Below are 72,089 nucleotides of genomic sequence, written 5' to 3'. Positions count from 1 at the left end.
AGTGCATTCGAGCAGGGAATTCCGCGCTTCATAAGGTGTGAATTTCTTACTCAGGTAATATATGGCTTTCTCCTTTCTTCCTGTATCGTCATGTTGCCCCCAAAAAACATCCAAAGGCTCCATCTAACACAGATAGATAAAGCAGCAAAGGGCGTCCTAGTTCTGGCGGGACCAAAACTGGCGATGTGGACAGGTACTCCTTGATCTTGTTAAAAGCTTTCTGACAATCCTCGGTCCAACTTGTCTCGACATCTTTCCTCAACATCTTAATGATGGGTTCACATATGACTGTGGACTGTGCTATGAATCGGCTGATGTAGTTGAGCCGCCCCAAGAATCTCATCACATCCTTCTTGCTTTTGGGTGGTGGTAATTCTTAAATAGCTTTGACTTTAGTCGGATCTAGCTCGATCCCTCGGCGACTGACAATGAATCCCAGTAATTTTCCTGCCGAAACCCCGAATACACACTTTGCGGGGTTAAACTTCAAATTATACCCCCTTAGCCTGTTAAAGAACTTCCTCAAGTCTGTTATGTGATCTACGGCCCTCTTGGATTTTATAATGACATCATCCACATACACCTCTATTTCTTTGTGTATCATATCATGAAAGATGGTTGACATGGCTCTCATGTGGGTGGCCCCAACATTCTTCAAACCGAATGGCATCATCTTGTAACAGTACACACCCCATGGTATGATGAAAGTTGTCTTCTCTGCATCTTCTTCATCCATCCAAATCTGGTGATAACCCGCGAAGCAATCCACAAAGGATTGGAGTTCATGCTTGGCGTAGTTATCGATCAGGATGTGTATATTTGGTAGTAGGAAGTCGTCTTTGGGACTTGCTCTATTCAAATCCCGATAATCAACACACACTCCGACTTTCCCATCTTTCTTTGAAGCTGGCACAATATTAGCTAACCATATTAGTTACTCAACTACCCTGAGAACCTTGGCATTGATCTGCATGGTAACTTCCTCCTTGATCTTCCAACTCATGTCTGGTTAGAATTTTTTGAGTTTCTGCTTGACTGGCGGGCACATGGGATTGGTAGGCAACTTGTGAGCTACTATAGATGTGCTCAAACCAGTCATATCGTCATATGACCATGCGAAGATATCCTCATATTCCTTTAGAAAACAGATGTACTCTTCCTTCTTTGTTGGTGACAAACGAATGATGATGCGGGTCTCTTTGACGGTCTCGGCGTCTCCCAAATTTACTATTTTTGTTTCATCCAAGTTGAATTTAGGCTTATTCTCAAAATTCTCAACTTCTCTGACAATTTCCTCGGGTATCTCATCTTCTTCCTCTGATTCACTATTCTCCTATTGTGTTGCCTCATTACATGTCATAGTCACTGGTTCATCAGGAAAGTAATAATAACAATGTAGAAGGGAAAAGTATAAAATAGTAATGAATAATGATAAAGGATAAATGCATTTGATTAAAACTAAGAAAATTTCCAAACAAATGTTGGCTTGGTGGATCAAGCATTTATTTTGAAACAAAGAAATCTTAAACAAAATTGCTGAAAAAATTTAAATGCCTAGAACAGCTAAAAATTCTGCCAAGCTACTCAAGGACTCGGCGGGCTAGGGATGGTGCAAGGGTCCAGTTCATAAGAACGGCTTCCTTTGCAATGGTCTGAATGGAGAGGCCTTCTTTCTCCTACTCCTCAATTATGGCACTAGAGTCCATATCCTTATCTTCCAAGAACAGGTCCTTCAGCCCAGCTAGTGCTTCTTCTTCAGCGGTTCCCCATATTGTGTCTGCCTGATGGAAAGCTTGTTCCAAATGGGGTATTGGTTGCTCAAGATGGTAATACGGTCCATGCCATGGAGGCGACCATTCCCTGTACTCCTGTCATGTATATTGGTATCCGAGCCCAAAGGTAGTACCATAATGTTTTAGCCGTATTGGCTTGGTGCTACCCTGGAGGTTCTTTCCTAACCCTTTGTCGGGTTCATATCCGGACCATGCTAGTATGCTTTCTATTTTTTTATTCCACCACTTATCCTTCTCGATGGCATTGACCCGTTCAATGTGATGATAGGTTTCCCCTCCCAGCCTTCTTTTATGTCCAATGGCTGGAATGATTTGACTGGTGTAGATGGGATTACTCCTGTCTCCATGAATGATTACCTCCTGGCGGTTCCATTCAAAATTTATGACTTTGTGTAGTGTGGATGGCATGGCTCCAGCAGCATGGATCCACGGGCGGCCCAATAAAAGATTATATGAGGCGGGTATGTCAAGCACTTGGAATTCGACGTCGAACCAAGTTGGTCCCATCTGCAAACAAAGGTTGATCTCCCCGATTGTGGCCCTCTAGCACCCATCGAAAGCCTTCACATTCATGTTTGCGGTCCGTATTTCATGAAAACCTTTTCAAGGTATCCAATGGACAAATATTCAAACTCGAACCTCCATCAACCGGGACCCTGGCAATGAATTTGTCATCAAACTGTATCGTAATGTGCAATGCTCGATTGTGATTTAAACCTTCGGGCGGTAGCTCATCTTCATGGAAGATAATCTTATGGCTCTCCAACACCTGTCCGACCATGTTGGCCATTTCTCCCCCAGTGATATTACTGGGTATATAAGTCTCACTCAATACCTTCATCATGGCATTCTTGTGCGCCTCTAAATTCCGTAGCAATGATAGGATATATATCTGAGCAGGGACATTGTTCAGATGATCAACAACAAAATACTCTTTCGCCTGTACTGTCCTCCACAAGTCATCCGGCCCGGTCTCAATGATAGGCTGCCTAGTAGTGGCATCCTTACTTGAACCTCCCAAGTGTTCAGGTGTGTAGACTCTTCCAGTTCTAGTCATCCCTTGTGCGGCGTCAGAATCCTCTATCTTAGCCTTCCCTTTTCGTCGAGCCTCGGCGACATAATCCCAGGGTATCGCCTTTGAGTAGAATGGGGGTGTGGTTGACACCATCACAGTAAAAGGTGTGACCACTTCTACTTCAAATAGAGTGGGGGTGGTTGCGGGCGGAGCTACTTCCACCTCGAATGGAACTGATGTCGTTACATCAATGTCAATAGATACCTGAGTCTGAACCACAATGGGAGTAAGTGTAACTGCAACCTTAAAATCATCGCCTTCTCAGATAAGCCCAATTGATCCCTCAAGGTCCCATTCCTCATTTGTTTCTATAATATGTACACGATCACCTCTGTGATTAGGGAGGGGATTGTTGCGGACATTAGGTGCGGCCTCCTTCGCTTGTATGACTTGTTGTCAATGAGTGTCTAAATATTATCAAGGAGGTGTTGGGTTCTTTGCATTTTGTTGGTGGATATATCAGGGACATTGAGGGTGAGTGACAAGTTTACCAAATTGCGGACCAGCTCAAGTTCTCCTTGCAGTTCTAGTATTTTTTGTTCGAGTCTCAAAACCAGGTCATTCGGGGCCAGAGTACTACGGCCATCAGAAGTTTTTGCGTTCTTAATGTTTTCCTTTCGGATTCCACTTAAGTCATCCATCTTTGATTTCCCTCTGCTTTTTATGTTGCTTGGAGGAGGAGGAGGTGGATGGCCTCTAGATCTGGTATGATATGCTGACGAGGACAGTATGGATGAACCAACCTATGGGGATGAGAATAATAATAAAAAAAAGGTGACAAGTTAGTGGGGATCCTGAAATATTTGCAGTATTTAAACACATAGTGCGAGATATAAACTCGTATCATAATTTGGGAGCCTCGTTGTAGGCCTAGCGACAAATAAATTTGGAGAACTTAAAAAATGACAATAAATGCTTCATTTCATAATATAAAATAGACGAATCCAAAATGACACTAACATAATGAAAAAAAAAAAGACAAGTCACTACTGGCACTTGGCCTTATTATAAGTAAATATAATCTATTTGGTCCTAGAAGGACCTTCCCCAGATTCGATCTTTCGAACTCCATCAAACAGGTCTCCCAGCTCACGCAGTCCAAGCAGTAAGTAGGCTCGGGCCAAATGTCCTCCCTCGGCTCCTTCAGTATTCTGACAGTTTTTGATCCTTTTTATGACTTTGCCATCCAGCTCCACTATTCCTCGCTCCAGGTATTCCAGCTTCTTGTTAAAAATGACTGCCATATCTTTCCATTCCTCGATCAACCTCATGTTCCTTTCATGTATCTCCCGATGCTCATTCTCAGAGTCGTAGACTCTCTTGCGTAGCCTGTTGTATTTGACTTGGGCTTCAGCTTCCTTGTCTATGATTCTATTCCCTCGACCAGTCCCCGGTATCACCGCTCCTTTCAGATTGTCCTCCAACCATGCAGGGTAGAGAGGCTCGCACCCTGTGTGATATCAATCTGGCTCAACCGTGCTTTTCTCAACAAAGATTTTGTAGTGCCACATGTGCTAAGCTTGGAACTTGTAAGGTATGTCATCGTCTTGGAAATCTGCCCTAAAATGGCTCATCTTGACGACCCTTGGTACAACCTGTTTTCTGCATGCTTGCCTTATAACTCGTATAGGAACATATGGATATATCCCTCTCAACCCGATCAACACCAAATGTGGAGCATCCTTGGACCTGATAATGAACTCGTCCGTTGGAAACCACTCAACCATCCACTGCACCTGTTCCTCGATCAGATTGTCGAAGAATTCTACCCATTCGCTGGCATTTTCCGGCTGAGCAAATCCGTCTAGAATGTAGGTCATCTGCTTAGGGTGGTGGAAAGCAATGTGGTCGTTCCAAGTCCTTCGTGGAAATTCTTGGCGATAGCGACCCTTTTGGAGATGCTCCAACAACCATAATTGTGGCAATAAGTTGCAGCCCTCGAAATGTTGGACCCCTCTTTGACAGCATTCCAGGGCCTTATAAATATTAGCTATGATCATGGTGACTATGGTTTTTGTTTAACCATTAATCCCCTCCATCAGAGTTTTAGCGACTATGGCCAACCTGGTGTGGATTCTTCCCTTTTTCATTGGGAACACTATCATCCCCAAGAAGCATACGAACATGAACACTCTGCGGTGGATGTAACCCAGTGAAGTGAGGGCGATCTCATCATGATAAGTGCGGAAAGACTTGATGTGGCCATACCTATCATAAAGATATTCGAAAAGTATGTAGGAGTCGTTCAGGCACACTAAGTTGACATTCTTTTTCAGCCCCATCATCTTCAAAAATCCCCTGCCTGTACAGTTTTCCAGCACCAAAAGCCCAGGACTGTCCCAAGTCAACCCTGCAAGTCCTCCTATTTCCTCTAGGAGCGGTGTCATTTCTATGTCGCCAAAATGGAACACGGCTCTTTCACTGTCCCAGAAAAGGGTGGCAGCCTCGATTAGTTTCTTGTTAGGTTTAATGTCTAGTAGGGAGGGCAAGTTACCCAGGTACTTCTTTATATGCTTCTTGTCACTTGAGGAAAGATCTTCCCACTAATTTAGCAACAATGGAGGGATATTGCTAACATACCAAATCTGGGGATTTCGTGCCTCATTTTCTGCAAAACAAAAATGGTTAGACCTTACCCCCACCAGACTTGACTATTTATACACTTATGATCAACATATCGGCATTTAGTTCTCCAAATGCACAGAACGTGGTTGTGTCCGTTGGGATTATGGAAAACTCGATGGACTTTGGATAAGGCTTATCTTAAAGGATCATTATGTGGACAGCATAACTGATTCGACTAGGTTTGACCATGATGCATGCACAATTTAAACAGAGTAAGGTTTCTATGGGGTTTTAGACTGGTACCCTCAAGTGGACAACTTGAGGGGGAAGGCACGAAACCGTAAACTACACCGTTGATTGACTGATTTTACCGCAAATAAGCCTTTCCGAATTTAAGGGTAATAAATAGGAAGAGCGCAACCACTCATTAAAGCGTTGCTATAGGATTTAAGACGCACGAGTGGAATATGATGTAGAGCATAATTTATGCAGTAGTTAATAACATGTAGGCAAGTATTTTCACGTAGGGAAATAAATACAACATTTAAATAATTGAAAAGATAATTAAAAAGGAAAACAAAGAGACAAGTTAGTTTTCAGGGATAAAGAATCATAAATGCTTAAGAGAAACAAACAGTTAAATTCAAATAAAGGAAGAGGGTACGGGATAAGCATGCTTGGACTAATTTTTAAAAACAAGTTTGTTATGGTAAGAGCCTAAAAGATATTCCCAGCAGAGTCGACATGTTGTCGCTCCCCCTTTTTCTCCTCCTCACAGAGAGAGGTCCGGGTTTCGACATTCCATGGGTTAAAATGACTCATTTCCTTTTGGGAATTGGGTATTTGAAGAGTCGCCACATAACAGATTATAGTGCGTTAGGACGCCTAGAGTGATTAACTCTTGGATTGGTCTACATTACTAGAGATTAGGGTAAGGGTTCGAGATAACCTCGAGGGGAAGGTGTTAGACACCCCTCTTGTCCACAATTGTGGGTCCTAATCGACTTATATTTACAAATTAGTCCATACAAATAGTTGAATCAAATAAGTACAACATGTTTGAACAAATCAAGTAGTGAAATAAAGGTTGAACAAATTATAAAGGAAAGTGTTAAGCAAGGAGAAGGTTTGGGGTAAAGGGGGGTCCTAGGTTATTTTTCCTATAGAATCACCTCACGCATATCCGGTAAACAATACTCATTGAGGGGGCTACACATAACATTAACGCGTAGTCATCACATCCCATGGCTACCCTTCCTGTCCCCTTATTGGTCATGCAAATGGAGTGTTGGTCACTGATTCCTATTATGTGTTTCTACTCGTCCCTTCTTAATAGTCCCGGAGGGAGTTAGGACCTATACCTATAGGCAGTTCTAGACATACCTCTAAGGTTTTAAAGGCAAAAATCTAAGGCAACAATCAAAGAAAAGCATTTAGGACTTTCACATAGGTAGAGCAATTAAAGGCTCATAGTTTCCTCCGCAAACGAGCATACAAGCAGCACGACTCAACCATAAGTAAGGTCTTTAGTAATCAAAGTCCTAAGGCAAGGTTTCTAAATAATTATGCAGAAATAAACCACTTTCAGATACAGAAGTCACAACCTATTAGTTGCCTAGGATCTCTTTTAAAAACCTATTAGAATTCAAAAACGTTGAGTGATAGAAACAACTTCAGAGAAGTGCAAGCTTTGAAAATTCCCTAAGGCTTGCCTATATGCAGAACTGATATTTATGTTAATGCAGAAACATACAAGTTTTGAAATAGTCCATTTAAATCCTATAGGCAAGATATCTATTGAGATTAGAGTAATGTTGAAAGAACCAGTTTCAGGAAATGTCGCTGCTTAACAAAGCCAGGTTTGAGAAGTAAACTAGGCGAGATACAATTGATCTATTAGGCTAATTAGAATTACCAGACAGAATTGCGAATTAGATCCTTATAGATATGATATCTAGGCGTATTATTGGTTTTAGGCAATTTGCAGTAACATGTGAAAAACTTACCGAATCGGAATTATGTCCTATAGGTATGATATCTATATTTGAGTTGATTAAAAACATGATGACTTGGAACCTGGAAACACGATCTCTAACATGACAAATGTAGGATATATGAACATGCTTTGGATCTAATACAAGTGACATTAAAAGTGATATCCTTATAGGCATGATTTATATTATGAAATCTGATTCAATAGGAATACAAACCCTATAGGCATGTTTTCTATTATGCAAAAGCAATCAGATTCAACAGAAATAAAAACCCTATAGGCATGATTTCTATCGAGTGAGGCATGCAGATTTGAAGATAAGTCCTAAGACGGGATTTTTACCCAAGTTACCCCACAAGGTATACATCTACCCACCCTTTCACTAAATACTCCAAATATTTATTTACAAATTATTACAGGCCAACAAATGAATTACATAAGTGAAATAAAAAATTAAGAAGCTATTCTATAGAGAGCCTGCTATCAGGCCACAGTTACCCAAAGCCTCCAATAGTCTTTCAAGACTCATTTCCATAGACATATTAGAGTCTAGGTGCATCAATGTTCCATAAGGGTCTCAAGGACCCCGGGAAATGCTTACACCTAGACTTAATAGCCAAGCATTGAACCGGTGCAGCGTGGAAATCCAGCCTCAGCATGCCAGAGTTCCAAGGGTTCTCAAGAGGATCCCAAGGTAGCACACATACTAGAGGGGGTAGAACTTATTAACTAGGAGTAGATTGAAAGTGCAGGACTCATGTTTGAAAGAAGTTTATTAAAGACTGGACTCAAAAGGTCTAGTTTGAAAGCAATTAGTAATAGAGATTGTTGAAAAGAAGTTGGAGAGGTAAACAAAGTTCAGACACTTCAGGATAAGACCACACACAACAAGTGAATAAATTCAGTAATCACACGGGGGTTAAGGGGGTTTGGGGATACATAGACATTGACTGCAGACACATGACCCCAGTAGGAGTATTAGGACTAGTATGGACATGCTCAGAGATAGTTTGACACTGGCATAATCACAATCCAGTCATGAACACATAGAGGGAATAAGGGTTTGGGATTCACAAAGTGGTAAGTGCACAGTAGGTGAAAGAATGCAATTGTCCAAGCATGATTGAATTACACAAAGAGGGTACATGAATTTAAAAGAGGGAAGGGGGGGTCATATTAGCATGCTTAACTACAAACTTCACAACAAAATCATAAGTAAAAGCAGGTTAAAAATAATAGAAACTGAAACAAGAAGAGAAACATGTTGTTGTTGAGACTTTAAATTAACTAGGACATACCAGTGAGGATAAAAGTAAGCAGAATGAAAGAACCATAGAGTATAGATGATTAGCCTTGGCTTGCAGCCGGCTAACAGTAGTAGAATAACACAAAGATTTTAAGTAAGAGAGGGGGTTTTTTAAAGCCAAGTGTGTGTGTCCTTTGTGAAAGATTTAGAGTATTTATAGTTGAAAGTAGGTAGTGGAATAAGGTTAAAATCATAGTAGTATACTAATTTAAGAACTCATAATCAATCACTTCAGAGAATCAAGGAAGTACTTCCTTTATTTAAGGGAGTCAGGGCCAAACGGGAAGATTCAGTACCATATAAGGGAGGAATGAAAATCAGTGCATGATTAAATAAGGAAAGTGTCAAGATTCAGTAGGCATAAAGTAGTCAATTAGGACCAAATCCAAAAGGACCTAATTAAGGAATGACTAAGTAAAACAAAGTACCATAGTAAATAAGGTAATGCAATCAGTTTATTCAAACAGACTAGTAGAATTCCCGGACTCTGAAGGAAAATCTTTCAATTACCAAAAGTTATGGAGAATTAGAATCAATCATGGGGAGTGTAAGCACGTGATTTTTTCCCTATGAAAGAATTACTCCCAAAAAAAATTCAAAATAAAATGACTTTTCCTTTGGGTACAACTTTTGAGAATTTGCGTGACATTTTGATAATTATTTTTGTCCGTAAATGTTTACCTTTGTTATAGTTAATGGAAAAATATAAAAATACATGGTGCATGCACATTTAGGATTTAATCATGCATTTAGGAATTAATTAAACCATCATTTGGACCTAAAAAGGAAAAATCAGAAATACATAAATATATATACCTTTTTATTCTATTTGTGGTCTTTGAGTGATTTTGTTTTTAAGGTTTTAACTTGTGTATTAATTATTGTAAATGTTAATTAACATTTGTGTAGTTTTTTTTAATTTTAGGAATTGTGTTTAAATTAAATTAAAAGAAGAGAAGAAGTTGAAAAATGAAAACTCGGATTGGGCCCAAAAAAATCAGGCCAAAAGCCAATACATAGACCCAGCCCAAATGCCTTTGTGCCCGGACACTGGAACGACATCGTTCTGCGGCAATCAATCCCAGCCGTCGACCTTACATGATCCAACGGCTCAGAATCCGTCCCCTTTACCCGTTCCCTGAACCCGACCCGTTGCCCGGTTCGAACCGACCCCCCTACTTAAACCAAACGACGCCATGTTGGTTAAACCCTCTAATCCTGGCCATTGATCTTGATTGATCCAGGGGCGAGGATTGAACCACCCACCCTGTATAAGAACCCCAATTCCTCACCCCACGCACCCAAATCAAACCCCCCTCACCTACTGTTCACCCCCGTCCCCAGAGACGACCCTTACAAACCCTAGCCGCCTTAGGATTCCCCCACCATAAACCCGGAAACTACAACTCCGATGACCACTAGACTAACACCCCTGAATCACCATGACCCCCTCTCCTCAAATCCACACTCAGTTTTCTTCAAATCTGCCCCAAACGTCTCAAATCTTCGTTCGAAGGTTCGAGCAAAAACCAGATCTACACCCACCAACCCCAAATTCATACCATAACACCTCCTGACCTCCCTCACACCCTAAACTCCATTGGTTCCGTTTGAATCTGACCAGAGCTGAACAAATCCCAAATCGAACCACATAGAACCCTAAAAAGACCAAAAGTTGAGGTCTGTCCAAATTAAAAGACGATGTGAGGTCTAATCGACCTTAGTCGAAGTGTTCTCAGTTGAGAACACTCGATTAAGGTCCATTCGACCCCAAAAATGGTCGAGTCCGAGTTCGAGCCTGGGTCAGTTTTGATTTCGAATCCCTGAGGTAATTTTTCCCTTTCTTTTTGTTCTCCTATGAATTTTATCTGTTTTTCATGTTTAGTTTGGTTTGTTTTTGATTTTTCTGTCAAGTCTGGGAATCCTGAGGTAATGTTTAGTTTGTTTTGTGTGTTTTATTGGTTGTTTGCTGTCTATTATAGCTTGTATAGTCGTTTAAATAAGTGTCGTCAATTAATTTGTTTGAAAAATAGAGGAAACAGGACAGTAGCTCATTAATGTCCTCCATGTATGTTTGCCAGCACCACATCTGTATGCTAACTTGTAATGAATCTGTTGATATGTTCAGTTTTGTCTTTGAACTAGACTACTCATTCATTCAGTAACCCCATGATCTTCATAGTTTGCCATGGAAGCCTGTTCATTACTGCTTTGATCTTAGCCTGTTTGCATTTTGGCTCTGAGTTGGTCAGGATTGGCTCCCAATATGACCAACTCATTTGGTTTGATTGACACCCCTTTGTGATCTGATTTTGAGTTGAACTTAGGCTAGGAATTGGATATGGCTGTAGAAATCTAACAGGTCAACCTGAAATCAGTGTTAGGTTTAAGTTGATACAGTCAGTATTCAGTGATTAGCCAAATTCAGAGGGGTTTATATACTGACTATTAAAGTTAGGGTAATACAGTAATATGCAAGGGTTAAGGGTAATTTTGGCATTTGACAGAGTTTAATCAGGGATTAACTTAAGAACATGTCAAGTGGTATTTAAAATACTATTAATCTAATGACAATGGGGAACAAGACACAAGGGCATGGGTTTATTTGAATACTATAACCCCTCCCATGACTCTTGATTAAAATAAATAGGACAAGCATGGGGAACAATATAGTGGGCATCAAGAAAAGACATTTAGGCATGGGGAATTAAGGGGTATGGGCAGAATAAAGGCTGAAGGTATCAAGGCAGCTTGGTTGGCCTGGTTTTTGTTTATAAATAGGCTCATTTATAACAAAAAAGGGGCTGGACATTCAGTTTTCAGAGAGTGAAAAAGAAAGAGCAAAAAGAAGGCTGGTCTTTCAACCTTTAGTAGGGCAGTCTCTTCAGAGTGACATAGAGTGAGATTGTGCTGCAATTTGAACAAAATTTCCAGAGGCTACTGCTTTCTTGCATCTGTTTCCTTCCCTGCTTTGCCTGTACTTGTTTTGGTATTGTTGGGCTGCAAACTGAGTTTCTTGCTTGGGTTTTAAAAATCTGTTGCTGGGTTTTGTTGTTGTTGATTGCTGGTTTCTTTTGTTGATGTTGTTGTAAATGCTACTGCTGCACTGATCACTCCTTTTAATTCTTTTGGCTTTCCCAATACCAGGTACACAACTGATACACTGTCAATGTAAGCTGAAATTTGAAGCATGAATACAAAGAAATCTTGAAGAGTTGAAGTTATTTTGAATTAGCTTTAGAAATGTACTGAAAATTGGTTGTCTGTATGGTAGTTCACTTTCTCTCCTAGAACCATGTAGTTAGCTGTGGTGTAGCTGAACATTTATACATGTCGTTTAGTTGATGAACTCCATGTTTTGCTTATAGTTAAAGGAAGGGATTGATGGTGTGTTTCTTAACGTATTGATATTTCGATTTGCTTATTAAATAACCGGTTTCAGAAGCACGACATGCCTTAGGTAATTAACTACTGGACAATTTAAGTTATCTCAATCATTGAACCGCCTAATGTAACTCGCGATAATATGTTTGATTATATGTTCTCATTTCTACATTTCTGCCTCTCAAATGCCGAATGTATGTAGGATAGTGTAACCAGGTAGTAAGCATGTAAATAAAGTTGGACCCTTTTTTCTCCCTCCATTATTAGAGACAAACTTAATAGAAAACATAGCCATTATAGGACGACCTTTTAAAATAAAATGAGGCGCGCCTCGCGAAATAAATTACACATCGCTGGGGCCCTCAATAAACATATAACCATTTGCTAGACTTTGGATTTGGCCGTTTAGTAAATTTTTCACGGCCTTTTTTCTAAAATAATAATACGCAGTTTCTTTAGGACGCGTCTTAATTAATCTTACCTTCTTAAATTCGGGTGTGCATTTATGTGACCCAAATCCAAATCTCAACAGAATCGAAATGTGTCTCTAATCACGGGTACATTGATTGTGACGTAGCTCAAGATGCGTTTCCACAACGTTGTAAATTCCCCAAAATAATAATAATAATAATAACAATAAATAACGAATGAGACGAGCCTCGACAAACAAGAATACCCAAAGTGCGGGGCCCTCAACGGATAGTTATTTCGAGTACTTAGATTCGGGACGGGCCGTTTAGCAAATTTCACGGCCCTACCCAAAATAATGATACGCTCGTCGCTTTAAGCGCGTATTTAATAATGTTATCTTCTTAAACTCAGGTGCACATTTATGTGACCCAAATTCAAATCTCAACAGAGTTGAAATGTGCCAACAACCACGGGTGCATTGATGTGACGTGGTTCGAGATGTGTTTCCACGATGTTGCAATTCTTGATAAAAATAATAGCAATGATAAAAGCGGTTAAAAGTTAAAATTCGCACATAGGTTCAACATGTATTAAATCAGATAATCAAGCCAAATATGACAGTTGAGAGACCGTGCTAGAACCACGGAACTCAGGAATGCCTAACACCTTCTCCCGGGTTAACAGAATTCCTTATCCGGATTTCTGATTCGCGGACTGTTAAACAGAGTCATTCTTTTCCTCGATTCGGGATTAAACCGGTGAATTGGGACACCTTAAATCTCCCAAGTGGCGACTCCGAAATAAATAAACAAATCCCGTTTCGATTGTCCTTTAATTGAAAAAACTTCTTCACCCCGTGCGGGGGCGGAAAAGGGAGGTGTGACAGCTCTAGCGACTCTGCTTGGGATTTCCCTCTCCCTGAACCACTGGTTCAGGGTTAGAAATTCGAGCTTAGAATAATTGTTTTATTTGGCTTTGTTTATTATCTGATATTGTCATGAGATATGTGCTTCATATGCAAATGATGTGTGTTACCGCTTTGATATTATTTGATTGTATATATAAACTGTGTCGAACCCTTCTCTTCTTACCCTCGGGGATGCTGCTCACTGGTTTGAGACTCCCTATTCTGTTAGTGTCACACCCAAATAGAAAGAGGATCGGACAGGTCCCCGGTAAGTTGCCCCCTCCTCGACTCGAGTGGTCCACTCGGGTAAGCCAGGTCTAGAACAAAACCCAGTTTTGAAACTTAGTAAAACATGACTTCATGCCGGATCCCTAGTAGGAAACGTTTATTTGCATCACGTTACATTTGACTTAGGGGGCTCAACACAGGGGTTGGGCCCGTCTAGGAAAAGCAACCTGAAACAAAAAAAAGACCATCCTGCTGCATCTTGTTTGTTGATGCATTTAATTTGCTTCGAACTTGCATGTTGACCGGTGGGTGAAAACGGGAATTTTGAAAAATTGAGAGCTGCTCATTTAAAAAAAACAATGTCCAAATAATGTGAGAACTCTGCCAAAATTTTGATTTTTGAAGAAAGAAAATTGGATTCATGATTTAATTAATTTTTCTTACCCGAACTACGTCGGTTTGATTCTCACCGGATGTGAGATACGTAGGCAACCCTTATCGGGTCCAACTTCCCATTTTTGCAAAAACGATCAGGAAAAATGACAAAATATTGCTACTTTCAAAAAAGAGTCAGGCGATGCCATTTTGCAAAAATAGCCGAATGTTCCCTAAAGGGATGCCGGAAGGCTGTCTTTGCTTAAACCGCCGCCTTTGGCCATTCTTCTTACCTTTTGGCCGGTTAAATCCCCACAGCCTTAAAATCTTCATCCCTGAAGAGCTGAAAGGCCGTATTTGGAAAATCAGTCTTTCTTTTCTCAAAATTAGGGAAAGTGGGAAAATTAGTTTTTGAGTCAAATAAAGATTTTGCTTTTGTCTAAATCATCTTAATAAATGTGCAGAATGAGCACGAGTAGGAATTCATCTGGGGCCATTATAAACAGGATCCCTTTGGGCTTACACATGTGGTGGAACGACTTGGAAGAATCAGGGAGAGATACAGTCAAGATATACTTAGGAAACTTGGTTGGATTACTGGACATTGATCCGCGAGGGGACATTATAAGGGCGTTAATTTCATTTTGGGACCCAGACTTTGGTTGGATTACTGGACATTTCTCAGACTTTGAGCTCACACCGACACTAGAGGAACTGGCAGGGTATATCGGATGTCCTAAAATCCCTATGAGAGAGCAGTATCTTATTGCACCAAGGACCGTGACCATACATAGGTTCTTAGAAACCGTGAAGATCCGCAGAATTATACACAACCCAGAATTATCAGAGGGTTTTTGTAGTTTGGCATTCCTGTACGACAGGTACGGTCATCTTAGAGGGTTCAACAATCCCGAGGGTAAGATCTGCAGCGGGGAAAGCCGACTGAAATGGGAAAGACATAGGTGTATTGCTTTTATGGTAGCCTTTCTGGGTTTTCTGGTATTCCCTAGAAAGGATGGGAAAATAACATATAAGTCGCTGGGGTCGTTAGAACTTTGCTCAAACAAGACAACAGCACTCTGGCACCGATGATAATAGCAGACATTTTCCACACTCTCACTGTTTGCAAAACCGGAGGAGGTTTCTTTGAGGGTTGCAATATACTACTGCAAATGTGGATGATAGAACACCTATGTCACCGCCCTCAGTTTCTGAAATATGGGTCATCACACAAGACTTGTATAGAAGAGTTTTCCACAAGGGTCGACGGGTTCAGCCTACCAGAATGGGTCGCTGAATGGGTCACTCTGCTACTATCCGTCTCAGCAAACCAGATAGAATGGGCATTTGGGTGGCTACCCATAGATGAGATCATACGCATGTCAGCCGCCGAATCTCATTTGTTGTTGATGGGTCTCCAAAGTATCCAGCCCTATGCGCCATATAGAGTATTGAGGCAGTTGGGGCGATGCCAAATAGTCCCAAAGGAAGAGGATCTCAGTAGCCAGGTGGTCGAAATCGAGCCTGGTAGGCAGTTCCCTGAAGTAGTCGTTCGGAGAATCTGGAATGAATGTCAAACCCTGAAAGTAGATACTTGTGTACAAGACCGGGCCAAAGGCGAAGGGTCGCCAAAATACCTCACCTGGTACAAAAGAGAGCTTGAGCACCAGATACCAACTAAGAGAGCTCACGTCCAAGACTTTGTAGAATCATCGCAAGCACAATGGGGTTGGCTAGCAAAAGAGAAAGAATATTGGGTCGAGATTGGCAAACTAAAACAGCGAATTGAGGGGCTAAAATACCAAAGCAGCTTGCAAATTGATGTTGATACAGGAGAGAAAAGAAAGTTGACTCAAGAAAACAAGGCCCTGAGAGCCCGAATCCGCCAAGACAGAAAGAATGTCGATGACCAACAGAAAAGTCGATCCAACGAGAGGTTGATAGCAGAGCTGAGGAGTCAGGTCAGCAAAAGCCGAGAGGACTTGGAGAGATCTGAAGCTTGCATAGCAAGAATGCGGGTCAGATGGGCAAAAGGTACAATGGCACGGAGAAAGCATCTACAACAAGTCATAAGGGATTATGAAATGAGCATTGGACTATTAAGAGAAACAAACTCCACTCTTCAGGAGCGGGTCTTTAAACAAGACCGAGATGCCCAAGCAGACAGAAGGCGTTGTTATGATGTGATGACCAGAATGGAAAAACAAATGGAGAGGTTCCAGGATCGACTCACCGACAATGCTCAAGCACTGGGACTAAAAAACCGGCGAATAGAGCAATTATTCAGGGAAAGGGACAACATCCGAGGTAGGATTGACGAGATTGGGCACTACATCTACATGAGATGCTTAGCATGTGAGCAAATGCCTCGTGATACCCTACTTGCCTCCGTCATGGGCTACGTCCACCAGATCATGAATGAGTTGAAAATCTTACAAAGGGGTCTTACACCAAAGCCCGCAGAAAGGCCGAACGATGCCTCGCAAGCACCTAAGTTGAAATCTTTAATGTATCCCTAGTTCGAGTCTTGTTTGTTGACTTTATGGGTCCGTTATCTTCCCATATGTTGTTTTTTTCTTTTCGTCGAGTCAGGTTAAGAATTTTGGAATCTGTATTTTTGTTGTTCTTTGTTTAAAATAAGTAGTTTGTAATAGCAAATTTTGGTGATGAATTGAATGATTCCAAAAGAATTTTGTGTCTTTAATTTGTGGCAGAACTACGCCCGGTCTGATTCATGCGGGGACGTGATACATAGGCAATCCACATAAGATTCGACCACCACTAAAAAGAAAGAAAAGAAAAAAAAGAAAGAAAGAAAAAGAAAAAAAGAGAGAAGAAACGAAAGAAGAAAAGAAAAATAATAGAGAGGAAAGCGGAGGGTTCCCAAAATACTTTAAAGGCATGAATAAAGCCAGTCGGGATGACGCATGCAGTTGAAGCAAAAACATGTTAGAAATGGTTAACTGCATAGGAACATTGCATCCCCAACGTGCAATTACCAAATCTGTTAAACTCTAACGCTAACGAGTTTGTTGTTTTCCAAAAAATACCAGACAGTTAGTTGTTAAAGCGTTCTGGCATCACATCATTATCAAACCAGATCCAAAGGACCTGTACCAATAATCATGACTACTTCAGAAAACAGTGTCGAGGAAGAAAGGCCAGTAAGCCAGTTGCTGAAAGAGGCAATGGAGAAGATAGAGAGGATCGGATTGGAAATGAACGCGATGCAGTTAGCCTTGGCTAAAGTACAAAAGAGCCCTGAACCACCCGTTACTCCTACACTAGGGCATATACCGGAATACCCTCACCTTGGCCCTTCAACAAGCCTCCCGAATCACCACTATTATCAGGGGAGAAACCCCTATGATTCCCAAGCTCCACCACCCCATCAACATTTCCCACCACCAAATGTTCCCGCTTTTATGGGACCCACACCAGCCACGCTGCAAAGATCAACTAGTGAGCCGTTGTTTCAGGCTCACGATGCGCAGTACTATCCCCTTGAACCCACATTCAATGCACCAGAACCCCATACCTATAATCCACACTTGGAGGTCCCGGCGGAGATTGAAAAGACGGCTAAGGTTCCAGAGCAGGATGAGGTAATGAGGAAGTTCAAAAGCCTGGAGCAATCCTTCAGGAGCATGCATGGATTGGGCAACCAGGTCAGTGTGGCCTACAAGGATCTATGCCCTTTCCCGGACGTCCAACTCCCGGCAGTGTTCAAGATGCCTAAGTTTGACTTATACAAAGGGCACGGTGATCCTATGGCACATTTGTGGGGCTTTTGTAGCAAAATGAGAGGAGCAGGCGGCAAAGATGAGCTACTGATAGCTTACTTTGGTCAAAGCTTAAGTGGATCGGCATTGGAATGGTATACCAGGCAAGATCCCAGCAGGTGGTACACTTGGGATGATCTAGTGCAGGCTTTCGCAGGTCACTTCCGATACAATCTCAAGATAGTCCCTAACCGTCTCACATTACTAAGGACCGGAAAGAAGCCTGGGGAGAGCTTTCGTGAGTTCGGTTTCCGCTGGAGAGAACAGGCAGCCAGGGTTGATCCTCCCATGAGAGAGGGGGAAATGGTGGACTACTTCCTGCAAAAGCTGGATCCAACTTACTTTGGTCACTTGGTGACAACAGTTGGAAAATTCTTCAATGAAGTAGTAAATATAGGGTTTATGATAGAGGAGGGGCTGAGGTCCGATAAAATCTTGAATTACTCAGCGCTCAAGGCAACGACCCAGGCTATTCAGAGCGGCACGGGAGGTGCGCTGGGGAGGAAAAAGAAAGAAAAAGTCGCCACGGTTGAGGCAGGCGGTTGGTCCAGGTCCGGCAAACCATATTACAACCAACCCAGACCCCACAATCCAAATTATCCATACAGCCCGCCACAACACTACTATCCACCTCAAGAACCACACTTCTCCATGCACCAAGCCCAAACATACACTCAGCCTCCGGTTCACCCACAATGGCGCGCGCCGGCTCCCCAAAATGCATATTGATGATAGGCTATAATTGCGTATTTTAGTCGATTATTACACTTTAATTTACTGCACTTTAGTTGAGTTTGCGCTTTAATCGCTAGTGTCTTACACTAACTGTGTGTTTTATGCCTTGTAGGAGTGATTTCAAGCTATATAGATGTTATAGAATGAATTCAAGTAATTTTGAGCTTTGAAATCTGTGTAAAATCTCAAGGAATTAAGCAGGGATCGCGTTTGGGGGTAAACGGATGATAGTTAGAGCAAACGAAGAATCGAGCAGGCACACTATGCACTATCTAGTAAAATACATATAACTCTTTTCTCAGGACTCCATATGGGTTTCACAATATATGGTTGGAAAGCCAACTCACAGGGCTACAACTTTCACATTTTACATTTTTCCAAATTCGAAACAGAACATGGTGAAAAATGTGTGTCCAGGTGCGCGAAGTAACGCGCGAACTCCATACTTAGCGCAATAGTTCGCGCACTACCGACCCGGAGAAATGTTATTTAGGGGTAAAATTGGAATTCCTTCTTAATCCCACTCAATTTACATAAAGCAAAAACTCCATTATTGAGGGAAGATCAGATTTTAGAGAAAGAGTTTTAGAGAGAGGAACTTTTGGAGGAGCTTCATCTTGGAGCTAAGAGAGGAGAAGAAGAACAACATCTTGGAGCAAGGATTCAAAGAGTTCTTCTAAACTTTCTTCTATTTGTTTGTTTATATTATGTTTAAGACTTTTATTGTTGATTTTTGTATGATTATGAGTAGCTAAATACTCTAGTATTCTTAGGTCATGGATGTTAGATGATCTTGTTATTTGAAGTTTAGATTGAAGATCTTGAATTTATTGTTATGAGTTGTTTATTTGATTCTGCTTCTAATTATTTTACTGCATAGCTAACAGTGAAATATTATTTACGGATCTTGAGTTAAACTTGAAAAAGGAAATTCTTGATTGCATATAGAATCAAATAGAGCAAGATTCGGATCCTGGTCATCGGGTGAAAGATTCGCAATTAAGATAGAACTATACTTAATTGTCTTGCTTGGTTGAGAAATAGGATTTGTAAATGCATTTGAGTTAATATTAATACCATAGACATATAGGTATTAATTTAACTTGAATAGATGCATAAGAACTCGAAAGATTCTTATGAATATTATTAACCCTATAATCAATAACCCGGATAATTCAATAAATCAATCTTAAGCTAAAATAGTAGCATGATCTCTAGCAAGTCCATGACCCTGGAATATCTTTACCCAAATTGTTATCAAAATATTGTGTAATTGGTGTAGTAATTTTGTATTGAATTATTGTTTAATTACTAAGTAAATTGTAAATTGGTTCTTTATATATTTTGTGATAATTTAGCTTGAATTGATAATTGTTTGAGTCTACATCAGTCGATAAGTTGATCACAATTCCTCGTGGGAACGATACTCTACTTACTATTATATTACTTGTCGATCGCGTATACTTGCGTGAGTGTTTTGGTCGCAACAAGTTTTTAGCGCCGTTGCCGGGGAATTAGACATTAACTATTCTTCTGGGTTAGACTTTTATTATTATCTTTACAAGTTTATTTTGTTTTCTTTTTGTAAATATGTTATTTTTATAACTATTTGATTTTTCTCTTAGTATGTTTCTAGTTCTCTCAGGATGACATCTGAGGATGAAATATACAGAGGTAAGGTTAATGATGAAGATGCTTGGTTAATCAAAGATTTTTATGGCCCGTATTTTTGGGCTAGTAATGACCTCACCTCTTGGACATCTGAATTTGAATATGGGAGTAAGGGCTGGTATTGGGACGGATATTCTCGATTAGTGGATTCTGCGAAACGACGTTGTTTACTAACAACAGTGATGAAAGATTGGTCTAAGGAGAGAGATGAGCTAGCACAAAAAAGTGATAATTTTGGCTTGGTTGTGCATAACTTGGATTCAGAATTGAGTGCAAAGGTTGATGCATGTAACGCCCAACAATTTAATGATGAGTTGTATGAAGCTGAAAAAAATCTTCTAGACCAAATAGAGGAGCTAAAACAAGAATACCAATCATTAGATCATATTTTTCTTGAGGATGTCCATGTTAAGAAGAGTGCTCTAGAATCATGTGAGGGAGTAGATAACATTACTTTAGAAGAATTGAATGTTTGTATAAATGGGGATATAAATAGTAGTAAAATTCATGAGTTATGGCGCATTAGACCTCATTCCAATCATTTTTCCACATTGTGTTTAGATAGTAAGATAGTAATCGAGCCATCTGACCCTACAGGGAAGTCAAAGAGTGAGGATAAAAGTGTCTATATTCTTGAATTTATTGTGCCAAAAAGCAAAAATTACATTCCTCATCCAAAGGCCGAGAAGTGTCGAGTGAAAAATTTATTACTTGGCCTGATTATCTTTGTAGCCCCACCAAAGAAGCATAGCGACAGACTTGATGCCTTGTTAGGGGTACAATTCATAAGTTCAAGGTGGAAGCAAAAAGTGGTTCACATCGTGCCGCGATGTTAAATTAGGCCCTTGTTGGGAGGCAACCCACCTTTACTGCTTTCTTTTATTTATATTTATTTTTGTTTATTTTAGTTTTATACCTTTGTAGCATTTGTTGTAGGATTATGAGCATAGAAGAAAAGCCACTGAAAGTGTGCAAATGCGAGGCAGCTGGTTAGAACTAGTGTGAGGTAACCGCACAAAGGACCATCCTTGGGAGAAGTCTGAGTACCCCGTGAGCTGCCAGTGCTACGGTCTTTGGCCTTTTAGGGAGTTTCTTGTCCACCCTTGTTATTTTTGCTTTATTTGTGCATTGGGGACATTGCACTCTTTTAAATGTGGGGTGGGATAATTCCTTTTGATAATTAGCTTTTTAGTATTTTAGCTTCTTATTTCTTTTCTTCGTAGTTGTGTAGTATTTTAGAAGATTAATTTTTTTTTATGTGAAAAAAAATGGTAGAAAAATTAGACTTTTCCCTACGACGGATCTTTTAGACGAATTTACTTGAGGGAAGTGAGTCTAAAGAAAACGACAAAAAGATTTTTATTTTTTTTATTTGTTTTAGGTAGTGTAGCAATTCCCCCTTGGTTTTTCTTTAAGCCGCGGTTCTTTTCCAAAAGTTTATCTTGAACCGGGCATATGTAGTTTTTAATTTCTGTTTTCATTTTTTTTATAGGTAGACTAAAATAAGGAGTTATAAGCTATAGAAAAGTGAACCCATAGCATTGACACACCTGAACACAATAGACCCTAGAGTGTAACGCGCTTAGTCTTAATTGTTGAATCTCACTGAAAGTGCCTTAATTTGTATGTTTGTACTGAATTGAATGCTTGTAATGGAGTGTCTTGATGAGCTGATCTGGAATGAGTCATATGCCATGTGTGGTGAGTATTTGTGTAGTCCATGTATTGTACTTGTGTCTAGAACTTGCCCGGTATGTGAGTTGAAGCGAAATTTGAGGTGATGCTTGGTTTGAAAAATGATGTTAGGCTTTCTTTGACCTTTTTTTGAGCTTAACTGCTTATCACAAATAAAATTTGTCCCTAGTTAACCCTTTTGAGCCTTTAGACTTTTGTTTGGCACCTGCATTACAAGTCTATACCATTTTGTTCTTAATTGACATTGTCTTGATCCTTTTACCTCTTAAAGCACGTTAATTATGAGAGGAGAGCTAAAAGAAGTAAGAAGGAAATAAGTGGGGGGTGGATTTTGAGTGGAACCAATAAAAGGATTAAAGGTGCACTTATGTTGTAAACGAATACACCACTAGCAGAAATTGAGTGACAAGAAAAATTACATTGTGTTTTGCTCTAGCTAGTGGGAATGAATTAATAGAGTGCTTAAAGAATAAGGGCGTATTTGTGGGATGATATTGTGTATAAATGAGAAGGGGGTTGAAGAATTTATGCTGAAAATTGCTCGTGTGATGTGTTAAAGTGCTTAGGGGTTGAGTCACTATTCCTAAATACATCCTACCCGTCCCTTAGCCCACATTACAATCATGAAAAAGTCCTAATTGATTTTGGATTGAGCTCGCCTACATTAGTAGAGATTTACATTAAGGGAAAGCTTATGGTACCAATTGCATGCATGTGACCTCTTTTATGAGAGTGGGTGATTTCCTTGATATATGTGAATATATGAATTGAATGTAGGGGATTGAACTCAGTCTTTGTTGATGTAATTGTGAGGGCATATGAATCGTGACAGAGAAGCAAGTCTTGATTTCTGTGTAGAGTACTTTGAGGAAGTGTAAATATTGCATGGCACTTGAGAGTTGACTTTGAGGCTAGGATTGTTCACTGCTAGGCGTAATATATGTACATTGTTCTAGGTGTAATGCGTTAAGGGAAATGGTTGAGTGAAGGATTCTCATAGATAGAGTAAATTTTTGGTTGACTCGAGGACGAGCAACGTTTAAGTGTGGGGTGTTGATGATAGGTTATAATTGCGTATTTTAGTCGATTATTACACTCTAATTTACTGCATTTTAGTTGAGTTTGCACTTTAATCGCTAGTGTCTTGCACTAACTGTGTGTTTTATGCCTTGTAGGAGTGATTCCGAGCTATATAGATGTTATGGAATGAATTCAAGTGATTTTGAGCTTTGAAATATGTGTAAAAGCTCAAGGAATTAAGCCGGGATCGCGTTTGGGGGTCAACGGATGATAGTTAGAGCAAACGAAAAATCGAGCAGGCACACTGCGCACTATCTAGTAAATTACACATAAGTCTTTTCTCAGTAATCCATTTGGGTTCCACAATATATGGTTGGAAAACCAACTCAAAGCGCTACAACTTTCATGTTTTACGTTTTTCCAAATTCGAAACAGAACAGGGTGAAAAATGCGCATCCAGGTGTGCGAAGTAACGCGCGAACTCCATACTTAGCGCAGTAGTTCGCGCGTTTAAAGAACTGAGGCAGAATCGTGCGTGAAGTAACGCGCGAACTCCATACTTAGCACAATAGTTCGCGCACTACCGACCCGGAGAAACGTTATTTAGGGGTAAAATTGGAATTCCTTCTTAATCCCACTCAATTTACATAAAGCAAAAACTCCATTATTGAGAGAAGATCAGATTTTAGAGAAAGAGTTTTAGAGAGAGGAACTTTTGGAGGAGCTTCATCTTGGAGCTAAGAGAGGAGAAGAAGAACAACATCTTGGAGCAAGGATTCAAAGAGTTCTTCTAAACTTTCTTATATTTGTTTGTTTATATTATGTTTAAGACTTTTATTGTTAATTTTGTATGATTATGAGTAGCTAAATACTCTAGTATTCTTGGGTCATGGATGTTAGATGATCTTGTTATTTGAAGTTTAGATTGAAGATCTTGAATTTATTGTTATGAGTTGTTTATTTGATTCTGCTTCTAATTATTTTACTGCGTAGCTAACAGTGAAATATTATTTACGGATCTTGAGTTAAACTTGAAAAAGGAAATTCTTGATTGCTTATAGAATCAAATAGAGCAAGTTCCGGATCCTGGTCATCGGGTGAAAGATTCGCAATTAAGATAGAACTATACTTAATTGTCTTGCTTGGTTGAGAAATAGGATTTGTAAATGCAATAAGTTAATATTAATACCATAGACATATAGGTATTAATTTAACTTGAAAAGATGCATAAGAACTCGAAAGATTCTTATGAATATTATTAACTCTATAATCAATAACCCGGATAATTCAATAAATCAATCTTAAGCTAAAATAGTAGCATGATCTTTAGCAAGTCCATGACCCTGGAATATCTTTACCCAAATTGTTATCAAAATATTGTGAAATTGGTGTAGTAATTTTGTATTGAATTATTGTTTAATTACTAAGTAAATTGTAAATTGGTTCTTTATATATTTTGTGATAATTTAGCTTGAATTGATAATTGTTTGAGTCTTCATCAGTCGAGAAGTTGATCACAATTCCTCGTGGGAACGATACTCTACTTACTATTATATTACTTGTCGATCGCGTACACTTGTGTGAGTGTTTTGGTCGCAACACATATGCACCTCCACAGAACACATACCCTCCACCCCAAAACGCCTATCCTCCACCGAGGGCCTGCAGGAACCCTCCAGGGGCAAGCTTTCGAGGAAATCAAGATTCTAGAAATGAAAGGCTACAGAGATAGAGAGCCTTTACTGAGTTGGGAGAGACTTATACCGCCTTGTTCCACAAATTGAGGTAGTTAGGTTTGTTGAGTCCTGTCGAGCCTAGGGGGCCAAACCCCCCACCCCAAAATTTGGACCGATCGATAAGCTGTGAGTACTGCTCAGGAATGCTAGGGCATGATACCGAAAAATGTTGGAGGTTGAGGCATGCAATACAAGATCTTATTGATGCCAACAAGATCGAGGTCCAGACACCGGAGGCACCCAACATCAACTAGAACCCATTGCCAGTACACCACGAAGCTCACATGATCGAGTTGGTGCACAAAGGAGGGGAGCCAATGAAACCCTCACAGACGGTGATGATGATCCATGCCACTCCGAAAGAAGAATCGACCGGTGGGGAAGCAGGGGTACAGTTGAAGGGGGAAGATGTCAAGCCAGTGGTGATATTAGGGAAGAATCCATCTACCGCAACAAAGAAACCAGAACCAGCCAAAATGGTAGTATCGGGAGCATCATCTGCACCCGTAGTTGTTGTGAAAGGGGTCTGCAGGGAACCGGTCATCATAAAGCCGGTAGTCCAATTGTCAGTGATTGATAGCAAGGCCGTGCCTTGGAAGTATGAAAAGGCAGTGGTAATGTACAAGGGAAAGCAAGTGGAGGAGGATAGCTGTGAGGCGCAGGGACTGACTCGATCGGGACGGTGTTTTACTCCCGTGGAGTTGAGAAGGTCCAACCCAGTAGTAACAAAGAAACCCGTGTCAGAAGAAGAGGCGGAGGAATTCTTGAAAAAGATGAAAGTACAGGATTACTCCATTGTCGAACAATTGAAGAAAACCCCGGCCCAGATCTCGTTGTTATCACTATTGATCCATTCGGACGAGCATCGCCGGGCCTTGATGAAGATACTGAATGAAGCTCATGTGCCCAATGAAATTTCAGTGAACCACCTTGAAACGATTGCCAACAAAAATTTTGAGGTAAACAGGGTAACGTTCTCTGATGACGATTTGTCAGTGGAGCGCACGGAACATAATAAAGCTCTCTACTTGACTGTCAAATGTGAAGATTCGATAGTTACTCGGGCGTTGGTGGATAACGGTTCAAGTGCCAATATTTGTCCATTATCCACCCTGAACCAGTTGAAGATTGGCCATGGTAGGATCCACAAGAACAGCATTTGCGTCCGAGGATTTGACGGAAGTGGAACGGACACCATGGGGGATATTATACTCGAGTTGACCATCGGCCCGGTCAGGTTTACTATGGAGTTCCAGGTATTGGATGTCGCGGTATCTTACAACCTTTTGTTGGGACGACCGTGGATCCACGCGGCCAAAGCAGTACCTTCCACATTGCATCAAATGGTCAAGTTTGAATGGGACAGACAAGATGTCGTGCTGCATGGGGAAGACACTGCGTGCACCATGGGAGGTGCCATTGTGCCATTCATAGAAACCAACGGTGACAAAGGTCCGTGGGTTTTCCAGATTTTTGATACAGTATCAGCAAACAAGATTCCTGAGGGTAAAAGCATTCCACACCCCAGGGTAGCTTTCGCAACCGTCATGATGGTTTCAGAGATGATGGGTAATGGGTTTGTGCCAGGAAAAGGCCTGGGGATGAGCTTCAGGGGATTGTTCAACCTGTCTCTTTGCCCAAGAATTTAGAGACCTTCAAACTGGGGTTCAAACCTACTGCGGCAGATGTAAAGCGAGCGCGGAAAATGAAGAAGAGAGTTTGGATTCTTCCCAAACCTATTCCGCGTCTCTCCAGATCCTTTGTTAGAGCAAGTGCCAAGGCTTCACCGGTCCCGAAAATTCTCGGACCATTGATTAGGATGGACGTGGATTTGAATCAGAGCTTCGAAAGGCTGTTTGCTGATGTCAATGTGATAAAAGTTGGAGAGGGTTCCAGCAGAGCAGACATACAGTTTGTGGGGCCTGAGGCCAATACCAACAATTGGACGGTTACTCCTCTTCCTACCCGGGGGAGTCCTGGTAGTAGGCTTTGATTTTTCTTTCTTGTTTTTCGGAATATTCCGGGGTGTAATCCAAATCTCATTTTATTTTGTAAAGTGTGAACCCTGTTATCCCGCATTTTAATAAAACTCTCTCTTCTTGTCTTGTTTTAATTTTGTTTTATTCTCTTTCTGAACAGTTCTCTTTTTACTGGTTCTAATGACATGGCATGCACGACGGATCTTCGACCTAGTCTAAAAAATCAATCTGACTCCGACTTAATTGTACATGAGATCGGTTATGATGATGAGTCTGAATACGATGAGGATGAAGCCTTCGAAGAAATAAGCAGAGAATTGTGCCAGTACGAAGAGAAACCCAAGCCTAATCTGAATGACACCGAAGTTGTCAATCTAGGGGATGTAGATAATGTCAGAGAAACCAAAATCAGCATCCACATTGAGCCAAACATCAGGGAGGAACTAATCAAAGCCCTCATTGAGTTCAAATATGTTTTTGCGTGGTCATATGATGATATGTCGGGATTAAGCACCAATCTAGTGGTTCACAAATTGCCCACTAACCCGGCATACCCTCCGGTCAAGCAAAAATTGAGGAAGTTTAAGACGGATATGAGTGTGAAGATCAAAGAAGAAGTGACCAAGCAGCTGTAGGCAAAAGTTATTCGGGTCACTCGATATCCCGATTGGTTGGCCAATGTGGTACCAGTGCCGAAGAAGGATGGAAAAATCAGGGTATGTGTCGACTACCGCAATCTCAACAAGGCAAGTCCTAAAGATAATTTTCCATTGCCCAACATCCATATCTTGATTGATAATTGCGTCGGGCGCGAGATCGGATCCTTTGTGGACTGTTGTGCAGGATATCATCAGATCTTAATGGACGAAGAAGATGCGGAAAAGACGGCTTTCATTACGCCATGGGGAACTTACTGCTACCGGGTAATACCATTCGGATTGAAGAATGCTGGGGCCACATACATGAGAGCAATGACTACTGTGTTTCATGACATGATACACAAAGAAATTGAAGTGTACGTAGATGATGTGATCATAAAGTCCTGGCATCAGGAAGACCATGTAGCAGACCTAAGGAAGTTCTTTTAAAGACTTCGAAGGTATGATATTAAGCTCAACCCGGCCAAATGTGCCTTTGGGGTTCCATCAGGAAAGCTGTTAGGATTCATCGTTAGTCGACGGGGTATCGAGTTGGACCCGTCCAAGATCAAATCCATCCAGGATTTGCCACCGCCAAAGAACAAAACGGAGGTTATGAGTATGTTAGGAAGACTAAATTATATCAGCAGGTTCATCGCTCAACTCACGGCAACTTGTGAGCCCATATTTCGGCTGCTGAAGAAAGATGCTATGGTGGAATGGACAGTTGAATGTCAAGAAGCGTTCGACCAAATCAAGGGGTATCTGTCAAATCCACCTGTGCTGGTCCCACCTGAGCCAGGGAGACCATTAATCCTTTATCTGACGGTCATGGAGAATTCATTTGGTTGTGTGTTGGGGCAACATGACGTTACAGGAAGGAAGGAGAAAGCCATCTATTATCTTAGCAAGAAGTTTACAACATATGAGGTCAAGTACACTCAACTCGAAAGGACATGTTGCGCCCTAACTTGGGTGGCTCAGAAATTGAAGCACTATTTGTCCTCGTATACTACTTACCTCATTTCTCGTTTGGATCCATTAAAGTACATTTTCCAGAAATCTATTCTTACAGGGAGGTTAGAAAAATGGCAAATTTTACTCACAGAGTTTGATATCGTCTATGTGACGAGGACGGCCATGAAAGCCCAAGCGTTGGCCGATCACTTGGCTGAGAATCCTGTTGATAAAGAATATGAGCCATTGAGGACGTATTTTCCGGACGAGGAAATAATGCATGTAGGCGAGCTGGAATTACCCGAGGAACCAGGTTGGAAGCTTTTCTTTGATGGAGCCGCAAACGCAAAGGGAGTTGGAATAGGAGTGATACTTATTTCTGAAACAGGACGTCATTATCCTATTACAGCTCAGCTGCATTTCTATTGTACCAACAACATGGCTGAGTATGAGGCATGCATTTTGGGTCTGCGACTAGCTGCAGACATGGATATCCAGGACGTTTTGGTCTTGGGAGACTCGGACCTCCTGGTGCATCAGATTCAGGGTGAATGGGAAACACGGGATTTGAAACTCATACCATATCGACAATGTTTGCACGATCTGAGCAAGCGATTTCGATCAGTGGAATTCAGACACATCCCAAGAGTTCATAATGAGGTTGTCGATGCATTGGCCACCTTGGCATCGATGTTACACCACCCAGACAAAATTCTTGTTGACCCATTGCACATTCAGGTTCGTGATCAGCATGGTTGTTGCAACATGATAAAGGAGGAAGTGGATGGCAAGCCATGGTTTTATGACGTAAAGGAGTACCTCAAGATGGGGATATACCCGGAGCGGGCCACTAGAGACCAAAAAAGAGCCATTCGGCGATTGTCAAATGGGTTCTTCCTCAGTGGAGGAGTGTTGTACAAAAGAACCCCAGATTTGGGATTGTTGAGATGCATAGACGTCGGTCAAGCCTCGACAGTTATGGCAGAAGTGCACGCTGGAGTCTGTGGGCCACATATGAGCGGATATGTATTGGCAAAGAAAATTCTTCGAGCAGGGTATTACTGGCTCACTATGGAGCGTGATTGTATCAATTTCGTGCGGAAATGCCATCAATGTCAAATACACGGAGATGTGATTCATTCTCCGCCAACAGAATTGCATACAATATCAGCACCATGGCCATTTGTTGCATGGGGCATGGATGTCATTGGGCCTATTGAGCCGGCAGGGACCAACGGCCATAGGTTCATTCTGGTGACCATCGACTACTTCACTAAGTGGTTTGAAGCTAAAACTTTCAAGTCGGTAACCAAGAAGGCAGTGGTGGATTTTGTTCACTCCCATATCATCTGTAGATTTGGGGTCCCAAAAGTGATCATCATGGATAATGGTACAAATCTTAATAGCAATCTGATGAGGGAGGTATGTCAACAGTTTAAGATTACACACCGCAATTCCACCCCATATCGTCCCAAGGCGAATGGAGCAGTTGAAGCAGCCAATAAGAACATCAAGAAGATACTGAGGAAGATGGTAGAAGGATCTAGACAATGGCATAAGAAATTACCCTTTGCATTATTGGGTTATCGCACTATAGTTCGGACTTCAGTCGGTGCAACTCCTTATTTATTGGTATACGGAACAGAAGTAGTGATACCAGCAGAGGTCGAAATTCCGTCCCTCCGGATTATCGCTGAAGCCGGGATTGACGATGATGAATGGGTCAAAGCTCGACTGGAGTAGTTGAACTTAATAGATGAAAAAAGATTGGCAGCAGTGTGTCATGGCCAGTTGTATCAGAAGAGAATGGCAAGAGCATACAATAATAAGGTGTGCCCCAGAAAATTTGAAGTAGGGCATCAAGTATTGAAACGGATCCTCCCACACCAGATCGAAGCCAAAGGCAAGTTCGCCCCAAATTGGCAAGGGCCTTATGTTGTGACCAGAGTGTTATCCAACGACGCTTTATGTCTGACAGATATCGAAGTTAGGTGCGTCGACATGGCTATCAATTCTGATGCAGTCAAAAGATATTATGCGTAATTTCTTTGATTATGATAGTTATTGGTTCATTTGTTTATACTTGGTACTTATTGGATAATGAAATGACGGAGGCAATTCTTTCTTCTATCCAAACACTTTTGACATTTGCTTCCCCCTTTTGAGCTTTATTTATTCTTTCATACCCCTCTTTTGGAGTCACTAATGAAAAAAAAATAATAATGAAAAAATGAAACAAGAGAAAAGTCACAAGAAAAACAAAGGAATCGCTGGGAACTACGTTTGACCTGATTCCTCAAAGAAGGATACGTAGGTATCTCACGGCTCGGTCATAGTGTAACAAAAAATAAAAATCCCCCCAGCAAAGAAAACTGGGGTGGAAGTTATGTTTTAAAGTTTCAAAAGAGGTTTGATTCCAAGAGTTGTAATGTTTCACCCAAAAGTTATTCTTTGAATTTTTGATAGCTTTTCTTTTAACCCCACACAAAACCAATATCGATGTCCAAAAAAGACCTCCCGATCAGTATCCGAGAAGAGCCAAGTCATGCAAACGGAAGTCGGGAACAACACTCTGATCCCCAGCAAAAGAAGAGGATCATAAACTGGAAATGAATTGATAGCCGAAAATAATCACCAGCAGAGAGAGTCATATCGGCAACACTCCAATCCCCAGCTGAAAAAATAAAATAAAATGAGAGAGTCTTATCGGTGAAAACCTTCACAGGCACCATAAGGCGACGAAAGATGAGAGAAATAAAACGAAAGAGTCTTATCGGTGAAAACCTTCACAGGCACCATAAGGCGACGGGAGATGAGAGAAAGGAGAGAGTCTTATTAGTGAAAACCCCTCGAAGGGCACTATGAGGCGACAAGAGGAGATCGGCAGAAAGAATCCGCATATGGCAAAAGTTAGGCGTCGGGTTATTCCCGGCAAATGAGGCCATCAGGAAGATTGATTGATACAAATAGACTGGGTCGATTAATCCGGAATGCACGACATGATCGTTGGGACCAGTCATACCGTCCAGATAAGTTCTTTCCTTTTCTTCTCCCCCAGCATTTGTTCAGAAAGATTTTTCTCTTTTTCTATCTTTTCATTTCTTTGTCTAAAGAGACTTTTTCCAGAAATTTGTTTTGAGAAGGATTTTTTAGAGTTTACTACCAGTGGACAAAATGGTACAAAGCAAAATGCGAAGGGGACAGTCCAAAGACAAGGCAATAAGACAAAAGGCATTTGTTGCAAGACCAAATGACAAACTGGCCTAGAAAGTTAAGGGGAACATGGAGAAAAGCGGAAAACAACGGTTGAGGAACTTATGGACCAAGTTCTAAGAGGATCCCCAAGAGAACTTCGATAGATCACCGACCAAGTTCAAAGATGGTCAGACAACACAGAAAGAGAGAAGGAGAAAGAGAGAATTGATCCGCAGCAAAATAACCCCAACAGTCATATCCTCAATAACGTTATCGCCAGATGATAACATTTTACCCCTGCAGTACTGAGGGAAAATAAAATTTCGAAGGGAGTAGTTTTGGAGTCGAAGAAGACTCCCCCAGCATGTTTTGAAACAAAAGCAGGGAAGGGATAAATGGAAAAACCATCCCCAGCAGAAATATCATTCCCAGCAAGTAACGTTATCCCTAGCCAGTTTTGGGAGCGCAGACAAGGGAGAGGGAATGAGAAAAAAAAATCATCCCCAGCGGGAGTGACACGATCACTCGCCATGTTTTAAACTTACAAGATTTTCTTTGATTTCTACAGAAAAATAAAGGTTGATGATGGCAGAAAGACACGCCACAAGGAAGATCACCAAAACGGGGGCAGAAAATTTTCTGCCATTTGTCCAAATTTTCTCGGAGGAACGAGGAAACAAACTCAAATACTTTTCATGTCTTAGATAAATAGGCGCCCACCTGTATAACGAGAAGAATATTTTCATGTCTTAGATAAATAGGCGCCCACCTGAATAACGAGAGGAATACTTTTCATGTCTTAGATAAATAGGCGCCCGCCTGTATAACGAGAGGAATATTTTCATGTCTTAGATAAATAGGCGCCCACCTGTATAACGAGAGGAATATTTTTATGTCTTAGATAAATAGGCGCCCACCTGTATAACGAGAGGAATATTTTCATGTCTTAGATAAATAGGCGCCCACCTGCATAACGAGAGGAATACTTTTCATGTCTTAGATAAATAGACGCCCACCTGTATAACGAGAGGAATACTTTTCATGTCTTAGATAGATAGGCGCCCACCTGTATAATGAGAGGAATACTTTTATGTTTTTAGATAGATAGGCGCCCACCTGTATAACGAGAGGAATATTTTTATTTCTTAGATAAATAGGCGCCCACCTGCATAACGAGAGGAATACTTTTCATGTCTTAGATAAATAGGCGCCCACCTGTATAACGAGAGGAATATTTTCATGTCTTAGATAAATAGGCGCCCACCTGTATAACGAGAGGAATACTTTTCATGTCTTAGATAAATAGGCGCCCACCTGCATAACGAGAGGAATACTTTTCATGTCTTAGATCCTGTATAGCGAGAGGAATATTTTCATGTCTTAGATAAATAGGCGCCCACCTGTATAATGAGAGGAATACTTTTCATGTCTTAGATAAATAGGCGCCCACCTGCATAACGAGAGGAATAATTTTAATGTTTTAGATAAATAGGCGCCCACCTGTATAACGAGAGTAATAATTTTCATGTTTTAGATAAATAGGCGTCCACCTGTATAACGAGAGGAATACTTTTATGTCTTTAGATAAATAGGTGCCCACCTGTATAACGAGAGGAATATTTTCATGTTTTTAGATAAAAAGGCGCCCACCTGTATAACAAGCGGAATATTTTTCAGTCCTTACATTTCAGGTCTTGAAACCAGCAAGTCACCGGAAAGCAAAAGGTTGCGACAAGAGATCCCAGCGCAAATTCAAGCGCATGAACCAAAAGAAGATAAGACAAATCGCAAGAGAAGCAGCCTTTAAATATCAAATTATGCCCAATATGACAAATCTGATGAAGAAAGTCGTATCCCCAGAGAAACCACCGAAAAGCTTAATGAAGGAAGCCATATCCCCAGCGAACAGAACCAGAGAGTGAGAATTAGTATTCAGAGAAGCAAAAGGCCCGTATCATCCCCGTCAGTCCTCGGAAGAAAGAAGCACTAGAATAGACGCAAGCCGATAAGAAAGCAAGGCATCAAGAACAAATGAAAGATAGATGAGATCTTGTAATCCGTAGTCTAGCCTAGCTTCTTGATTTTTCTTTTAAGCACGGTGTAATAAGGAGATCGGTAAGCAGTAGTAACAGCAGACAGCAGCAGTAACAGCAAAATTGCAGTCCCATGGTAGTCCCAGCTACCAAAACTTCCCGAACTACATTAACCTGATTCCCTTCTAGCCAGGGATATGTAGGAAACCTTTGAAGCAAAGGTTCAGTTAAACCTTTTTTCAAAAAAATGCTTCACACTGAGTATTCGGATGGGCAAAAATCGCTCACTTTATCTTTGCACGAAAACCCTTCGTGTCTTCGGGCAAAGAGAGGCAGCTGTAAGCACGTGATTTTTGCCCTATGAAAGAATTACTCCCAAAAAAAATTCAAAATAAAATGATTTTTCCTTTGGGTACAACTTTTGAGAATTTGTATGACATTTTGGTAATTATTTTTGTCCGTAAATGTCTACCTTTGTTATAGTTAATGGAAAAATATAAAAATACATGGTGCATGCACATTTAGGATTTAATCATGCATTTAGGAATTAATTAAACCATCATTTGGCCCTAAAAAGGAAAAATCAGAAATACATAAATATATATACCTTTTTATTCTATTTGTGGTCTTTGAGTGATTTTGTTTTTAAGGTTTTAACTTGTGTATTAATTATTGTAAATGTTAATTAACATTTGTGTATTTTTTTTTAATTTTAGGAATTGTGTTTAAATTAAATTAAAAGAAGAGAAAAAGTTGAAAAATGAAAACTCGGATTGGGCCCAAAAAATCAGGCCCAAAGCCAATACATAGACCCAGCCCAAACGCCTTTGTGCCAGGACACTGGAACGATGTCGTTCTGCGGCAATCAATCCCAGCCGTCGACCTTACATGATCCAACGGCTCAGAATCCGTCCCATTACCCGTTGCCCGGTTCGAACCGACCCCCCTACTTAAACCAAACGACGCCGTATTGGTTAAACCCTCTAATCCTGGCCTTTGATCTTGATTGATCCAGCAGCCAGGATTGAACCACCCACCCCGTATAAGAACCCTAATCCCTCACCCCATGCACCCAAATCAAACCCCCCTCACCTACTGTTCACCCTCGTCCCTAGAGACGACCCTTACAAACCCTAGCCGCCTTAGGATTCTCCCACCGTAAACCCAGCAACCACGACGCTGATGACCACCAAACTAACACCCCTGAATCACCATGACCCCCTCTCCCCAAATCCACACTCAGTGTACTTCAAATCTGCCCCAAACGTCTCGAATCTTCGTTCGAAGGTTCGAGCAAAAACCAGATCTACACCCACCGACCCCAAATTCATACCATAACACCTCCTGACCTCCGTCACACCCTAAACGCCGTTTGTTCCGTTCGAATCTGACCAGAGCTGAACGAATCCCAAATCGAACCACAAAGAACCCTAAAAAGACCAAAAGTTGAGGTCTGTCCAAATTAAAAGACGATGTGGGGTCTAATCGACCTTAGTCGAAGTGTTCTCAGTTGAGAACACTCGATTAAGGTCCATTCGACCCCAAAAATGGTCGAGTCCGAGTTCGAGCCTGGGTCAGTTTTGATTTCGAATCCCAGAGGTAATTTTTCCCTTTGTTTTTATTCTCCTATGAATTTTATCTGTTTTTCATGTTTAGTTTGGTTTGTTTTTTATTTTTCTGTCAAGTCTGGGAATCCTAAGGTAATGTTTAGTTTGTTTTGTGTGTTTTATTGGTTGTTTCCTATCTATTGTAGCTTGTATAGTCGTTTAAATAAGTGTCGTCAATTAATTTGTTTGAAAAATAGAAGAAACAGGACAGTAGCTCATTAATGTCCTCCATGTATGTTTGCCAGCACCACATCTGTATGCTAACTTGTAATGAATCTGTTGAATATGTTCAGTTTTGTCTTTGAACTAGACTACTCATTCATTCAGTAACCCCATGATCTTCATAGTTTGTCGTGGAAGCCTGTTCATTACTGCTTTGATCTTAGCCTGTTGGTTGTTGCCTGTTCGCATTTTGGCTCTGAGTTGGTTAGGATTGGCTCCCAATATGACCAACTCATTTGGTTTGATTGACACCCCTTTGTGATCTGATTTTGAGTTGAACTTAGGCTAGGAATTGGATATGGCTGTAGAAATCTAACAGGTCAACCTGAAATCAGTGTTAGGTTTAAGTTGATACAGTCAGTATTCAGTGATTAGCCAAATTCAGAGGGGTTTATATACTGACTATTAAAGTTAGGGTAATACAGTAATATGCAAGGGTTAAGGGTAATTTTGGCATTTGACAGAGTTTAATCAGGGATTAACTTAAGAACATGTCAAGTGGTATTTAAAATACTATTAATCTAATGACAATGGGGAACAAGACACAAGGGCATGGGTTTATTTGAATACTATAACCCCTCCCATGACTCTTGATTAAAACAAATAGGACAAGCATGGGGAATAATATAGTGGGCATCAAGAAAAGACATTTAGGCATGGGGAATTAAGGGGTATGGGCAGAATAAAGGCTGAAGGTATCAAGGCAGCTTGGCTGGCCTGGTTTTTGTTTATAAATAGGCTCATTTAGAACAAAAAAGGGGCTGGACATTCAGTTTTCAGAGAGTGAAAAAGAAAGAGCAAAAAGAAGGCTGGTCTTTCAACCTTTAGTAGGGCAGTCTCTTCATAGGACATAGAGTGAGATTGTGCTGGAATTTGAACATAATCTCCAGAGGCTACTGCTTTCTTGCATCTGTTTCCTTCCCTGCTTTGCCTGTACTTGTTTTGGTATTGCTGGGCTGCAAACTGAGTTTCTTGCTTGGGTTTTAAAAATTTGTTGCTGGGTTTTGTTGCTGTTGATTGCTGGTTTCTTTTGTTGTTGTTGCTGTAAATGCTACTGCTGCACTGATCACTCCTTTTCATTCTTTTGGCTTTCCCAATACCAGGTACACAACTGATACACTGTCAATGTAAGCTGAAATTTGAAGCATGAATACAAAGAAAATTTGAAGAGTTGAAGTTATTTGAATTAGCTTTAGAAATGTACTGAAAATTGGTTGTCTGTATGGTAGTTCACTTTCTCTCCTAGAACCGTGTAGTTAGCTGTGGTGTAGCTGAACATTTATACATGTCGTTTAGTTGATGAACTCCATGTTTTTCTTATAGTTAAAGGAAGGGATTGATGGTGTGTTCCTTAACGTATTGTTATTTTGATTTGCTTATTAAATAACCGGTTTCAGAAGCACGACAGGCCTTAGGTAATTAATTACTAGACAATTTATGCTATCTCAATCATCGAACCGCCTAATCTAACTCGCGATAATATGTTTGATTATATGTTCTCATTTCTACATTTCTGCCTCTCAAATGCCGAATGTATGTAGGATAGTGTAACCAGGTAGTAAGCATGTAAATAAAGTTGGACCTTTTTTTCTCCCTCCATTATTAGAGACAAACTTAATAGAAAACATAGCCATTATAGGACGACCTTTTAAAATAAAATGAGGCGCGCCTCGCCAAATAAATTACACATCACTAGGGCCCTCAATAAACACATAACCATTTGCTAGACTTTGGATTTGGCCGTTTAGTGAATTTTTCACGACCTTTTTTCTAAAATAACAATACGCAGTTTCTTTAGGACGCGTCTTAATTAATCTTACCTTCTTAAATATGGGTGTGCATTTATGTGACCCAAATCCAAATCTCAACAGAGTCGAAATGTGTCTCTAATCACGGGTACATTGATTGTTACGTGGCTCGAGATGCGTTTCCACAACGTTGCAAATTCCCCAAAATAATAATAATAATAATAATAACAATAAATAATGAATGAGACGAGCCTCGACAAACAAGAATACCCAAAGTGCGGGGCCCTCAACGGATAGTTATTTCGAGTACTTATATTCCGGGACGGGCCGTTTAGCAAATTTCACGGCCCTACCCAAAATAATGATACGCTCGTCGCTTTAGGCGCGTATTTAATAATGTTATCTTCTTAAACTCGGGTGCACATTTATGTGACCCAAATCCAAATCTCAACAGAGTTGAAATGTGCCATCAACCATGGGTGCATTGATGTGACGTGGTTCGATATGTGTTTCCACGATGTTGCAATTCTTGATAAAAATATTAGTAATGATAAAAGCGGTTAAAAGTTAAAATTCGCACATAGGTTCAACATGTATTAAATCAGATAATCAAGCTAAATATGACAGTTGAGCGACCGTGCTAGAACCACGGAACTCGGGAATGCCTAACACCTTCTCCCAAGTTAACAGAATTCCTTATCCGGATTTCTGATTCGTGGACTGTTAAACAGAGTCATTCTTTTCCTTGATTCGGGATTAAACCGGTGACTTGGGACACCCTAAATATCCCAAGTGGTGACTCTGAAATAAATAAACAAATCCCGTTTCTATTGTCCTTTAATTGGAAAAACTTTTTCACCCCTTGCGGGGCGGAAAAAGGAGGTGTGACAGGGAGTCATGATGCTGCATTCCTCAACATATAAATAGAGACGATTGAATAGAAGTATCAAACAAATAAAGTAGATTATATAGGCAGAAAGAAACAAAAGATGAGCAAACATAATCATGTAGAGGTGATGTAAGTAGGCTAAAGATTTAGCAGAACGTATTCGAAGCGTGGTGACCACAAGGTATTAACAATAACCAGGTAAATAGGCTAACACAGAAATGAAGTAAAGGAGAGTCATGCTAACACACAAAACCAAAGTGGAGAACATAATGCTAACACATAGAAGGAGAGTAAAGAAAATCAAGCTAACACACAGAGTCAAGTAAAGAAAATCAGACTAACACACAGAAACAAGTAAAGAAAATCATGCTAACTCACAGAAACAAGTAAAGAAATTCTTTAAGAAATTAGGGATTTTTAATAAAGTTGAATTAAAAAGCAGTAAGAACTTAGAATTGGTCGATATAAACAAGGAAAAAGGTTTAATCATAAAGAAATCAGTCGAAATAGGTATAGAAAGAACTCCGAAAACCCTAGTTTTCAAAGGGAGTAAAAATGGTATAGAGTAGAAGGTCTTTCAGGAAAAAAAACTTGAGAATAAGCAAATCACAGAAGGAAATAGGCTTAAAGCATAAAAATAACACAGATCTGAGAGATTCAGAAGAGAGTCAGGGTTTCAAAAAGAAACCCAAGTAAAATCAAAAAGAATCTGTTGAAACTTCATCGATCATGACATATAAGGTGTGATTTTGCCCAAAATCATACCGGAGAACCCATAAGTAACAGAAACAGAAATCCTAGGTCCAAATCGACATGGCCCAGGATCCTCGAAAGCCTTAGAGATGATGAGCAGAGTGATGAGAAACTCGTTGGAGGCTTGGGTTGAAAAGGATAGTTGCCGGAGATGACTGGAGACAGAGGAAAGTGGAGGAGTCTAGGGTTAGGTTTGAGAGAAGAGTGGAGATGAGAGAGCATCTGAAGGCGGCACCTTTGGAGAAATGAATTAGGGTTGGGGGTCGTTTGGAACTTAAAAAGGAAAGGAATTATTTGGATCGTTGATTTGGGAGATCAACGGTCAGGATTAGAATGGGTAGGTGGGTTTCGAATTTGGGTAAGGGTTAATAGGGTGTGGATCGGATTTTTAATTGTAAAATTGGGCTGGGAATTGGGGTCTGATTTGGCTATAATCTAAATAGCCAGTTTTTCCCTATTTTAATTTATAAAAATAATAGATAATTTCTAGAAAATGATTTAAGGTGCCAAAATAATTTAAAAATACATAATTAACAATATAAACATATAAAATCCAATTTTAAGCATATAAAACGCAATTAAATCTTAAAATGGGCTAACATTGCAATTATATGCAATTTAGCTTTAAAATACCAAATGTAATTGTAAAAATACATAAAAATTACATTAGCCATATTTTGGCATAAATATAGAAATTAAATAGATAAATTATCAGAACAATAATTTTGGAAATATTTTTTGGGGGATTTTATGGGTAAAAAGGGAGAAAATAAACCAATTTAAACCCTTAAAAATTATGGGAAAATAATAAAGCCTTGTGCATGCTTATTGTTGCGACCAAAACACTCACGCAAGTGTACGCGATCGACAAGTAATATAGTAGTAAGTAGAGTATCGTTCCCACGAGGAATTGTGATCAACTTCTCGACTGATGAAGACTCAAACAATTATCAATTCAAGCTAAATTATCACAAAATATATAAAGAACCAATTTACAATTTACTTAGTAATTAAACAATAATTCAATACAAAATTACTACACCAATTACACAATATTTTGATAACAATTTGGGTAAAGATATTCCAGGGTCATGGACTTGCTAGAGATCATGCTACTATTTTAGCTTAAGATTGATTTATTGAATTATCCGGGTTATTGATTATAGGGTTAATAATATTCATAAGAATCTTTCGAGTTCTTATGCATCTATTCAAGTTAAATTAATACCTATATGTCTATGGTATTAATATTAACTCAAATGCATTTACAAATCCTATTTTTCAACCAAACAAGGCAATTAAGTATATGTTTATCTTAATTGCGAATTCTTCACCCGATGCCCGAGATTCAAAACTTGTTCTATTTGATTCTATATGCAACCAAGAATTTCCTTTTTCAAGTTTAATTCAAGATTCGTAAATAATATTTCACTGTTAGCTACGCAGTAAAATAATTAGAAGTAGAATCAAATAAACAACCCATAACAATAAATTCAAGATCTTCAATCTAAGCTTCAAACAACAAGATCATCTAACATCCATGACCCAAGAATACTAGAGTATTTAGCTACTCATAATTATACAAAAATCAACAATAAAAGTTTTAAACATAATATTAACAAACAACAAGAAGAAAGTTTGAAAGAACTCTTTAAACTCTTGATCCAAAATGATATTTTTCCTTCTCTTTCTTAGCTCCAAGCTTGATCTTCAATGGCTTTTCTCTCAAGGATGAATAGTATTTTTGCACTTACTCCCCTCAAAATCTGATCTACCTAATAATGGAGCTCTTCTTTTATGTAAGTTGAGTGGGATTAAGAAGGAATTCCAATTTTACCCCTAAATAAAATTTCTCCGGATAGGACACGCACGAACTATCGCGCAAAGTTTGAAAGTTCGTGCAATAGTTCGCGCGCTTCTCTTGGCTTCCAGGCAGAAACATTCGCGAACTATTGCGCGAAATTTGGAACTTCGCGCAGTAGTTCGCGCGCTTCAGTAGCTCAATTTTGTCCATTTTTTCGTCTCGTCCTTGCGCACACTCGACTCCTAGGGGTTGTTGTTGCTCATAAATCATTCCAATCTCCTCTTGAAAGCATCATTTAGGCTCCTCATCCTGCAATATATACAGATCACAATTAGAGCCTATTTTTCATCAATTAACCATAATATGCCATCGGAATATAATCAAGCGGAAGCATAAACAATAGCTAAATCACCTAGATTTCGCCTATTATCAACACCCCACACTTAATTCATTGCTAGTCCTCGAGCAATCAACTATATTCTCTAGAGAATCCTTCGCTCAACCATTTCCCTTAACGCTTTACACCTAGAACAATGTATATGTATTACGCCTAGTAGTGAACAATCCTTGCCTCAAAGTCAACTCTCAAGTGCCATGCAATATTTACACTTCCTCAAAGTACTCTACACAGAAATCAAGACTTGCTTCTCTGTCACGATTCATATGCCCTCACAATTACATTAACAAAGACTGAGTTCAATCCCCCACATTCAATTCATATATTCACATATATCAAGGAAATCACTCACTCTCACAAGAGAGGTCACATGCATGCAATTGGTACCATAAGCTTTCCCTTAATGTAAATCTCTACTAATGTAGGCTAGCTCAATCCAAAATCAATTAGGACTTTTTCATGGTTGTAATGTGGGCTAAGGGATGCGTAGGATGTATTTAGGAATAGTGACTCAACCCCTAAGCACTTTAACACATCACACGAGCAATTTTCAGCATAAATTCTTCAACCCACTTCTCATTTATACACAATATCATCCCACAAATACGCCCTTCTTCTTTAAGCACTCTATTAATTCATTCCCACTAGCTAGAGCAAAACACAATGTAATTTTTTTTTCTTGTCACTCAATTTCTGCTGTGGTGTATTCGTTTACAACATAATTGCACCATTCATCCTTTTATTGATTCCACTCAAAAGTCACCCCACACTTATTTCCTTCTTACTTCTTTTAGCTCTCCTCTCATAACTAACGTGCTTTAAGAGGTAAAAGGATCAAGACAATGTCAATTAAGAACAAAAGGGTATAGACTTGTAATGCGGGTGCCAAACAAAAGTCTAAAGGCTCAAAAGGGTTAACTAGGGACAAATTTTATTTGTAATAAGCAATTAAGCTCAAAAAGGTCAAAGAAAGCCTAACATCATTTTTCAAACCGAGCATCACCTCAAATTTTGCTTCAACTCACATACCGGGCAAGTTCTAGACACAAGTACAATACATGGACTACACAAATACTCACGACACATGGCATATGACTCATTCCAGATCAGCTCATCAAGACACTCCATTACGAGCATTCAATTCAGTATAAACATACAAATTAAGGCACTTTCAGTGAGATTCAACAATTAAGACTAAGCGTTACACTCTAGGGTTTATTGTGTTCAGGTGTGTCAACACTATGGGTTCACTTGTCTATAGCTTATAACTCCTTATTTTAGTCTACAAAAAAAAATATAAAAATAGAAATTTAAAACTACCTATGCCCGGTTCAAAATAAACCCTTGGAAAAGAACCGCGGCTTAAAGAAAAACCAAAGGGGAAATGTTATACTACCTAAAAATACAAACTAAAAACAAAAATTTTTTTGGTTGTTTTCTATGAGCTCAGTCCCTCAAGAACTCCTATCTAAAAGAATCCATCATCGGGTCACGCCAATATAACTGCTAAAAAAATATGTTTAAGAACAATTACTCCAACAATACTAAATCACCAAAACATTTAAAAACAAAAGTGAAATAATCATACCACCAAAACATTCCAACAATCCATAACAATTGAAACAATACTAAAACACCATAATAATTACTACCATCCTCCACCCTACACTTAAAGCGAGACATGTCCCCATGTCTTTCATTATAAACAAGATATGAAGCAGAGATACTTCCCCGAAGAGTCACTCTTGATTGGACACGGTTTCGGGATTCACGTTGCATGCACGCCCCAAAGCTCGCAGCCAACCCATGAACTTCTTTTCCGACTTGACTTGTCGGTCAGCTATTGTGTCCACACGAGTGTTCAAATCATGCATGGAAGTGCGTATATCAGCCACCTCTTGTTCCAATGTGGTTGACCGGGATACTCTGGCACTTCTTGAAGAGGATGATGCGCGTGATAGTGCTGCAGCTGATCTTCTGGGTGTTTGAGCCAGTGCTTCTCCCTCTACATCCATATGCTCTTCCTCCTCCGAAGCATCTGAACCACTTTCATTCTCTCTACCTATCTCTACTGTTGAGGCTGCCTCCATGGTGTTCGGGCCAGGTCGGATCTTGTGGCTTTTTTTTACCAGCCCGTCCACACGAATGTTTTCAGGCACCTGCACATTCCTGCAAAGTCTAGTCACCAAAGAAGGGAAAAAGAAACCATACTAGCGTTGGGGGCATCTGATGAACATCTCGTCATGGATCACTTTGGCCATGTCGAAGGGAAGTCCCTTGATGAAACACCAAATCAACGCAGCCCGGGGTCCATTCACCTCTGTAGTATTTGTGGAGGGGATAAGACGACTGTTGATCACGTACAGCCAGCACTTCGGCTCTTGAGTTAAGACGGCTGAATGGAACTTCTCTCCAGATTCTAGCCATTCTACCGTTTTCCCTGGTTCACAAATTTCATCAAAGAAGCGCTCCGACTTGGCATCGGTTGGATGGCGCCCATATTCATAAAAGTCCGAGTTCTCAGGCAGAGGTTCGGGCAATTGATAAGCTTCATGTATCGCCTCAATGGAGGCATCTACCTCCTTCTGGTGCACTGTGACCACCTGGTGGACATGCTCGGGTAGATTGGCATAGAATTCTCGTACCACCATTTCATTAGCCTCCCCTGGCTCGTCAATGAAAGCTTGCAACCCCCGCTCCATCAATTCATTGAACATGTGGGGGCATCGTTCCTTGACCTTGTTGATGTTGATGCCCCTTTTCGCAATTGCCTTCTTAGCCGCCTTTGCTATAAAACGCTTATGAGCCTCAAGGGAGACAAATTTGGTGTTGTCATAAGAGCGCGCTAGAGCTGCCTTTTGGCGGCTTGATGATGGACCTGTGGCTTGGCGCTTTTTTGTTGGTGCCATAATACCTGCAAAACGTGGACATATTAACTCAGCCCAACAAAACTATTATGACTTGATGCGGTTACTCAGACTTCACATGCAAAATTGGTCATAACTACATAATCATGCTCATTGAGGCTTTTCCACAAACACCTTGTGGGCAATAGGCTCTCACAGGTTTTTTTTAATGGTCTTGCAACAATGGCTTCCCACAAAAGTTCATTCATAACCTAATTCAAGTACTACGCACCCCACACTTATAACAAACTAACTCTACAATATATTTTACCAAGTTTGAAACCCAAATAACAAGATACAACTATATCAATGGCTTAAAATTCAACAAGAAACCTAAAATCTGAAAATAGCAAGAGAAAAACATAAAACTAAAGAAAACTAAAACTAGGGTTCATACCTTGTTAGAATTCGTGAGGTGGGGTGAAGCTGCTAATGATTTTAAAGAAGGAGCCCTAATGATTTTGAGATGAGTGCTTGAAGTTATGAAAGTTGGGGGGTTTTGTTAGTTTGGAAGAGATGATTGTGTTTTGGGGGTATTGGGTTTGGTTTAATGAAAGGGGAAGGGGTATGAACCAATAGCCTTTTTAATTTACAAGAATAAAAGAAACAAGAAGAAAAACAAAAACAAAATAAAAAATAACATGCCTGAAACGTTCCAGGCTGAGAGACTCATCCAGGCGCGCGATACTTCGCGCGTTTCAGTTAAATCAGGCAGAATGGTACGCGAACTATATAGTTCGCGCGATAGTTCGCGCATTTCAGTTACACCCGGCAGAAAGGTGTGCGAACTTTCGCGCGTTAGTTCGCGAAGAAAGTTTTTTTTTATTTACTTTTTTTTATTATTTTCTTTTTTTACCTTAGCATCTGCCCTTGTTCACCTGCATTTATTAGTACAAAAAAATTATATATTCACAAATACCACAATCGTTGGGTTGCCTCCCAACCAGTGCCTTGTTTTACGTTGCGGCACGACACCATATTGCATTATACATCAGTTAAATCTACTGAGGTTTTGTGACGTTGAATGTCACCGCCCCAATAGTGTTTAATTCGTTGACCATTTACCAAGAACGTGCCTGTTGAATTAATGTTTCGCAATTCAACTATTCCATGAGGAGTTACACTTACTACGCCTGCCCAACGGGACTTAAGCTTTCCAGGAAAAAGCTTTAACCTTGAGTTGAACAAGAGAACTTCTTGACCCGACTCAAACTCACGATGTTGGATGTGTTTGTCGTGCCACTTCTTGGTCTTTTCTTTACATAACTTGCCATTTTCATAAGCATGCAACCGAAACTCATCAAGTTCATTGAGTTGTAGCAGTCTTTTTTCTCCAACTAAGTCCATATTCATATTTAGCTTTTTGATTGCCCAATAAGCTTTATGTTCTATCTCAACAGGCAAATGACATGCTTTTCCATAAACCAACCTGTATGGAGAAGTACCTATTGGAGTCTTGTATGCAGTTCGGTAAGCCCACAATGCATCTTCTAATTTACCGGACCAATCTTTCCTATTTGCGCTCACAGTTTTCTCCAAAATCTATTTTACCTCCCTGTTTGACACTTCAACTTGACCACTCGTTTGAGGGTGATATGCAGTAGCAACCTTGTATCTTACACCATATTTTGCTAGAACATTTTTCAACAATTTGTTGCAAAAGTGTGTTTCTCCATCACTTATCAACACCCTTGGAGTTCCAAAGCGTGTGAAAATGTGTTTCTTCACAAAACTTACCACTACCTTCGCATCATTAGTAGGTAGAGCAATGGCCTCAACCCACTTAGACACATAATCCACTGCAACCAAAATATATCTGTGCCCATTAGAATACGGAAATGGTCCCATGAAATCTATTCCCCAGACATCAAAGAGCTCTACTGCCAAAATATTTTGTAAAGGCATCTCGTGCTTCTTCGTGATCGTTCCGGTTCTTTGGCACCTGTCACAATTTTTAACAAAAACATGTGCATCTTTAAATAATTTTGGCCACTAAAAACTTGATTGAAAAACCTTTTGTGCAGTTCTGGCTCCACCAGGATGACCTCCATAAAGAGAGGAATGACAGTCATGCAATATTGCATTTATCTCCTCCTCAGGGACATACCTTCTTACCAATTGATATGCGCATTGCTTGTATAGAAAAGGCTCGTCCCACATGTAGAATCTCACATCATGTAAGAACCTTCTTCTATGGTCAGTTGTGAATTCTGGTGGAGTCACCCCACTTGCAATGAAATTCACATAATCAGCATACCACGGGGTTTCATCCGAAGTGATGTCTAGCAAATTTTCGTCAGGGAATGTTTCTTTGATTGATTCTCCTTCAGTGACATGGCCTCTATTTTCCAGCCTGGATAAATGATCTGCAACCTGATTCTCTGTTCCCTTTCGATCTCGAATCTCCAAATCAAATTCCTGCAAAAGAAGAACCCATCGAATTAACCTTGGCTTGGCATCTTTCTTTGCAAATAAATACCTTATAGCTGAGTGATCTGTGTAAACTATGACTTTTGTCCCCACTAGATAGGATCTAAACTTATCAAATGCCCATACTACTGCGAGCAACTCTTTTTCAGTAACAGTGGAATTCATTTGAGATGAATTAAGAGTTCTACTCGCATAGTGAATGGAACAAAATATTTTCTCCTTCCGCTGCCCCAAAACAGCTCCAATGGCTATATCACTTGCATCACACATTAATTCAAATGGAAGTTTCCAATCTGGAGAAATGATAATCGGTGCAGTAACTAATCTTCGTTTCAGCTCATGAAATGCTTTCAGACAAGCATCATCAAACTTGAAAGATGTATCTTTCTCAAGAAGCCTGCACAAAGGAGATGAGATTTTTGAAAAGTCCTTGATGAAACGACGGTAAAAACCCGCATGGCCTAAGAAACTGCGAATGCCTCTAACTGATGTTGGTGGAGGTAATTTTTCAATTGCTTCCACCTTTGCTTTATCCACCTGCAATCCATTCTTGGACACTTTATGCCCTAAGACTATGCCTTCACGTACCATGAAATGGCATTTTTCCCAATTTAGTACCAAATTTGTTTCTTCACACCTAGCAAGGACTTTATCAAGATTCATTAAACATTCATCAAAAGAACATCCAAATACAGAAAAATCATCCATAAATACTTCCACAAATCTTTCAACCATATCAGTGAAAATAGCCATCATACACCTTTGAAAAGTCGCAGGTGCATTGCAAAGACCAAATGGCATTCTTTTAAATGCATATGTCCCATAGGGACATGTAAATGTGGTCTTTTCTTGTTCTTCTAGGGCTATAATAATTTGATTATATCCCGAGTAGCCATCCAAAAAACAGTAGTATTCCTGCCTGGCTAACCTATCAAGTATTTGGTCAATAAAAGGAAGGGGAAAATGGTCTTTTCAGGTGGCATTATTCAATTTTCTATAATCTATACAAATCCTCCACCCAGTAACAGTTCTAATGGGAATCAAATCATTATTTTCATTTGTCACTACGGTCATTTCTCCTTTCTTTGGAACACATTGGACTAGACTTACCTATTTGCTATCAGATATTGGAAATACAATACCTGCATCAAGACATTTAATCACTTCTTTTCTTACCACCTCTTTCATGTTCAGATTTAGACGGCGGCGTTGTTCTATGCTTGGCTTGTGCCCTTCCTCCATGAGAATTTTATGCATGCAAAAAGCTGGACTAATACCTCTTATGTCGGACATTGTCCACCCAATTGCTCTTTTATGCTCACATAGTACTCTTAACAATTTCTCCTCCTACAATTCAGACAAGTCAGCAGAAATAATAAAATGTAACGTTTCAGAACTACCCAAATAAGCATAATGAAGATGAGAAGGTAAAGGCTTTAATTCCAATTTGGGAGCTTCTTCAACTGAGGGCTTCAGAGGAGGACCATCTGGCCTGTTCAAAGGTTCAAAGGGATTAAAACCTTTTATATATTCACATGTTGCATTCAAAGTATGTTTCATCTCCTCAACCTCATCATTAATCTCCAAACTTTCAAACAACAAAATTGCTTTTTTCTAAAGAATCCTACAAATATACACTTGAGGTAACAAGTTGTTCATCAATCTCCATGATAAATATCATAGACAATTCTTCATACTGCCGAGGAAGTTGAATTGCTTTATATACATTAAAAACAGCTTCCTCGTTGTCAACTCTCATGATCATTTTTCCTTCTCTTACTTTAATGATAGCATCACCTGTAGCCAAGGGAGGTCTTCCCAATATAATAGGAACTTTTTCATCGGCCTGAAAATCCAAGATAATGAAATCAGCCGGGAAAATAAATTTCCCAATTTTCAGTAGCACATCCTCTATCACCCCTTCCGGGTAAGCTATGGACCTGTCTGCTAGTTGCAACATCACTGTTGTGGGTTTTGGAGCTCCCAAACTCAATTGTTTGTACAAAGACAATGGCATAAAATTTATGCTTGCTCCCAAATCACAAAGTGCATGGCCTACATCAACATTTCCTATTCTCACAGGGATAGTAAAGCTGCCAGGGTCCTTAAGCTTTTGAGGAAGCTTATTTTGGACCTTTGAAGTGCACTCTTCAGTAAGTGCAACTGTTTCAAATTCAGTCAGTCTCCTGTTGTTAGACACAATGTCTTTTATGCATTTGGCATATTTTGGAATATCACGAATCGCATCTACCAACGGAATATTCAATTGAATCTGACTCTACATAGAGAGAAATTTGTTGAACATGCGATCGTCATTCTTTTTCTGCAGCCTTTGTGGAAATGGTGTTGGTGGTCTTGGAATATTTACAGGTGCTGGAATTGAACCTGCTGCATTGGTTGTGATGGTCCCATTGTCATTCTGGTCATTTGATTTGCCAACTTTGCTAAATTTGCTCTCATGGCGGAAATGTCATCCAGTTCAAGTAACCCTGCTTTCTGTTTCATTGCTCTTCTTGGTTCTCCTTCACCTTGCCAATTATGATCATTAGCAGTAAAGTTATTCAGCAGAAGTTGTATTTCACTGTATGATTTTGCCATGCAACTACCTCCACAAGCTAAATCAAGATTCATTTTGGAAGTTTCATCTAATCCATCAACAAAAGTATGGCCCAATACTTCATCAGTTTGGCAATGATGAGGACAATCCCGAAGTAGTTTCTTGTATCTTTCCCAAGCTTGGCGAAGAGTTTCACCATCCCGTTGTTGAAACCCAAGAATCTGACTCTGCAAAAACTTTGTCTTTTTGGTGGGGAAAAACTTGATTAGGAATTTCTTTGCTAAATCATCCCAATTGTGGATTGAATTAGATGGCTCTTTTTGCAACCATTCTCTAGCATCCCCCAATAATGAAAGAATGTGCCTTTGTGGGTTTTCATGAGATAGACCAACATATTGCCCAGTGGACTGTATCAGCTGCACGATGTACTATTTAAGCTCAAAGTGGCCGGTTATTTCAGGCTTCACAATGGCCTGAGTCATATTAGCAAGGTTTGGCCTTGCTGCTTCTATCACCGCACGTTCTTGATTACTTGCCATCATTGTTGGCTGTGGTTGAACTTGAATGTCCAACTCTCTTTCTGTTTTGTTTCTAGCTTCCCACTCCTTCCTTGTTCTATGAATTGTTCGTTCAATTTCAAGATCAAAAGGGAAGAGGTTGTTTGTGCTTCTACTCCTCCACATTCAAGAGAAGAGCCTGCGCAACACAAACAAAGTAGATGGAAAATTTAAGTTTTTATTAACAGCTAATAAAATCTTAAAACAGTCAAGTAGCTAATTTCAATTCCCCGGCAACGGCGCCAAAAACTTGTTGCGACCAAAACACTCACGCAAGTGTACGCGATCGACAAGTAATATAGTAGTAAGTAGAGTATCGTTCCCACGAGGAATTGTGATCAACTTCTCGACTGATGAAGACTCAAACAATTATCAATTCAAGCTAAATTATCACAAAATATATAAAGAACCAATTTACAATGTACCTAGTAATTAAACAATAATTCAATACAAAATTACTACACCAATTTCACAATATTTTTATAAAAATTTGGGTAAAGATATTCCAGGGTCATGGACTTGCTAGAGATCATGCTACTATTTTAGCTTAAGATTGATTTATTGAATTATCCGGATTATTGATTATAGGGTTAATAATATTCATAAGAATCTTTCGAGTTCTTATGCATCTATTCAAGTTAAATTAATACTTATATGTCTATAGTATTAATATTAGCAAGAATGCATTTACAACTCCTATTTTTCAACCAAACAAGGCAATTAAGTATATGTTTATCTTAATTGCGAATTCTTCACCCGATGCCCGAGATTCAAAACTTGTTCTATTTGATTCTATATGCAACCAAGAATTTCCTTTTTCAGGTTTAATTCAAGATCGTAAATAATATTTCACTATTAGCTACGCAGTAAAATAATTAGAAGCAGAATCAAATAAACAACCCATAACAATAAATTCAAGATCTTCAATCTAAGCTTCAAACAACAAGATCATCTAACATCCATGACCCAAGAATACTAGAGTATTTAGCTACTCATAATTATACAAAAATCAACAATAAAAGTTTTAAACATAGTATTAACAAACAACAAGAAGGAAGTTTGAAAGAACTCTTTAAACTCTTGATCCAAAATGATATTTTTCCTTCTCTTTCTTAGCTCCAAGTTTGATCTTCAATGGCTTTTCTCTCAAGGATGAATAGAATTTTTGCACTTACTCCCCTCAAAATCTGATCTACCTAATAATGGAGCTCTTGCTTTATGTAAGTTGAGTGGGATTAAGAAGGAATTACAATTTTACTCCTAAATAAAGTATCTCCGGATAGGACACGCGCGAACTATCGCGCGAAGTTTGAAAGTTCGCGCGATAGTTCGCGCGCTTCTCTTGGCTTCCAGGCAGAAACATTCGCGAACTATTGCGCGAAGTTTGGAACTTCGCGCAGTAGTTCGCGCGCTTCAGTAGCTCGATTTTGTCCATTTTTTCGTCTCGTCCTTGCGCACACTCGACTCCTAGGGGTTGTTCTTGCTCATAAATCATTCCAATCTCATCTTGAAAGCATCATTTAGGCTCCTCATCCTGCAATATATACAGATCACAATTAGAGCCTATTTTTCATCAATTAACCATAATATGTCATCGGAATATAATCAAGCGGAAGCATAAACAATAGCTAAATCACCTAGATTTCGCCTATTATCACTTATATATGCATATATATGCTATTTTGAAGGTATTTATGTTTATTTAAAATATATATAGGGAAAAATTGGGTATCAACACTTCTGCGATTCCGTAGGTGCGTTTCAAATTCCGCTTCTGCAGGAAACCTCCAACTGCCCCAGTTCGCTTCTGTGCCGCCCAGACCGCATCTGCAATCTCGCAGGTGCAGAAATTCCTTCGCACTTGTGGCCTCTGACCCCTTCACTCCTAGACGCTTTTGTGGTTCTCTTCCTCGCTTCTGCGGGGCCACTTCTGTGGTGAAGCCTCCGTAGGAGCGGTTACACCAACAACCAGACACCCTTCAGCTCCGCCTTTAAGTCTCAATCGATCCGATAACCATACGGAATCCACCCGAGGCCCCCGGGACCTCGTCCAATCATACCAACCAGTCCCAATACATATTACGGACTTGCTCGAGGCCTCAAATCACATCAAACAACATTAAAATCATGAATAGCTCTCCAATTCAAGCTAAATGAACTTTAGGATTCCAAACTTCTACATTCGATGCCGAAACCTATCAAATCACGTCCGATTGACCTCAAATTTTGCACACAAGTCATATTTGATATTACGGACCTACCCCAACTTCCGGAATTGGATTCTGACCCCGATATCAAAAAGTTCACTTCTGGTCAAATTCCTCAAAAACCTTCAAATTTCTATCTTTAGCCAATTGACTCCAAAATGACCCACGGACCTCCGAATTCACTTCTGATCGCGCTTCCAACACCAGAATCACCATGCGGATCTACTCCCCGACTCGGAATCCCAAACGGACATCGATAACACTAAAATTCACTACAACCCAAACTTATGAAATTCTTCCAAAACTACTAACTTCCATAATAGGTGCTGAAACATTTCTTGGTCTTCCAAAACCCGATACGGACATACGCCCAAGTCCGTAATCATCATACCAACCTGTTGGGACCTTCAAATCCCAATTTCGAGGTTGTTTACTCAAAATTCCAATCTTAGTCACTTCTACCAACTTAAAAATTCCGAAATGAGAATTCTCTTTTCAAATCAACTCCGAACTTCCCGAAATTCAATTCCGACTATGCGTACAAGTCATAATACCTGGAGTGAAGCTGCTCATGGACTCAAACTGCTGAAGGATGTGCTAGAGCTCAAAAGACCGGTCGGGTCGTTACATTAATTGTTCAAAAGAATAGGGAGAAGTGGAGAAATAGAAACAGTAAATCTAAACCAATTTCTTTTTTAATTTCTATCTTATTAAAGAGAAATCATTTTCTTTCATCTAAATACTTTATTATTAATAATCATTATTGAAACATATAAATTTAGTGTAAAACGTGAAAAACTCAAAGATACATAAGTAGGGTATTAAATGTTCATTCCTAAATACTAGGAGAAGGGAATGGATAGAAGTCCTATATTAGGGTGATAATTAAATGTCTATTTTAATAACTAAATGACTATTTTATTTAGTGTGAAATTAGTTTTTAAAAGGTAAAAAAATGAACGATACTTTACTAAAGATCATCGTGCTTTTAATTTAGTATATAGATAAATAGGCAGAGAGACTAAATTCAGACACCTCTCTACAATCTTGGATTTTTGGCTTAGCTATTGAGCACTGAACATGGAAAAGTCAGTCCACATTCTCGTTCTTGGTCGATGGTTCTCTTCTCAAGAAGGCTTTGGATATTGATAGTTGGGTAAGGATTTGCTCCAGTACTGTTTGCTCCATTATTCTTCAATATACCCCTAGATTTACAACATATGTCCTGCTTAAAAATCAATAGACACAGTTTTCTTAGTTAAAAAATATTTTAACCATGGTTACGTTAAGGGATCAGTAGGAAATGATTCATTCTTTTATCTTAACCTCCCAACATTCCTCTCTCATTGTTGTAATGCTCGCATGATTTATTCGGCAGATGCTGATATATTAGTTGTTCTTCTTGTTAGATGGAGTAGTTCTTTGTTTAAATATATATTACTTGTCTTGATTGTATTATTGAAAAGATCAAGTAATGGGTTTAATATTGACAATTATTTTATCAATTTTCCAGGTCAATATTCATATCTCTCAACTAAGCATGTGGTGGCACCAATTTCCTTCTCTAAATCAAATAGAATTTCGTACATTCAAATTCAGTCGATGGTGCTCTTTAGAGACGAATCATTAATAGCAGAAATTAAGGCATCAAGATAAGGTCATCATTTGTCACTTGCCACTATTTTTTTCAGTCTTGAGCTTTTGGATAATAAGAGGTAAAAGAGGGAAATAGCGAACCTGGTCTCAAGAGGGCCAAAGAGAACCATGGTTAAAATATTTTTTAACTAAAAGAAGTTTGTCCATTGATTTTTAAGCAGGACATATATCATAAATCTAGGACTATATTGAAGGATAATGGAGCAAACATCACTGGAGCTAATCCCAACCGTTGATAGTTTTTACCCTCGAACTGCTATTTTATGCCCAATAATATTCTTTCATCTGCTAATTAATACTACTATTTATGTCCTAAAATTAATTTTCGCAAAGTCAACACCAAAAAATGATTACAAAGTCGATTCCTGTTTGAGATTGCAAAGCTAATTTAGTGGATAAAATGTTCTACGGTGTTTACCCTTAAATTGAGTAATAATTGAATGCATACGCAATTTAAAGGATATGTGATCTATCCCCCACTAGTGAGATTTGACTGGGTTGTTGTTTATGTTATTGTTGTTTATGTTGTTGTTGTTGTTGTTGTGATCTAATTTTAACACGAATGATCTAAGAATAGTAAATAATTGAATTAAAGGAAAACAAAACGATCAAACGAAACGATGCGATGGATGATTAGGTCTAGCTTTACGATGGATGTTGGAAATCAGTTCCGATCCAGCCCTCGGGACGGGCTCAGTTGCAACTCAATAAACAAGTAGCTAAAGAACACTTTAAACAATAGTTAGAGAACAAAAATTAACTTTATTACTTTGGTATGTGTGCCAACATTGGTCCTCAAAATAAAAAGGTTCTCCCCTTTATATAGTAGGGGAGTTTAAAATTTTAGTACAAGTCTAAGTAAGGTAAAAATCTTTCTCTTCCAATAAACGTTGATATGTAGTTGATATCGGGCGAGATTTGCGCCGCAATCCGGTTAAGGACGGATATTTTGGCCCCTCGATTGTCCTGTCTAACCGTCTTTCCCTTAGCCCTGGTTCTTCAATATGCTTGAGCTCAATGTTTGGCTGTGTTCGGTTCCGAGTGCACCATTCATCCTCCCCGAGTTCTGGTCCGTAGAAGCCTTCAAGTTTACCTAAGGTCATATCGGGTCGTGCAGTCCTCACGTTTCCTTACTGAAAAACGGGGGTAACTTTTATCCCCGATTTTACACGCACATATACGACTTTACAATAAAAATTTATATAAGCTAGTTAAGTTCTTAATAGTTAAGAATCAATATTATCAAAAAAATGTAAAATATAGAAGCTACATAAATTGAGAAAGAAGTATTTTTTGGTTTTCGACCAGGTATTTGATATTCTATTGGAGCCTTGACTAATCTGGATTGGTATCTAAATGTCTTACAGTGGGAGTAAAGTGCTTCCTAACAAAGCAACTTCATACCCCAAAACTTGTACTTGATACATGTGATTAATAATAACAGCTTGTTTGGTCAAGCTTATGTTTTGGCAAAAAGTGCTTTTTTAGTCAAAAGTATTTTTTTGCCAAAATTAAGGTGTTTGGCCAAGCTTTTTGAAGGAAAAAATTGCTTTTGAGTAGAAGCAAAAGCAGTTTTGGAGAAGCATAAAAAGTAGTTTCTCTCCAAAAGCACTTTTTTGAAAAACACTTTTGAGAAAAATACACTTAAAAGCACTTTTTAAAAGCTTGGATAAACACTTATTGTTGCTCAAAATTGCTTGTCAAATTAATTAACCAAACACAAACTACTTCTCATAAAAAGTACTTTTTTGAAAAGCGCTTTTGACAAAAGCGTTTTTCAAAAAAGCAGATTTTAGAAGCTTGGTCAAACATGCTATAACAAAGTATTTATCCCTGGATCACAATCTTTGATGGTGAGACATAAGAGTTACCTAAAATGGAAGATTTTACTTTTGTTGGGTTTTTATCTAATTAAATAAGAGGTGTGAATGGGAAATGGAGAAGGGAAACGAAAAATTTGAAGTGTTCTTTTACTAAGGCACTTTGTCACTCATCGGAAAATGAAAAGGAAATTCTTGTGTTTATATATAGAAATACATCTTCTAGGTCTTAAAGAGTTGAGAAGAAGTGATGTCTCGCGCCGTCGTTGTCGCTCGACTCGGATTCGAACATGTATCTTGGCATATGTTGAAACTTAGATTTCCCGAAAATCTGAAAACTCTTTTTCTTTTTCTTTTAAGCAAATCTACTAGGCGATGTGCCTAGGGCTAGTTTTTATATACATAGAAACTCAAAAAATAAAATACATTTTCAAGAGGTCTTAAGAGGTGAAAGAAATAAAATTTGACGATTATATAATTCCTATTACCAATGTTGAGCAATGAACTCACCACTGGTATCACAAAATGCATACTAAAAAAGCTAAAGATATAAGTTATAAAAACTAGCCATTGATTGCAAAAATTGCCCAGTTCCATATCGATTTTTGTCCTGCTCTGTTGTTTGCCAAAATAGTCCATATCGTCTTGCACCGTTAGCACTGTCCCTATGATGGCAATGTGAAGTTCCCTTCCTTGCTCCTGTGATGTCATTATTTGTGCCAATCCAATCCAGTAGTCCATAGTATATTCCAAGCAACCATTTCATATGTACCAATAATCCACATGTTTCAGGATTTTGTCGCAGTGCACTGCCCAGAAATGTTCACGTACCATGATTTTTCACTCATTTTTGTATGACTTCCTTGTATATTTTGTTGAGTTCCTAGCATGAATTCCATCCTGAGTTATCCTACTATTATGTTGCATTGAGATATAAATCCAGTGTAGTTCCAGAATATCCAAACAATGCTGCCAAAGTTGCCATATCAGTTGCCCGGTCCAGAATTGTTCCACTATGTTGTATTTGAGCCCAATTTCATGTGCATTTCTTGTGTCTGTTGCTGAGATCTTTGCACGATTTAATCTCTGGATTATTAGAGTGAAGTACTGCATTGAGATTTTATTACCTAATGCATCCAATGTTCCCTCTTTGCCTGCAAAAAAACCAAGTGATATGGTAATTCGATCAAAATTCTAGGTTGCATTTTCTTGCACTTGTCCTGTTTGTGGCAGCAATCGTGTGATCTCCAGCAAAATTCCTTGTTAACCAATGAGCAGCACCATTCCTGGGATGTAGAACTAATGGGTTGCATTGGTATTTTACTACTTAATGCATCCATTGTTCCCACATTTGAATGTCAACATACCAGTTCAGTCATATTTTCCTCGATCAAAACACTGGCAGTATGTTCCTTGGTTCCATGCTTGTGCCTACTATTAGTACTCCTTCAAGGAAATGAGCATCTAATGCTAATACCATCCTATGAATTTGTAATCAATAGTAAGGCATGGACACAGTAACCTTTCCTGCAAAAAAGAAATCAAAGATAGTATAAAAAAAGATCACCATAGCCTTCTCCCAAGGGAGTTGAATATGATGATATGCAGAACCATATCCCTCCTCTGATTTTTCCATTGTGTAGTAGCTTTGCATGAGGCTTGAGCATATTTTCCATGTTGTTCTGCACAAAGATTTGCCTGGCTCCCTGTATTTTCTACCGAAGTAACTGAGTGCATTGGATTTTTAATCCCCAACACACTCCAATATTCTGTATCTACAAACCCATACTGCCCAATTCTCTTAAACTTTCTGGGCAGCTTTGCCTTGTCTTTTTTAATTGGAATATCCCCATTATGTAGCTCACACTTAAAACTACTAAAGTTCACTCTAAATTGTGAGCTATCATTGTGTGTTGTATTGAGAATTAGCCTTCTATATATAGAGTTTGTGTTGACAATCCTCCTCCCATCTATGTTTGTTCCTAGCCTCGATTCCCTTCCATTGGACTGAGTACAAAGTACTAATACCACCAACTGAAAGTTCCTCAACGGATAGGGTATAGAGACAGTCTTCTGCAAAAAAGAAAGCATTGTTAGTGTAAAAAAGCTTTATCATGCTCTCCTCCTTCAGGATTCGAACATGATAATTGGCTATGTGAACTCCAGTACTTTCTTTCCCCTTAGCAGCTCTTTCTCCTTCACCTCCTACTTCATTGTAACTTTCACTCTTAAATATGGACATTGCATTTTATCTTCATTCACAACCCTTCTGCCTTGTGAGTCCAGATGCCAAAATTCATGGCACTCAATAGTGCCAACATCGAGTGCATAATTTGCAAGGTGATCAGCCAATTTATTCCCTTCTCTATATATGTGTGACACCCTGAAGTTACACCCTTTTATCAGCTCCATTATCTCCTCCACATGCTCTACTATACACCAAGGTGGCTTCCATGATCCCTCAATTATATTCTTCAATAACATAGAATCTGTTTGAAGCCATATATGTGAGTAATTGTGTGATCTACAAAGCCTTGGTGTCTCTACAATTGCTATTGCCTCTGCTTCTGTATTTGATACTTCATTTATCTCCTTTCTAATAGCATATCTCAGATCGCCAAATTCATTCCTCACAGAAAAGTCAATTGCACTCCTATCAGGATTCCTTCTTGATGCTCCATCTGTATTAACCTTAATCCACCCCTCCAATGGAAATTCCCATATAACTTTCTCAAACTTAAGTAGTGGAGTATAGTTTTCCATCATAGTTAACAAATCCTGCTATTTGTGAGGAACATTTAGGCCAGGTTTTATGATTTGAACAAGTTGTTGCAAAGCAGTGGAAACCTGATATATACCCTGCTGATGGACACTGTCTCACCATATTTGAGGCTATTCCTTCTGTTCCATTTTTTCCACACTATACACGAACGCAAAGCTTGCATTATAGGTTTAAGTCGTGGGATTACCTGAGCAGTCATTCACCTTGTAGTAGCTTGGTGCAGTGATATTCCTTCCATTGATATTCCAGCCCTCGATAAGAAATATCTCCAAACTATATGAGCAGCAGATGATGTGAAAAACAGATGCACTAAAGATTCCTCCTTAGGTTCAGCACAACACCAACACATAGATGGCATGAAATACCCCAACCTTCTCATGAAATTATCAAGAGGTAGTTTAGCTTTCCACACCTTCCACATGAAGAAAGATATTTTAAATGGTAGACCTTTCACACATATCATCCTACAGGCTATCCTAGGTTCATCTCTCCTTCTTAAGTATTCCTAGGCTGATTTTACTATAAAATGACCTCGAGGCTCAAGCATCCAATAGGGTACATCAAAAATATTCCCTATAACTGGAGGCCTAATCTTCTCAACAATATGAAGTGCAAATTCCTCAGGAAGAATTACCAATAACCTGTCCACATTCCAACCCCCATCTTCCAGTACATCATACACATTGTGTATGTCTTCATCAATCTCAAACTCAGGAGGAACTAGGAAGTATAAAGCTCCAGACCTGTCCAGTTGTCAAACCAAAAAAGGGAGGATCCTATTTTTGGATGCTAAGTTATCTAATGCTCAATAATGTCCCTACATTCTAACATTTTCCTCCATATATGTGATCCATTCCTCCTCCATGGAACAATTGCTGAATTAAGCTTTTTGCAGTACTTTTGGCAATGAAAGAACTCCATAGGTTTGGTTTTGTTCGATAATTCCACCACAGCTTGCAGAACAGTGCTTTAGACACATCGCGCAAAGATCTGAAGCCTATTCCACCTTCCTCATATGGCATACACAAAGTGTTACATGATACCCAATGTCTACTGCTATCTCTAATAGAACTACTCCAGAAAAATTGAGTAAACAACTTATAGAGTTTTGTAGACATGTAATTTTTGACCCTCCCCGAGATTTTACACATTTTAGCGTTTAAATATTTAGTTTAGGTCCAATATTGTTATTTTAATTAGTTTTGATTCTTTTACTTTATTTTATCACAAAAATAAAAATTACAAAAATATTTTTCTTTTATTTAGCTAATTGATATTTTATCTAGTTACTTTTAGTTTATCTACCTTACATAAAATTCGAAAATAGAAAAATAGTTTCACTTTGTTTTCAAGGATATTAGTTTTTTTGTAGTAGTATTATTTTAATCTTGCGATGATTTTAATCTAATCCTATTTTTATTTTTAGCATGATATTTGAAAACACGAAAATAGTTTCATCTTTTGTTTTCTTTATTTATTTCTGTTTGGTTTAGGTTACTAGTATTTTTATTGTTATATTATGATTTTTAACCTTCTTTCTTACCTTTTATTATAATCTTTGAAAAAATAATACCAAAAAAATAGTTTTAGCTTATAGGATTGATTTGCATTTTGTAGATAAATTTTAGAGGGAAGTACCTAATATTTTTTATATAATATATTTAGATTTATTGAGTCTAGTTTTGAATTGATTTTTTAGAGCCCATTTTTCGGATGTTCTTGGGCCCAAATTTGGGTAGCCCACCCCTCACCCTTCATTCTAATATATAGAAGAGCCCTTCTTCTAACCTAAAAACCCTAAGAGCCAGCCATTGTCAACTAACCCACCTCGTCGCTCTCTTAGGTTGAAGAATAAGCCTCCAAATAGTTACAATGAACGTAGGATTCCCAACAATGAGAAGATATCAACAAAGGATTTGGAGATTAACATAGCAGAAGGTGAAATCCCAAGAAACCACCACCGAGTTCCACCCTAAGACCAGCGATAAGGTCGTTGTTTTGCCGCAAATCGTTGAGGAAAATCGGTAACATTTCTCCTCTGACATACTCTAGCCCGGTGTCCAATATCTCCGTCACCGGCATACTTTCGTTCTTAAGATTTAGTTCAAGGCTGCCATCTATTGGGTTTCTAGATTTCGTTGGGATTTCGGCAAGGTGTGAGTTCTTCGGTAAGGTTTGTTTAGTCCGTCAGGTGGTCCGTTCTTGATTTTCAATCCGTTGCGCTCGTCGTTCCCGGTCTCTGTTCGCATCTAACTGGTGTTGTACGCTGGATTTTGAGATTTGCCTATTAATCTAAATTGAAATGAAGTTCCGATTGAAGGTCCCTTTCTCTTCGCTTATCCTATTTGATTTCAATTTGTGCTTTCTTACTTCTATTATCTATCTGTTTTGTTTTGATTGCTTCGTCGTTATTTTGTTGCACGAGTAATCCAAGATTTACTGTATTAGCTAAAATAAAGAGGCGAACATCGTATTTTCTGTTATTTACCATTTAACTCGTTGGATTGCTTCAAATGGTTGGTTGACTACTATTCAGTTAATTCCATGTATATGATGGATAGTTAATAAAGATATAACACCAAGTTCATTAATTAAAGAAGGATAAAGAAATGGACACTAGTTGGGTCGTGGGAATGGATTTGGATGAGATAGGAATTTGGTTAATTGGAAATTAAATGGGTTTGAGCTTTGGTTACAGCCTACACATGTGAATTGGATCTAATATTAACTTGACTTTTATTTCATCATTTTGATCGATAGGAGCATGATTAGGCCGATCATATTTGGATATGCAATTTTAGGATTTTTTTACTTTTTTTTAAAGGGAAGATGTCGTTCCCTTTAGTTCATTTGCAGGGGAAATGCCCCGTAGACTTTGTATATATTTACCAGGGTATGCCCTGTAGTATTTGTATTTGGAGATCGAAAGTAGAACTTGTAGTATTTTTATTTTTATTTTATTAGGTAGGGACGACCTCGAGCCTCTTGTGTGTTTATGTTTATTTTCTGTGTTATTTTTTACCTCAATTTGAATATTTTAAAAGCCAACTAGATAGAGTATGCAACCGTGACTTTCACGGAATTCGGGGAATGTCTGACACCTTCTCTCCGAGTCAAATGAACCCCATTATCTAGAATCTCTAGTGCAGACTTAGTTTTGGAGTCCAAAGTATTTTAAAAGAAAAAATTATTTCTAGAAAAATGGTGACCTGACACACCGAAATCAAATGTCAGGTGGTGACTTTGAAAAGTCCTTTTGAACATAATTTTTTGTCACTTTCTAATTGAAAACTCTTTTGAGCTTTACAAATCACTTTTATTTTTTTAAAATGGGTTAGTAAAGTTAAAAAAGGGGTGTGGCAGCTCTGGCGACTCTGCTGGGAGTTGCAGGTTCGAGTTGATACTTGATCTTGTTGGATTTTAAGATATTCGGTTGAGGTGTTTGTTTTCTTTATTTGCTTTGTTTGTTTAGTTTGTTTGTCGTATTTCGTGTTTTGTTGGTTATTTATTTATCGCTTTTCCTTAAGTGTCTACCGCTTTATAACTGTCATCATTTGCATAACCATGGGTCTTCTTTCTACAACAAGTCTCGTAGTTTGGTCGCGTACACGAACTCTTTGTTGAGTCACCTTTATTTTAGGACGGGGCCATCAGACGTATGGAGTGGGTGGAAAGCTTGAACAGCCACCATCGACCATACGCTCCCCCGAATTGCCTTGTTAGTGAACCCTTAGGTCAGCCTTTAGGTCATTCTTATGTGCATCATACCATTTTTACATAGCAGGGCACGGTCTTAGGTACTGTGTTCCTTTGTAGGAAGTCTGTCCAAATTGTGTCAAATGGTCCTATCGGCCCAAAAGGACATTCAATCATCCTATGTGCTAAATGTTACATCTTTGAGGGTAAAAAGGTCATTTGGCGGCCCAATAATGGTTGAGGGCATATGAAAAGAAAAGAGGGTGAAATATAAAAATGAAGCAAGTATGGTCCAGTTATATTTTCCTTTCACAATTATCTTCAAGAAAAAGACAAACAATACAAAAAAAAAATCCAAAAAGATTTTACACTTTCCCTTCATTTTCCAAAAAAAAAAAAGAAAAAAAAGGAAATCCAAAGATATTTTACATGTCTCATAATTTTTCAAAAAAGACAGAAAAATAATATATTTTCTCTAAATTAGTGGTTTTTGTTAAATTCTCTCTCGTATCCAATCTTCCCGAACTACGCATACTTGATCATCGTCTTTTGGGGAGGGATACATAGGCAGCCCAATAGGGTCCGGTCTTCCTAGTGAGTCTTAGGTTCTTGGCTTCGAGGGTCGTAACCAAATCTTGCATGTTTAGCCACATTTAGCCACATCGGCCTTTTTTGCAATATAGGGCTATTCTCTCAAAATAGTTTGTTATCCGATGTATTAGAGCTCTGTGTCTACAACAAGGTATCATCTCAGTTTTAAGGTCCATTCCTATTGAATTACAAGTCTAGCCCCTTTTGGCCACATCGGCTATTCCTACAAAATGGGGTCATTTTTGCGAATGTGGTTCATCGACCCATGTCTCAGAATCCTGAGTATTCAACTAAGTGTCCCACTACCTTAAAGTTCGTCCTTTTTGAGTTTGCATCTTTAACCACTTCCGGCCATATCGGTCGTTTTTGCAAAATCGGATCATTTCTGCAAATTAATTTTGGGCCATGATTATTGGGATTTTGAATCCATATAAGCCTTAGTAAGGCATTTTCCATGTCTTAGAGGTCAATCTTGTTGAGTTTACACTTCTAGCCACACTTACCCACATAGATCATTTTGCAAAAATAGCTCAATCATGCCTTGCATGTGTCCAATAGGAGGTTCCATAGTGTCTTAAGTCACTAACTTTATTTGGTCTTATTTTTCTCATTCAGGTATGGATCCATGTACCATATCTCAAGCATGATAAATACCCCAGGACCACTACATTCAGGAGTTGCTTAAGGAGCCTTTTTATGTTATGAGTATGTTTTTATGTTTGTCTTCCACTTTGTAGTCTTGTCCAGAAGTATTGCATCTTTTAGCTGATGTTAGAGTCTATCATAGTCTAGTTTAGTTTGTCGAGTCTTTTGTTATCGTACTTACTATTTTGTATTTGAAAATTAAAAAATAGTTATAAATAAAAAATCCAAAAAGATTTTGTTTTTAGTTTATTTTATTCATTACTTTTTCAGAACTACGTTTGATCTGATTCATGAGGGAGATGATATGTAGGCAACCTACATAGAGTTCGATCGAATCATTTAATTTTTTAAAAAAAGTTGTGGGATGTAAGAAAAGTGCGATAATCAGAAAGAAAAGAGAAGGAAGGAAATGAAAAACCAAGGGAAAAATGAAAATGAAGAGAAAAAGGGGCAAGGGAAGTAACATTGGGATGATGCCAAGATGACCTTCGTACCCTCGAAGTCATTTTAGAACTGATAATTGTGGCTAGGTGCATTGCATATAATATGATACTATTTGCTATTAAATGCCCAAACGCTAATGTGATGACTTCATTTTGTTCCTCTTTGTTATCTTCATTATAGCAAAAGGGTGGTTGATTTGTGGCTCTTAAAGTGGTAACTCCTTCTCTACAACATAAAGTCGAAAGGCAATGGCAGATGACAGCGGAGTTGAGTTGGTTGATACTGGTACCCCGAAAGCAATTGGTTGAGGAGTTAGATGTTAAGACAACACATGGCGAACATGTATCAGGCTTGGATGGCTGGGAAGGCCCCACCCCCGCCACCACCTAGCTTCCTAGATGCTACCTCACCCAAGCTCTGATCATAGTGTCAGATGATCCACCATACTCTCCAGATTTTCTCGCTTATCACAACGTTCCCAACCTCCCTAGTAGCACCATCATTCGTCCTCCAACTACCTTTCAAAAAATAGCCCTCCTGTCATATCCACTACCTCCACGATCACAACTCCTCAACAACCTCTCCTCAGATCCAACAGTCAACACCAGTTCAAATCTTATGATGCCCAATATTACCCTCCAATGTTGTCCTACTAGGTCCCGGACTCATGTAATCATATCTCTCAGAATGAGCCTCATGTTGAAAATGAAAAGTTCACAAAGAAAGAAGAGCGAGATGAGATTTCTAAAAAGCTAAAAGATATAGAACAATCACTAAAGAACATGCAAGGGATGAGAAATCAGATTAACATGTCTTACAATGACTTGTGTATGTTCCCTGATATTTATCTGCCTGTGAGATTTAAAGTGACAAAGTTTAACTTATATGATGAACGTGGAGATCCAGTAGCCCATCTGAGGGGTTATTGTAGTGAAATGAGAAGTGTTGGCGGGAAAGATGAATTGTTGATCGCGTATTAGTGAGAGCTTGAGTGGGCCAGCCTTGGAATGGTATACTCGCGAAGATGTCAATAAGTGGCATGCATGGATTACATGGCTCAAGATTTTATTCGACACTTTCAGTACAATCTAGACATTATCCCAGACCGCTCCTCCCTATCTAAGATGGAAAAGAAACCCGAGGAAAGTTTTAGGGAATTTGGGCTTAGATGGAGGGAACAAGCTGCTCGGGTCAGTCCCCCGATTGGTGAAGAAGAAATGGTTGAGCTTTTCCTACAAGCCTAGGGACATACCTACTTCAGTCATTTGATCCCGGACTTGGGTAAACCTTTCAATGATGTGATAAAATGGGGGAGATGGTAGAAGAAAGAATCAAGTCGGGCAAAATCATGAGCTACTCTGCATTGAAAGATACTACAAAAAATATTCAGAACATCTCAGTGAGTTGGGGTGGAAGAAAGAGAAATAGAAAAGATGTTGTTGAGTCCCGCCAACGACAAGATCCGGTGGGCGTTCCTGCTCAATGCTTTTAGCCTTAATATCGACCCCATGAATATTCCATACTCTAGATAATCTTCCCCAATGTTACTTCTCTCTACAGAATCCCCAAAATCAGACCTCACCTTCTCAGCACTCTGCACCGCCATATGGTCCATATTTACAAGACCTGCAATGGCCTACAACAGCTCCACAAATTTCTTATCCACCTCTACAAGCATATCATCCACCTGCCCGCAAAAGGTTCCAACTGAGGCCAGAGTACAAAATGAAAAGGCAACAGCAAAAGGAAAAGACTTTCCCTCCTATTGGAGAATCATATGCAGTTTGTTTCAAAGGTTGAGGCAATTGGACATGTTAAATCCGATTCAGATAAAAATGTTGAACCTCCTTCCAAAGAACCTCCTTCCAAAGAAACTGAGTCAGATAGTTTGGGAAGAAAAGAGGACTACAAGAATTTGTTACAAGAGAGCGTGTCCCAGACAATTTGAAGTGATAAACTTTGTGTTCAAGTGCATCTCAAGTTACAAGATAAAGCAAGGGAGTTTGCTCCAACCTAGCGGAGCACATCCATTGTCAAGAAGAAATCACCCAACAAGAGCTCTGTACTTGACAAGTAACTAAAGAAAGGTGGAAGGCATATATGTGTCATCACTATCGATGCTGCAAAAGAAATGTTATGCATGATCTTCATTTTTCATCCTTGTGTTGTATGTGTTGTACTTGGCATCTTCAGAGATTAGGAGGCCCTCTTTCAGCTATCCAAATACTTTATACCAGTCGGTACCCCTTTTGAGCCTATGCTAATTTCCTTGGCCTCACCTTTTTTGGAATCAAGTTAGAGTTATTAGAAAAATATATCAACAAATCATGTCCCTATAAGGTTTGTTTTAGAAAGTTCATTCCAAAAAAAGAGAGAAAAAGAAAAAAAAATAGCAGCAACAAAGGGTAGTCTTGTGAACTACGTTCGACCTGATTTTTGTCACCACAAGATACGTAGGCAGCCTTACGGTTGGGTCGCACCAAATAAAATATTTCATAATCCCACGAAGTAAAGAGTGGGGTTATTTTTCTTATAAATTCCATCTAAAAAAGAGAGAAGAGAGAATCAAATTCTCTTGTTTTAGAAATTGGGGCAAAGTATTAAAATGAATTCCAAAAGTTGTAAATAAATTAACCTTGTTATCTTAGTTATTTTGAGTCTTTATGATATCTTTTCTTTCTAACCCTGTCCAAAAGCCACATTATTGTCCAAAAAAGATCTCTCTGATAATCTTTGAGAGTGTCGAGCTAGACATGCTAGGAGCATATGATTTTTTTATCGTGGTTAATGCCTTGTCATCTGCAGAATCATAGGAAATAAGAAGAAAAGAACAAAATGAGAGAGTTTTATCGGTGAAAACCTTCACATGCACCATAAGGCGATAGGGAGTTGAGAGAAAGAACAAAATGAGAGAGACTTGATGGTAAAAACCCTTCGGGCACAACAAGTTGAATAAGGATCATGAATCAGATAGGATAATTGGAGCATTGAAGCCCAATTTCACGGATCAGAGGTATAACAAGAGTTGAACATTAGACTTGCTGGACAGACTAGGCAACTTAACCCAAAATGCATGTCACGATCATTAGAGTTGGTATCCACATCTGATAAGTTTCTGCTTGGTGATTTTCTTGTTAGATGTCATCTCTTTCCATTATCCTTTTAACTCTGTTCATCGTACTTTGTTTAAGTCCTCTTGAGTCTATTTTGTCAGAACAAGTAAGAAATGACTTCAAAATCTGCTACCAGCTTTTCAATTGCACAAAGCGGAGTTTGGCTAGCACGTCAAAGTGGCATAAGTCAGGAAAGAGTAGTATGCGCACTGAGTGGGTGGAAATTGACGTGCTTTGGGATTCATGTGAAATACAAAAGTTCGGTATATGTCAATTCATGAGCAAAATGCAACAGATAGAGGGTATTGGGTTTGAACGGATTAGAGGTATTTTCTATGATAAGGGTGACAGAGAAAGTGGTTAGTCAATAAACAAGCAAGGTCTTTTAAGTTGAAATCAAAGTTATCATGGCAAGTGAAGGAGCAATCACCCTCAAAGTCAAGGCCACAAACCAACCACCATGTTTAAACTCACAAGTTTTCTTTGTTTGAAACAGGGACGAAGACTATGTCCAAATCAAAGCTTGGAAGCTTGAATTTTTCAAGTGTCGTGCCCAAATTTTGTCAGCACAAAGGCTGTTTGAGAAGGTTTTTACTTGCTAGGCATTCCCCTAGTTGAGAAGGTTTTTACCTCCAGCACATTCCCCTAGTTGAGATGACCATTACTTCCTAGGCATTCTACCTAGTTGAGAAGAACTGTACCTCCTTGGCATTCTCCCTAGTTAGAAGAGTTTTTAGGTTTTCTTAAGTTCAGGGGTCCTACCTACAGAATAGGGTTAATTTTAGTTTCCTTAAATTATTAATCTTTAGCATTCCTTAAGTTCAGGGGCTCTGTCTGGAAAATATGGTCAATTTTAGTTTTCTTAAATTGTTAATCTTTAGTTTTTCTAAAGTTCAGGGGTCCCGCCTAGAGAATATGGTCAATTTTTAGTTTAATCAAGCTTTGTTTATATTTTCCTTAAGCTCAATCTCACATGAGACATCCTAGTTGAGTCTTTAATTTTACTTTCATCATTGCATCTTTCCTCAATAGCATAGTTTATTTATAGTATTGCTAATTGTGAGCACGTGATTTTTGCTTCACGAAAACTACTCCAATAGAAAACGAAATATAAAACAAATTGCCTTTGGGTACAATTTTGAGAATTTTGCGTGACATTTTAGATAATTATTTTTGTCTCTGAATGTTTACCTTGTTTTAATTAATTGAAAAATACCAAAATACATGTTGCATGCGTATTTAGGATTTAATAATGCATTTTTGAATTAATTAAACCATATCTTATTTTAAAGAATGAAAATCACAAAAAATATGAATTTTTGGTAGCTTTGTCATTTTTATTGTTTAATTGTGTGATTTTATTTTAATCAATATTTGATCTTGTGTGTCCTGGTTTTACAATTTAATTTAGGAATTTTGGTTTTTAGGAATTAAAAGAAAATGAAAGAAAAAAAAGAAAAGAGTGAAAAATTGGACCAAATAGGAACTGGGCCATTTTATTTTGGCCAAAAATCAGGCCCAAACAGATGCCCAGACCGGTCCAAATCTCACAGACGTTCGAACGACGACGTTTGGTCACTCTTAATCAAGGTCGTTGGATTAAGTTGATCCAACGGCTGAGATTCAATCTCCCTTACCCGTTCCCAAACTCGACCCGTTACCCGGATCTAGCCAACCCCCCCACTTAAACCAAACGTCACAGTTTCCTTTAAGTGAATTGATCCAGGCCGTTGATCGTGCTTGATCCAACGGCCAAGATTAAACCACCACTTCCGTATATAACCCTAATCCCTTACCCCACGCCCAAAACCAAACCCCCCTCACCCCTGTTCAGTCATCTCTCTCAGAGACGACCCCTCGAGACCCTAGAGCCGCCACCCCACACTTTCGCCTGAAACCCGACGGCAACGATGCCCTTGGCCATGAAACTAACACCCCTAGAGCACCTAACCACCCTCTCCACGAATCCCTTATCCGTTTTGCTCGAATCAGCCTCTAGCTTCTCGAATCTTCAACCGAAGATTCGAGCAAAACTTGAAACTACCTCAACCAGCCCCAAACTCACACCACGGCACCCCCTAACCACCCTCGTTACGGATTCGTTAACCGTTTGCCTCGAATCAACCTCCAGCTTCTTGAATCTTCAATTGAAGATTCGAGCAGAACCTAAACCTACCCCAACCGGCCCCAAACTCATACTAGACATCTCGCCAACCTCCCTCGTCACCAAACCACCGTTGGTTTGGTTCGAATCAGACCACAACCGTCCGAACCCCAAATCAAACCCCCAAGAACCCTAGAAAACCAAAGGTTGAAGTCTGTCCAAATTAAAGGATGATTTGGGGGTCTAATCGACCTTAGTCGAAGTGTTCTCAGTTGAGAACACTCGATTAAGGTCCGTTCGACCTCAAAAAGTCCGAGCCAGAGTCCAGGTTAGGGTCATCCAGTTTTCCGAAGTTCTTGAGGTATTTTTTCTTTCCTGTTTGTTCCATTTTTGTGTTTGTTTATATCTGTTTATCTGTTTAGTGTAGTTTTATTGATTTTTCAATTTTTTGTCGATTGATTCTGTCCTTCTTCAAAGACCTTTTATTTGGTCGAACTTTTTCTGGTCGTGGTTAAGTATATGATAAACTATATAATCGATTTGAATGAGTTTCGTCGATTAGTTAAAGTTTTATTATAATTTTGTTTCTATCAATACGACTCGAATCACCTGTGTGTCTGTTCAATTCTGATTATTTGCTATTGATTGTATGTGTTGTAATTCGTGTAGTCGATTGGATAAGTGTCGTCGATTAGTTTTACATGCTTGAATGTTAGAATAACCTGATAATAATTTGACTCATGTTGCTTCAATTCTGATTGAATCACTGTTGGAATTTGATAGTTTGGATTGGTTATAGCTGAGGTGTTTAGAATTTAAATTCAGTTCATTTAGATAATTGAATCAGTGTAGCAAATGGCTTAGTTGAATATTCTGACAGTAGGGTACTAAAGTACCATTAAACTAATGAAATAGTTTAAAACAGTAGTGGGGGGGTTGAAGGTTGTGTAAGGGATCATGGGCACCATTTCACAAGGTTTAAGGGATTTTGAATAGAAAAATAGGCTGCCCATACCTGCGTGGGATTAATAAATAAAAAGAAGTTTAGTGGGGAACAAAACATATACTAGTGGAATTGAAATAGAGATGATGAGCAGAATTAGTTTAAAAATTCTGCCTAAAGTGCTCTTGAGAGCTGGCAAGGTCAGTGTTGGGTATAAATGGGGGTCTTGGTTCTTCTTTTTGGACAAACCGGGAAGGAAGAGAGTGGAGGGAGCTTTCACTGTTTTATTATCTTAGTTAACTTGTCAAAATCTCAGGCAGTAGTCCAACTGCCTGAGAATCATAAGCAGTTTTAAAATTCTCTGCTTCAAGTTTCAGAGATCACTTTTGAGAGTCTTTAATCAGTTAGGAACATTTCTGGAAAATTGGGAGGGAAGATTCTGAAAAACTGGAGGAGAGTTTCAAGAGTTAGTCTAGTTCAACCAGTGCTACCCCATTGAAACTTCAAGTTTTTCTTGGTTGCTGAATTCTAGGGGGTGTTTCTGCTTGTGTTTTGACTGATATTTGGTTGTTTTCAAGCTGTTTGGGGTCAGTTACTGGTTGTTTGTGTTGCTGTTGGTATTGCTGGGAATTTTAGTTGGTTTTCCTGAGTCGCTGCTGCTTATCTTTTGGTGCATTGCTGTTGTGAACTGCTGTTGTATTGTTGCTTGCATTTCTGCTGTTGCTGATCTTTCTTCTTCTTCTTGTATTCCAATACCAGGTACATATTTCGAGCCTATGTCAATGTAGCTCCATCTGTTGGAAATGTAAAATGAAACTGAAGCTGAATATCTGTCGTAGTTCTATTTTGATAATTTTGTTACGTTAGGCAGTTCTCTGTATAGTGATTGAGTTTCTTATTGTAATAAAAATAGGACTATTTTGAATGGTAAATCTAGGACTATTAGTTTAAGGATTGTTAAAATAATTAGAGAAGTATGCTTCCCGTCTGATTTCCCTTTATAGTGATAATTAGGAACTCACTAATAGATAAGCAAGTAAGGTAATCTTCATAATCATCGAGTGCATGTTGAACAATTTGTAGCATCTCAGTGTATGTGTATTTAACTCGAGTTAAAATTTGGTCTGATTAAAGGCTTAACAGTCCACTAGCGGACGGTTTGGGCTTCAATGTCCTTCACAGACAGCCCAGACTTCACACACATAGCAACTTGTCAAGGCAGGTTGGCCATTTCGTTCCTGGGCAGACCTTGAGGCCCCAAAACCGTTGAGAGTTTGACTTAGTTGGAAGTCATAGGTTCAAAAAGTAATAGCTCCTAAATAATGCTCATTAATTAGGATTTTATTTTGTTATTAGAGATAAATAGAGTAGAAAATCACAATTGCTTTAGGTTTACCTTTCTAAAATAAATGAGATGAGCCTCGCCAAATAAAACGCACAGATTGCGGGGCCCTCGCAAATGTATGTATTAATTACTTAAAACTCGGGATCGGCCGCTTATCGAACTTCACGGCCTTTTCCCAAAATAACCACGCGTTAGTCTCTTTAGGCGTGTACTTTAAATAACATTACCTTCTTATACCCGGGTGCACATTTATGTGACCCAAATCCAAATCTCAACGGAGTCAAAATGTGTCAATAACCACGGGCACATTGATGTGACGTGGCTCGAGATGTGTTTTCACGACGTTGCAATTCTCATTGAAAATAATAATAATAATAAAGGCGGTAAAAAGTTAAAATTTGTACATAGGTTCAACATGTATTTAAAAATCAGATAAATAAGCCGAATATGACAGTTGAGCGACCGTGCTAGAACCACGGAACTCGGGAATGCCTAACACCTTCTCCCGGGTTAACAGAATTCCTTACTTAGATTTCTGGTTCGCGGACTGTAATACAGAGTCAATCTTTTCCTCGATTCGGGATTCAACCGGTGACTTGGGACGCCATAAATCTCCCAAGTGGCGACTCTGAATTAAATAATAAATCCCGTTTTGATTGTCCTTTAATTGGAAAAACTCCCTTTACGCCCCTTTGCGGGGTGTAGGTAAAAAGGAGGTGTGACAGCTCTGGCGACTCTGCTGGGGAAAAAGAAAGAAATCTCTGGTTCAGGGTTCAGAATTCGAGCTTAGATAAATTGTTATATTTGGCTTTATCTGATTTTGTTACATGTTTTGGCCTAAATGTGCAAAATGTTTCTTTTATCGCTTTGATATTATCTGAACTGTATATAAACTGCTACGAAACCCTTCTCTTCTCACCTACGGGGATGTGCTTACTGGTTGAGACTCCCTATTCTGTTAGTGTGATACCCTGAAATAAGAAAGAGGCTAGACAAGTTACAAAGACGAACGATCTCGCGGGTCCCCGGTACGTAGCCCCCTCCTCGACTCGAGTTGTCCGCTCAGGTACACAGTCTAGAACAAATACTCAGGTTATGAACCAGACGTTCATTGCAAGACCAAATGGATGGATTGGTCTAGGATTTCGGGGAGAGTATGGAGAAAAGTGGGAAGCACAATTAGTGAATAAAGAATTGTCAAGAAACAAGAACATCCCTGGCAGATTATCGACCAAGTCCTAAGAGGGTCGGACAACACGGATCAGGGAAAGAAGAAAGGGAAAACCATCCCCAGCAGGAATATGATCGCCAGTAGGAATATCATCCCCAATAAATAATTTCATCCCCAGCAAGCTTTGGTAATGTAATGGAACACAAAGCTGGGAAAGAAGAAAA

The 72,089-nt window shown here is 39.2% G+C and overlaps 1 protein-coding gene and 1 long non-coding RNA gene across 2 annotated transcripts in view; one reads left to right on the top strand and one right to left on the bottom strand.

The window, feature by feature from the left end:
- Positions 1-1,003, bottom strand: part of LOC138885530 (uncharacterized) — a 2,740-nt gene extending 1,737 nt beyond the window's left edge. Inside the window, exon 1 of the mRNA XM_070166487.1 lies at positions 947-1,003. Coding sequence (XP_070022588.1) covers positions 947-1,003 — 57 coding nt within the window. The remainder of the gene's footprint in view (positions 1-946) is intronic.
- A 58,932-nt stretch (positions 1,004-59,935) lies between these two features.
- LOC138886386 (uncharacterized) lies at positions 59,936-62,976 on the top strand. The gene is made up of 2 exons (XR_011405099.1): positions 59,936-60,133; positions 62,716-62,976. It is a non-coding gene; the product is annotated as an uncharacterized lncRNA (long non-coding RNA).
- Positions 62,977-72,089: the final 9,113 nt, after the last annotated feature.

The sequence above is a fragment of the Nicotiana sylvestris genome, chromosome 2, assembly GCF_000393655.2.
Source record: "Nicotiana sylvestris chromosome 2, ASM39365v2, whole genome shotgun sequence".
Lineage (NCBI taxonomy): Eukaryota > Viridiplantae > Streptophyta > Magnoliopsida > Solanales > Solanaceae > Nicotiana > Nicotiana sylvestris.
Note: the sequence above shows the minus strand (reverse complement) of the source record. Positions and strands in the feature narration are given on the sequence as shown.